Genomic DNA, 59274 nt, shown 5'->3' on the forward strand with positions numbered 1-59274 from the left:
CAACGCTCCCCATCCAACCTGACAGAGAAGAATTGGAGAAACTAACCCAAATACAGGTGTGCCAAGCTTGTAGCGTCATAACAAAGAAGACACAAGGCTGTAATCGCTACCAAAGGTGCTTCAACAATGTACTGAGTAAAGGGTCTGAATACTTATGTAAATGTTATATTTTTACTTTACTTTTATAAATTTGCAATCATTTCTAAAAACCTGTGTTTACTTTGTCATCATGGGGTATTGTGTTTAGATTGATAAGGGAATTAAAAATATAATAATAAGGCTAACATAACAAAATGTGGAAAAAGCTAAGGGGTCTGAATACTTTCTGAATGCACTGTACATGTGCCTTGTCTCAATGTACCATTTTATTAATAATTTCAAATTGAAGGATATTTATATGTATTTATTTATAAAATCACTGACTATAATAGTTTGGAAGACAACAGCTGTATCATAACACACAATAAATAGTTTATTCGAACAGTCCTATGACCTTAGAGTTAAAGTAAAACAATAACACCTCTGTTCAAAACACTTCAATCCACTGGCTCAATGGAGGTTCAGGGTTAGGACAGAGACTGTATGTGTCCCCTCTTGTCTCATACACCAGTGGTGTCCCCATAGTCCTTGTTCCAGCGCACATACAGGTCCAGCGTTTGTGGTCCGACACTCCTCTTGATCTTCTTCAGTGACTCCACGAAATCAGAGAACCTGATATTCCTCACCTGCACAAAGGCACAGAACACTACAGTGATGAAGAGTGCAACAACAGCAGGGTGGTTCATTCATTCACAGCAAACGTAAGAAAACCGACTGAAACTGTGAGGGAACACCTGAACCTGTCCAATGAGAAGCGCTCGTTTTCATTTTCTGTAGAAAAAAGTTTTGCAATCATTAAGAGTTATTAAAAAGATGTAACTTTTATTTTACCAGGCTGTCGATTACGAACAAATTCTTATTTACAACGATGGCCTTGCAAGAGGCAAAAGGCCTCCTGTGGGGGAGGGTGCAGGGATAAAAAATAAAAAAAGTAAGACAAGATGGACAACACAGACAGCAGAAGACACTTAGTTGGGACGATATATAAACAGGCAGGGTTTTTCATTAAAAGTATATATTTAACTTTGTGAATGATGCACATTGTGAATGCTGCAAATACTTGAGCTTGCCTGTTGCAATGGAACCAATAGAGGTCCTGCAGGGGCCACACCACCGCCGCAGCAAGTTTAAGGAAGAAGGGGCTAACTTGAAGGAATGAGTCTGAAGAAGGACGGGACTTGGATCCATTATGTCAGAGGAACTATGTCAGACTCACTGTGCTGAGGCATCTAGAGGCTCAGAAAGAGTCATAGCTGCTGGAAGATTTGCTACAGACAGCATTATTGGTCCACCAATACAGGACTAGTAAAGGCCCAGTGCACTACTTTTGTGACAAATATATATATATATATATATATATATATATATTTTTTCCCCCCCTGATTTGTCAGAGGGTGCTGCAACACCCTCAGCACCCCTACTCCTTGTGGCTATGGAAAGAATCAGAGAATCCTGGAATAATCATTTGACTTTTTACAGGCGACAGAGACTTGAGGATTTTTTGCTTAAATTCTGTTTATTTTTTTCCCAAATTCCATTTTCTCTGTTTAGTTTTTACAGGTTTTGGATTTTCCCGTTTTTTTCCTTCAGGTTTTCGCTCTCATAATCCTACTTTTTTAAATAGAAAAACAACCAAATTGGATGTACTAAGTCCACAACAATGCTTAAACCACATCAGGAGATCATTTCTTTCTTCATTTTTGGGTGTAAATACCAGGGTTGGGGTAAATTACATAAATTAAATTCTAATTAAATTCTCTCTCCCAGTAAATTCCATTTAATTCAATTCTAATTCCAGTCCTCGGAATTCCAATGTTAGGTAAATTCCAAGAATCCAATTCCCTATGCAATATTATCCTCAACAATTCCACCAATTCCAATTTGAATTCCTGGAATGATTATACTGGAAGTAATATAATATAGGTTGAAATTATTAAAAACAAATTCTACAGTCCATGTCATATACTATGCGCATTAACTTCATTAACTGGGAAATGTAAAAATATAGAATTCCAATTCAATTCATTTTCAAAGATTAAACAACACAGAGCCGCCGACATGGGCCCCCGCCGCTCACGAAACCAATGGTCACTCTGACAGAGCTCCAGAGTTCCTCTGTGGAGATGGGAGAACCTTCCAGAAGGACAAGCATCTCTGCACTCCACCAAATCAGGCCTTTATGGTAGAGTGGCCAGACGGAAGCCACTCCTCAGTAAAAGGCACATGATAGCCAGCTTGGAATTTGCCAAAAGGCACCTAAAGGACTCTCAGACAATGAAAAACAAGATTCTCTGGCCTGATGAAACCAAGATTGAACTCTTTGGCCTGAATGCCAAGCATCACGTCTGGAGGAAACCTGGCACCATCGCTACGGTGAAGCATGGTAGTGGCAGCATCATGGTGTGGGGATGTTTTTCAGCAGCAGGAACTGGGAGACTCGTCAGAATTGAGTGGCCCAGCCAGAGCCTGAACCCGATCGAACATCTCTGGAGAGACCTGAAAATAGCTGTGCAGCAACGCTCCCCATCCAACCTGACAGAGCTTGAGAAAATCTGCAGAGAAGAACGGGAGAAACAAAATACAGGTATGCCAAGCTTGCAGCGTCATACCCAAGAAGACTCAAGGCTGAAATCGTTGTCAAAAGGTGCTTCAACAAAGTACTGAGTAAATACTCAACCAGTTGATGTCATCATTAGCATCATCGCTAACGGCTACACAAAGTAGACAAACGCACGCACACAGACCGGGGCATTCCCGTGTTGCCTTAGAAAGTTGAAGGAAAATACAAATCACTGATGCATTTTGTTCATGCTTTAATAATAACCTTGGACAAATGAATACATTTGCAATAGATTTAGTTGATTTCCTACCAAGTTCAATACATTTTTGAATATGGTTGAATTCCGTTTTAAAATGTATGGATTCCGTGATGCCGACCCCATTCTCCGCATCACAGATTTTTTTTATAGGACCCTAGATAAGTGTGCTTTTGAGGAAAATTCAGCCCTTTGCAAAAACAATTACGTGAAATTTGGCTATAGGAACAGTAGAGTTTGTGGCTAAATGTATTATAATTTAGGTGGAATGAGAACATCTCTACCAGACCAGGAAAAATGGCATTCTGCTTATTAAAAAAAAATAACAACACACAGCCACTGTGTTTTTTACAATCTGCCATGCAAGACTACCAAAAGACCAAAAACAATTCTGCATGTGAAAAACAAGCATATTCCTCTTCCGCTCATTACTTGAAGTCAGGCCAATGTGCAAAATCAAGCAACAAACAGCAATTCTGACCAAAAAATAAATAAAATATATAGGTAGCCTCACCGCTGCTCTCTCCTCCTCAGACTGACCATCAGACGCAGGCCATCACAGTGCAGTAAAATAAGCTAATTATAATGCTCACAAGTAATACAACAAATGCTCTATTACCAGTGTGATCATATACAGTGCCTTTGGAAAGTACTCAGACCCCTTTGACTTTTTCCACATTTTGTTACGTTACAGCCGTATTCTAAAATGTATTATTGTTTTTGTCCATCCTCAATCTACACACAATACCTCATAATGACAAAGCAAAAACAGGTTGAGACATTTCTGCTAATTTATTCAAAATAAAAAACTGAAATATTACATTTACATAAGTATTCAGACCCTTTACTCAGTTCTTTGTTGAAGCACCTTTGGCAACGATTACAGCCTTGAGTCTTCTTGGGTATGAAGCTACAAGCTTGGCACACCTATTGTTGGGGAGTTTATCCCATTCTTCTCTGCAGATCCTCTCAAGCTCTGTCAGGTTGGATGGGGAGCGTTGCTGCACAGCTATTGGCTGTGTGCTTAGGGGCGTTGTCCTGTTAGAAGGTGAAACTTCACCCCAGTCTGAGGTCCCAAGCGCTCTGGAGCAGGTTTTCATTAAGGATCTCTCTGTACTTTCCTCTGTTAATCTTTTCCTTGATCCTGACTAGTCTGCCAGTCCCGGCTGCTGAAAAACATAACTCACAGCATGATGCTGCCATCACCATGCTTCACCATAGGGATGGTGCCAGGTTTCCTCTAGACGTGACGCTTGGAATTCAGGCCAAAGAGTTCAAGCAGTGGTGAGGCTGCCTCTCCCCCCACTCTCCCTCCCTCCACTGAGAAAAGAGGACACTGTCTTCCAGCTGAATGCGAAACTCAAGTCACACTGCATTATTTCTGCATCATGCACCAATTAATGTTATTAATCCGGTGTCCAGATAGTGAAATATTACTTGATTTAAAAAAAAAAAGAAGAGACAAGTCGCTAATAACAACGCAAGCTTATCGAAACACATTACTATACTCATTCATTGCAGCTGCAGTTCTGGTTGTAGCTCATTTTATAGCTTATAAAAGTGTTGAACAACATGTTGACAGCGCTGAATAACAACTTAAACATGAACTTACTCAAAAACATCAGCGTTTTGCTGTATTCGTTGAGTCATAAAATGCGCATTATCCCTACTTCCACTCATGCTTTTGGGCTCGACTATTTATAACTTTTACTTCACTACATTCCTAAAGAAAATAAAATGTACTTTTTACTCCATACATTTTCCCTGACACCCAAAAGTACTCATTACATTTTTAATGCTCAGCAGGACAGGAAAATGGTCAAATTCATGCACTTATCAAGAGAACCTCCTTGGTCATCTCTACTGCCTCTGATCTGGCGGACTCACTAAAAAAAACATGCTTTGTTTGTAAATGATGTCTGAGTGTTTGAGTGTGCCCCTGGCTCTCCGTTTCTTTTCTTTGGTGCTGTCTGGTTTGCTTAATATAAGGAATTTGAAATTATTAATACTTTTACTTTTGATACTTAAGTGTCAAACGTAAATGTAATTGCTAAAATATACTTAAGTACTGTTTATTTAAAACCAAATACTTTAAAAGTTTCATTCAAGTAGCATTTTACTGGGTGACAACTGGGTACTTTTTCCAACACTGAGTGCTAATGCGCAGGTGTTATCGGCTCTATAAAAGATGGCAGCGACCACGAAACAGCATTTGCGAACGTGAGTAGATTACGTTGAAAACAACTGGCGGCCATCTTGGACACTGTCTCCAGTTCAAATTGTATCCTGATGTCGACAGCAGATGAGTTATATTCATAATATAGCTAGCTAACATACATTTGGAGGACACAAGTTATAATTAACTGGCTCGCTAACTAGCGTTAGCAGTGTTTTCAATGATGGCAAGTGCAGCTAGCTAACCAGCTAGAAAACAACGGAACAAAAGTATAATTTCAGATTCGAAAACAAGTCCAACAGGCTCTGCATTTCAGGAATCACAATCGTAAGTACCCCTGGTGCACTGAAATAATTTAGCCATTTACACAATTTATTTCAACAATTTATTTGTTGATAAACTCTGTTTTTGCAACTGCATTCATCGGCTTCCTTGCATTTCAAATGTGACCTGGTCGGACTGGATTCTGGTTAGTGATGGTTGCTATCCAACGGAGCGCTATGATTGGTTGCACAAATATTCTGTGGCGGGCTTAGCGAAGGGGCAATTCCCACCCCATCATCTAATGACTTGAGGGAATTCCATCAAATGCTCATACCCTGCCTATATCGCTCGCATCGCGTGCGCGAGCTTTGCAAAATAAATTTAGAAATATATATTATTGAAATATTGCACCCACACTGCTCGCGTGCGCCAACGAGCGTCTGCGTTGCCAAGGGCTAAGACGGAAAGACGAACGAGGTCAGTGGCGGTAATGCACCTAATATATGAAAGTTGACAATCGCAATATAAAGTCCAGAGAAGAAAAAGCCTGGAAGGAGGAGAGATGACTAGAAATTATTTGGTTCACTGTTTGATATGTGGATTAATTGTCAGAGTAGAGGACCTTCTGCATTTCAGGTAAAATAACAACTCAATGTTTATATCCCAGGACAAATTAGCTAGCAAGTGCAAGCTAGCTAGCTAAATTGCCATAAATGTTTAATGCTTTTTGACCTGTCCCCAAACTAATGTAATTGGTTCAGTTTGTTGATATTTGAACCTGTGTGTCGCAATCGCGTTTGGTGTGGGGGGACAAAATGAATTTATGCACGATGGCGCACGCGCGCAGCCGGTGTGGGTTCCGTGTCAGTCTGCTCTGGTCGCGTCTGGTTTGCCAGGGACCTTAACAAAGAGTCAGCACACTCAACCCCAGCAACTATTAACTCAAACCCTGGTCCCTACGACTAATTCAAAAATGATTATATGAAAAGGTTAAGGTGATGTCTCTAGATGTTACATTAAGGTCGTTTAGTGTTTTTACAAGGGATTCACTTTTTTTTGCATCACTTTTCAATAAAAGTTAATAAAAAACTTGTATGGCATTTTTTTTATGAGAATGTGACTATAATAAATAAGCACAAAAATAGCACAGTATGGAATTATAGGTGAGATAATATCAGATATTTGGTGTAGCATATCGTGGAATAGGTTTTCCCAAATATCGCCCACCCCAAATATGCCCTAATAAATAACACGCCAAGATTCATAGGTAGAACTTGCTGCCAAGGGAGCCAAGTTGGCACAGGATGACCACTCTGTAGACAGGCTGCCGAAGGGTAGTCAACAACTAGAGCGTTGGACTAGTAACCGGAAGGTTGCTAGATCGAATCCCCGAGCTGACAAGGTAAAAATCTGTTGTTCTGCCCCTGAACAAGGCAGTTAACCCACTGTTCCTAGGCCATCATTGTAAATAAGAATTTGTTCTTAACTGACTTGCCTTTTTAAATAAAGGTTAAATAAAAAAATGCAACCAAAAAAACTAGCCATTGAATCTCAAACCGAACACTATCACTCAATATGCGCGTTCACGTGTCAATCTCAATTGCTAGTTGTCGAGTCTACGAGGGCCCCACTGAACCCGTTGGCAGCCTCTTTACTGAGTGGGCATACTGTGGCGACTCAGTGTCCTTGGCAGCAATTTTTATCCATGAATTTTATACCGTTACCTAGCAACAACATGGCCACTACTACTTTGCCCTCAAAATTGTCAGAATGAATCTAAGATAATCATTTGTTTTTAAGTTTTTGCCGAGGTCTTAGTCTTGCAATTTTACATCTAGCTAAGGTGTTTTGTGCTTGAAGGAGTAGTATTTTTTAAGTTTTAAAAAGTGCATGAAAACAACTTAGTGCAGTATAGTCTGCTGCGCTCAGCTGACCCGACACTTTTTAGAGAAAGATGCGGTTCTACAGACTGATTTATGAGAACACGTCTACAACTTTATCAGCATGCTGTAATTGAAGGACAAGCTACACGCTGTTCATCAGTGCCCAAAATCACTAGCTTGTCACTAGCTTGTTAAGTTCCATCCTTGTGTTTGTCAGTGAAGCTAGCCGTTAGAACTAGCTAGCAGGCACTATGAGCAGGCAGGCTAAGTCAACTGGCGAGTTGCTTTGGTGCCATTTTGTGCTGCAGTAAAGAGATTACGTTTTGTTTCATAGCGTATCATGCAACAAAACAGGTCGCAGAAGGAGACAATGCTTGCAACTGGGTTTTGAATTTTGGAATATTGACAAGTGGCAGTTGGGATACAAGTGGTTGATTGGTCGAAGTGTTTGGTTTATTATTCAGCCTTAGTGTGATGTATACAGTGAATAGTGTAAACGTACCTCGTTTGCGGCCATGTTCCTGACTTGTTCTGGACGCAACTCTGAGAATTGAAATAGATTGCATTAGGAAACAAATAGACACATTTGTAAAGAGATCAATTGCTGTATCGATTCAAAGGTTTGAATGAATTGTGCCGCTTACCTCTGATGGGACCGAGGGACGCATCTTTGGCCAGAGAGGTCAGGTCACTGCCAGAATAGCCTTCTGTCATTCTGCAAGGATTACACATATTCCAAGTTTTTAGATTATACCACAATATTAAGTTAAGTTTGGGCGTCAGATTGCATAGTGGTTAGAGCGTTGGGCCAGTAACCGAAAGGTTGCGGGATCGAATCCACGAGCTGACAAGGTAAAAATCTGTCATTCTGCCCCTGAACTAGGCAGTTAACCCACTCTTCCCCGGTAAATAAGAATTTGTTCTTAACTGACTTGCCTAGTTAAATAAAATAAAAATCTATCTACATCTCTTAGATCTCTATACAGTCAGGTCCAAAATTGTCACCCTTGATAAAGATTAGCAAAAACAACTAAAATAAATAATACAAATACTGAGCTATATTTGTATGCTCCAGTTGTTATTTATTTATTATACTAATACAATTGCTCAGATTGTTTAACAAGTAATTTAGTTATTAATTTACTAGAGGTCAACCGAATAATCGGCATGGCCGATTAATTAGGGCCGATTTCGCGTTTTCATAATCGGTCTTTTTGGATGTCGATTACGGCCGATTACATTGCAATCCATGAGGAAACTGCGTGTCAGGCTAACCACCTGTTACACGAGTGCAGCGTCAAAAGGACCTTGTGGCTGCAATGAGCCAAGGTAAGTTGCTAGCTAGCACGAAACGTATCTTATAAAAAACAATCAATCAATCTTCACATAATCACTAGTTAACTACACACAGTTGATGACATTACTAGGTTAACTAGCTTGTCCTCCTAATCAATGTGGTGCCTGTTAATTTATCATTGAATCACAGCCTACTTCAACTTTGCGAAATGTGTGTTTATTATAATTAAGTCTATGATTTGATAGAGCAGTCTGACTGAGCGGTGGTAGGCAGCAGCAGGCTCGTAAGCATTCATTCAAACAGCACTTTAATGCGTTTGCGAGCAATGCTTGAAGCACATAGCTGTTTATGACTTTAAGCCCATCAACTTCCCGAGATTAGGCTGGCAATAAAGTGCTTATAAGAACATCCAATAGTCAAAGGTATATGAAATACAAATGGTAGAGAGAGATAGTCGATGCGTCATAATTCCTATAACTAACTACAACCTAAAACTTCTTACCTGGGAATATTGAAGAACTGGGAATATTGAACCACCAGCTTTCATATGTTCTCATGTTCTGACCAAGGAACTTAAACGTTAGAATGAATGAAATAATCTTATTAAATACTTTTTCTTTACATATTTGAATGTGCTGACAACAAAATCACACAAAAATAATCAATGGAAATCAAATTTATCAACCCATGGAGGTCTGGATTTGGAGTCACACTCAAAATTAAAGTGGAAAACCACACTACAGGCTGATCCAACTTTGATGTAATGTCCTTAAAACAAGTCAAAATGAGGCTCAGTAGTGTGTGTGGCCTCCACGTGCCTGTATGACCTCCCTACAACGCCTGGGCATGCTCCTGATGAGGTGACGGATGGTCTCCTGGGGGATCTCCTCCCAGACCTGGACTAAAGCATCCGCCAACTCCTGGACAGTCTGTGGTGCAACGTGGCGTTGGTGGATGGAGCGAGACATGATGTCCCAGATGTGCTCAATTGGATTCAGGTCTGGGGAACGGGCGGGCCAGTCCATAGCATCAATGCCTTCCTCTTGCAGGAACTGCTGACACACTCCAGCCACATGAGGTCTAGCATTGTCTTGCATTAGGAGGAACCCAGGGCCAACCGCACCAGCATATGGTCTCACAAGGGGTCTGAGGATCTCATCTCGGTACCTAATGGCGTCAGGCTACCTCTGGCGAGCACATGGAGGGCTGTGCGGCCCCCCCAAAGAAATGCCACCCCACACCATGACTGACCCACCGCCAAACCGGTCATGCTGGAGGATGTTGCAGGCAGCAGAACGTTCCCCACGGCGTCTCCAGACTCTGTCACGTCTGTCACATGTGCTCAGTGTGAACCTGCTTTCAACTGTGAAGAGCACATGTATGTATAAAAACGTATCGGCTTTTTTTGGTCCTCCAATAATCGGTATCGAAAAAACAATCAGTCGACCTTTAATTAAATATATATATATATATATATATATATATAAGACGGGTTGGTGTCAAAATGATTGGCAACCCTAAATATGTTTATCAAATCATACAAAATTCTATCTGCATTTACATTCTACTCTTTTAATGAATCTCATTTTAAGGAACTGTATTGTGGCCTTCCATGGCATCTTGGTTCAATGGGGTATAACAATGAGGTAACACGCATGTAAAAATCCCTTTGTCATCTGTCACCATGTGAAAATTCGCAAAACAAAAAGCGACAAATGGTTGAACATCAAATCAGGAAATGGGTACAAAAAAAAGCTAAAAAACAACAACTTTTAGGAAGTTTCAAACTTGCCTGGTATTGGACAAAAGTGTATTTTGTCCCCACACACGGTAAGGAAGATAGTTCGGGAGGCAAAGAATATTGAAGGGCTAAAGTTGGAAACTTACACAACTTGGTCACTTCTTGGGGTCACCAAGTCTCCAAATCTACAATTAGATGCCACCTCCATGCCAATAGGCTCTTTGGAAGGGTTGCCAGAAAAGAGCCTTTATTGAGAGCAACCAACTAATGTAAACTTCTGGAGTTTGCTAAACGGCATTGGCACTTGGATAAGAATGGTTGCTATGGTGAGATGACACAAAAATAAAACTTGGCATTGAAAGGAGGATGCATATGAAGAAAATAACCTTATACCTACTAGGGCTGGGAATTGCCAGGGACCTTACGATACGATATTATCACAATAATTAGGTGCCAACGATATGTATTGCGATTGTCACGATTCTACATGTATTGCGATTCAATACTGTGATTTTATTGCGATTCCATGGTCCAAACATATTGCTCACCACATGTCTGCTGCAGAGTGACAACATGGAGCCATGAGAAAACAAGTTTTGATCAGTCACGGAAATAAGTGCTGAAAACAAATTGGCTCCCTATTTAAAAAGTGGATCTTAGATGTTATGGGGCTGTTTTGCTTCCACTGGTCCTGGGGTCCTTGTTAAGGTCAACGGCATCATGAACTGTAGCAAGTACCAGGACATTTTAGGCAAAAATCTGGTTGCCTATGTCAGGAGGCTGAAACTTCAACGTAAGTGGATATTCCAGTAAGACAATAAAACGCCAAGCACAACATCAGAATCCACAATGAAATGGTTAATTGACCAAACAAATCTATTTTGCAATGGCCATCTCAGTCTCCGGACTTAAACCCCATTAAAAACATGTGGTTTGAATTGAAGAAGGCAGTCCATAAGCGCAGACCAAAGGATATCAAGGATCTGGAAAGATTCTGTATGTCTTCTCCAGTGGGGATTTTAGCATGTAAATCTTGGTGGGGCAACAAAACAAAAAAAATGTGGGATGCATGCCAGCAAAGGCACTACACAACACATTAATTGCACTAGAACGCTGACAAACGATGCCCATAAACTGTTAGGGCCCCAACACCTTACCTTGTCTGGCAGTGAAACATTTCATTCAGCCTCATTAACTGCCTTTATAGAAAACATAGATGATGTGGCTGACTTGCTTAAACAAATGTGGTTTCTACTGACAATTGAGATGTACAAACTATGGCACAAGGGGACGACAAGCGGATAAGAGGCAATCCGTAATTTCGATTAAGACATTAATGAGCGAGCGACGACGGACGTAGTCAGTCTAACTATTTGTTCAGCACTTTTGAAATGTACAGCGACAGAATTCAGAACATTGGCCGTTCTTACAGTGTACTCCCTGTACAACAAGTCAGAACCGTAGGATAAACAAAGGGGGCATATAAACAATGAAAGCTCTTACAATATTCAATGATTACATTTCTCTAAAACAGGTTAAAGGCTTCATGTGCACCACCAAGTTTGAACAGTATGCAAAATTAAGAGGTGAAAATATACCAAATTATTAGGGTGAGGCACATAGAACGCCATTTGGTCTTTGCGTGTCAAAAAATATACGTCATAACACTATTTGACACGTTAAATAAGCTTTTAATTTGGCACATCAAATAACACAATACTATTATAGAATGTTAAGTGTTCTGAATTTGCACGTGCAAGCCAAGCACCACCACTACTACTACCAGTAGCACTGTCAAAGCTGTACAAAAGAAGTTGGCAAACAAGGACACACCGGGCCACGAACAATGTTTACAATACTGCGTTGGTGAAAATAGACCAAATTATTAAGGTGAGGCACATGGGCTACTAACAGCTTACTACACAACATACACTTAGTATTACTTTCTTAGCTACAGTATACATATCTCCCTTGTATATTACATCATTTATGCAGCAGCATACAAGACATTTTTGGACTCACCTTGCGAAGGTGGTGCAGCGGTCCTTTGTGGGCAAATTTTGTCATCAAACTTTGTCATCAAAGTCTGGCATTCTCTGGATTTATGGTGGGAACTCAAAAAAAAAATTCAAAAACCCAAAGGGCTGAAATTTTGGATGTCTACCCTTACTAAGGACATAAACTTGGCGATGGCTAACTGTCCCCATGAGTGACAGAACACTGAGCCAATCACGGCACAATGCTCCTATTTTCTGCTGGCTCGCCCCACCGCCACAGAAATCATTGAGCTAGGCTGAAATACCTGCATTTTGGAGATGCCTTACTCAAGAAAATAAAAAAGTGTGTGTATGCAGCTTTTTTAACTTAATGCTCGACAACATTCGCAGAGTACGACCCTGCCTTACACAGGAAGCGGCGCAGGTCCTAATCCAGGCACTTGTCATCTCCCGTCTAGATTACTGCAACTCGCTGCTGGCGGGGCTCTCTGCCTGTGCCATTAAACCCTTACAACTCATCCAGAACGCCGCAGCCCGTCTGGTGTTCAACCTTCCCAAGTTCTTGCACGTCACCCCGCTCCTCCGCACACTCCACTGGCTTCCAGTTGAAGCTTGCATCTGCTACAAGACCATGGTGCTTGCCTACGGAGCTGTGAGGGGAACGGCACCTCCATACCTTCAGGCTCTGATCAGTCCCTACACCCAAAGAAGGGCACTGCGTTCATCCACCTCTGGCCTGCTCGCCTCCCTACCTCTGCGGACGCACAGTTCCCGCTCAGCCCAGTCAAAACTGTTCGCTGCTCTGGCACCCCAATGGTGGAACAAGTTCCCTCACGACGCCAGGACAGCGGAGTAAATCACCACCTTCCGGAGACACCTGAAACCCCACCTCTTTAAGGAATACCTGGGATAGGATAAAGTAATCCTTCTACCCACCCCACCCACCAAAAATATATAGATGTACTATTGTAAAGTGGTTGTTCCACTGGATATCATAAGGTGAATGCACCAATTTGTAAGTCGCTCTGGATAAGAGCGTCTGCTAAATGACGTAAATGTAATGACTTATATATATTTTTTACATTGTTTGCAAACTGATATGTGACACGTATTAATGCCAAAATAACAGGCAAGCCCCCCCAAAAATATATTTATAATATATATTTTCAAAACTGCTAAACATGTGGGGCTCAAATCAGCCCCACCTGCTCTGAATGAAGGGTCGCCACTGGTGTTCTTCAATCTCATGAAACATTTGAGACAAAGGCTCAGTCCCATAGGGCGGCGCACAATTGGCCCAGCGTCGTCCAGGTTTGGCCGGGGTAGGCCGTCATTGTAAATAAGAATTTGTTCTTAACTGACTTGCCTAGTAAAATAAATTAATTATTTTTTAAAATAAAGTACCATTATCCTCGCAAGGGGAGGGTGCCGGAGTATTGAAAACTCTTTTTTAGATTACTCGTTAAAGAAAATCTTTCTCTGAGCAATTGTATTAGCATACAATAACATAGTTATGCTCATCTTTATCGAGGTTGCCAATAGTTTTAAACGTGACTGTATACCTGTATGTCATTCTGAAAGCATAGAGAGATAGCAAACCTTTCAAATATAACATTGTCTCTATTTTTCTCTATATATTAAATATATCTATTGGCATCTCTTTATTTATCCATCATTTTGAAAGGATTACAGAGAACAAAGCATTTTATATTATAAAGATAGATCATGATATCATCTATGGCTATATCTAATGCTCTATCAACTAACTATTGTACAAAGTTCATTCATACCATGGTAAAGGATATCTAAAAGCACAAAACATATTAGGTAGGTTTCCAAGTCAGTTTACCTGGCTAGCTGTGACAGTTCTTTCTGTGCGAGAGGATTCCCGTGCTTCTCCAAAAGGTTCTTGACCAGTTTTAGCCGTGTCTATACACAACACACAATTATATAGAATTTTGCAGGGAAATTGTATGGGGGAATGTGATTTGTTTACTGTATGGCTACAATTGTAAATGGAATTAATAGGTTTTTTAACATACCTCTTCTGTTGGTAAAGCCACGTACACCCGTTTTGCAAATCGCCTGTTAATAGAAACAGTTTGAGAACATGTTACCATTGGGTATGCCTTGAAGACTTAAATGACAATTCCACCACTTTATAACCAGTTATTATGCTGTTAGGATACACCGAGTGTACAAAACTTTAGGAACACCTGCTCTTTCCATGACAGACTGACCAGGTGAATCCAGATGAAAGCTTTGATCCCTTATTGATGTCACTTGTTAAATCCACTTCAATCAGTGTAGATGAAGGGAAGGATACAGGTTAAAGGATTTTTAAGCCTCGAGACAATTGAAACATGGATTGTGTATGTGTGCCATTCAGAGGGTGAATGGGCAAAACAAAAGATTTAAGTACCTTTGAATGGGGTATGGTAGTAAGTGCCAGGCGCACAGGTTTGACCGTGTCAAGAACTGCAACGCTGCTGGGTTTTTCACACAACAGTTTCCCGTGTGTATTAAGAATGGTCCACCACCCAAAGGACATCAAGCCAACTTGACAACTGTGGGAAGCATTGGAGTCAACATGGGCCAGCATCCCTGTGGAACACTTGACACCTTGTAGAGTCCGTTCCCGGACGAATTCAGGCTGTTCTGAGTGCAAAAGGGTGTTCAACTTAGACCAAAGAATGTTTGTACAAAACATAATTTGGTCTAAGTTGCACACAGTGTATATGAACTACTGTGGGATTTGATACACATTGATGTTTTATAATTTTTTGTTAGTCATACTGCCTGATTCCTCATTTTTGAAGCCTCTGCATTGCATTGCCCTCGTCTACAGTATGAATAAATCATTTTATTTGTCACGTGCCGAATGCTTACTTAAACCAACAATGCATAATTTTTTTTAAAGTAAGAATATATTAGCTAAAAAATTATAAAATAAAGTTAAAGTACAAATAAAAAGTAAAAAATGTACTACTATTTCCAGGGTGGATTTCACCTCCCACGATGCAATACTCTGCCTAGTCTGCAGTTAGCTTAGCTGGCTAGTAAACCCAGATGAAGCTTATCATAAGTTAAAGTGCATTTCACATTCCTTTTGGGTTGTAATAATATTATTATAATGCTTGCATGAATATAATTCTGAATATATGTTAATGTCATTGTCACCAATCACCTGCATTACAAAAAAAAATCTAACTTAGATGCTAACAAATGCTAACCATAAGTTACCGTATCTGATGGTTAACAAGTATGCTAGCTAGCCCAACTTCTACATCCAAAATACGTTTTTCCAACAAGCACAGTCGAGTCAAACTTAACGACTGTCTTAAACAAATGTCCAAACAACATGTTAGAACATTTTAGAACATTTATTAAGACATTTACAGGCAAATCACTATGGAATCCTAGTCTCTCATGGCTAAGTAGCTAACCCTGCTGCATCTGAAATAGTGTTTTCAACAATAACAGCCAAATACAGCCTTAGCGACTATCCAAGGAACCATCCAATAACACTGTAGGCCTATTAGAACGAATAAAAAGTATGAAATTTACAAGTAATCCACTGCAAAAATATAGGCTATTTGGAAAGGGCGCAATGGCCACCGGAGCTGCAACTTCATCGGTGATGGCCAGAGTGGTTTTGCCAAATGGAATCATGGTAGTTCGAGCCTTGAACAACAGAAAAATATTGGAGTAAGCCAACTACAAAGATCATTCTATAGGTTTTTGAGCGTCACCTTGAGAAAAACATTTTAACGGCCTCCCTCATGACAGCGAAGAGAAATTTACGTTTTGAAGTTAATTTTTTGGAGGCAGAGAGAAGATTTTGCAATTTTGTAACTCACTTCATACAATTCTACACATTTTGCCATGAGACGGAGAGAAAAATGTGCAGTTTTACAGCTAATTTCCTGCAATTCTACACATTTTGCCATAGGGTGGAGGCAAATGTTTGCAGTTTTTAATATGATAACTGATGATCAAAGGGCCCCACCCCGGTCGGTAATTCGACCATGCTTACTACAAGTTTAGATAGCTGGCCTCTAGACTAACTTACCAATCAAAAACATTTAAGCTGATGTACTAATTTAGTGACAGCTGATGCACAACCAAATAAAACCAAATAAAACAATTATATTATTCTAACTCTCAACAGTAAGTTGAGACACCGACTGAGTTCCAAAAAATATATTATTTATAGAAAATAAAAAATAAATATTGGTCCAATGGCCTACATTGGCTGTATTAGAACAAGACAACCTATACATTTTTTTATTTAACCAGGCAAGTCAGTTAAGAACGCTGGGCCAATTGTGCGCCGCCCTTTGGGACTCCCAATCACGGCCGGATGTGATTCAGCCTGGATACGAACTAGGGAATGTAGTGACGCCTCTTGCACTCTTGCAGTGCCTTAGACTGCTGTGCCATTCAGGAGCCCCATAGATAGCTGAAAATGACTGTCTATATTGTCATCGCAGGGATCCTACTTGAAAAAAAAACAGAGAAGCAATTTCCAGTTTTGCTCATCACTAAACAGTCAATAGCCATGAAATCACAAAATTACACTCAAACTGTGTTTATGACGTCACTAAATACTTCATAATAACAAACCAAATGTTAAATGTGGCGGAGTTGCCCTTTAACAGTGCTACCTTGTGGCAGAGAGACCTCACTGAAAAGTAAACCTGGGTTGTGTTCAGTAGGAACACAAAAACTTATGAAACGGGTAGGGAGGTACTACCTGAAAAATTAGCATGTTTTCCATTGCAATAACTTGTGTCCTACTGAATACAACCCTGGCTTACTAAAACAAACTGGGCATCCCCTGCCCCAGTCACACTGGCCTACAGTACCTAAGAACAGCCTCGTCCAGCTCCTGAGGTCTGTTGGTGGCTCCCATCACCAACACCCGCTCATCCCCACCAGATTGTACCTAAACACACACCCAAATAAATATTATTGGCAGCAACACAGTTAGACAATATATCTCTTGGACAGATTTAATGTGGAAGAGGCAAAATCTTTATGCAGGATATGGACCAAAAAATCCAATCAAAGTTTATTGGTCGCGTACACAGTTTAGCAGATGTAGCGAAATTCTTGTGTGACTAGCTCCTAAACAGACATGGCTGGTTGCAGGATGTGGCCAACAGACAGAATCCCTCCAGGGACAAACATTGCATACACGTGTACATACGCTCATGAATTTATAAAACAAGTCACAAAATGAACACTGGAACACACATGCGCGTATACGCTGAAACACACACAGGGAGAGACCTCCTTACCCCATCAAACTCAATCAAGAACTCGGTCTTGAGTCGTCTGCTGGCATCATGCTCTCCCTCTCTCCTCTCACAGAGTAGACTGTCAATCTCATCTGTGTGGGGTAAGTAACTGTAGTCATAATCTGAATGGAAGGGTCTCATTATCCTAGTATTCTATGCAATCTCTCCATTTCCATCAGTTATTAAATAGAAAAGTCTTGCCAACATGCTATAATGCAACTTTCTTGCATACAATATCTGTGCTTATTATTAGATTGCAGGTAATGAAACATCATATGGTTATGTGCTTTCTTGACCAGTTCATTGCAGTTACGCATTCATCTTGGTTTATCTAACAAAGTCAAAGTTACCTATGAAGATGATCGAGGGTTGCAGTTCTCTGGCGACGGCAAACAGAGCTCGCACCAGCTTCTCTCCCTCCCCCATCTGCAGGGAAAGACCAAAATAATTAGTGAGCTTACACTTTTTCTACAAGGGACTACTTGAAATGACTGATATATGGTTGTTTTTCTACTAAACTCAGCTGAATGCACTGGATAAGAGCATCTGCTAAATAACTGACATGCAAAAGAAATGTAAAATGTAACAAATGAAAGTGTAAAGAGATCTTTACGCTAATAATGTACTCACATATTTCGAGGTCAAGCTGGCTGCACTTATGTTGAAGAATGTGGCGTTGGACTCCATGGCCACTGCTTTAGCCTATTAGTAAAAAAAATAAAAAAAGAGCTAAAATGTCAAATGCAGAACATTATACTTATTTTGAGATATTTTCAACGATATGCTCTATAATCCTTAAATTCATTTTTTCTGTTCGCTTTGTTTTAAATTTGATAACATATCCAAATTCCTGCTCTATAGAATCACCATTTGTTGTAATGCAGGTCAGACACATTTTGTGAGATTGAGTACATACTAGAGTACATGAACGATGGCTAAACTACATTCATGATGGATAATGCAATTTTGTATGACAGAAAAACAAAATAAAATTTTCCACGGATTTAGCCTATCCTTACATCATTCTGTGCCATCGGTCATAGTACTCTGTCAAAGTACCACCATGTAAAAAAAATAACAAATATAAAATGTACTTACAAACTTAGACCTAAACCAACTCTACTCTTGGACAAAGCATCTCGTAGTCAGAGGATGTCTCCACCAGCTAATCCAGTGAAAGGACTCTATCCACTGTCTATATTCATTATATTAGTCTTATATTATAAAGATTTTACAAATGTATAGTTTTGTGCGTTTTTCTATGACAATTGTTACGTTATATCATGATCACTTGTGATCTTTGGGAGCCTAACCAAGACCCACTCTACTAATAATTTCTCATTCGGTCTCTTGCCAATACCAAATGGTACTGCACCACACTCACCAGCATTGTCTTTCCGTTGCCAGGAGGACCGAAGAGCAAAAGGCCTCGTGCTGGAGCCCTCAAGCCTGTAAACAACTGGAAAAAAACATCTACTCAGCACTTTTTTCATAGTCCTGAAGTTCAAAATTACAGAGCAATACATAGCCTATCAGCATCAATAAATTACTGATTTAACATTTACTGTATACATAAAGTATAAAGTGGGTAAAACAGTACATAAACATGACTAAAGTGACCAGTGTTCAATGACTATGTACATAGGGCAGCAGTCTCTAATGTGCAGAGTAGAGTACCAGGTGGTAGCTAGCTAGTAACAGTGACTAAGGTTCAGGGCAGGGTACTGGGCAGAGGCCGGCTAGTGGTGACTGTTTAACAGTCTGATGGCCTGGAGATAAAAGCTGTTTTTCAGTCTCTCGGCCCCAGCATTGATACACCTGTACGGTCTCCTCTTTCTAGATGGTAACGGGGTGAACAGGCCGTGGCTCGGGTGGCTGAGTTCCTTGATTTTCTTGGCCTTTCTGTGACACCAGATGCCGTAGATGTCCTGGAGGGCAGGCAGTGTGCCCCCGGTGATGCGTTGGGCTCATCGCAACATCCTGGATGGCGCAATTGCCGTACCAGGCTGTGATACAGCCCGACAGGATGCTCTCAATGGTCCATCTGTAGAAGTTTGTGAGGATCCTAGGGGCCAAGCTGAATTTCTTCAACCTCCTGAGGTTGAAGAGGCGCTGTCGTGCCTTCACCACGCTGTCTGTGTGAAGGGACCATTTCAGGGTGTCAGTGAGGTGCATGCCGAGGAACTTGAAGCTTTTGACCTTCTCCACTGCGACCCCATCAACAACCAAAAATATTCCTGGCACTACTCTGCCAGGGCTGTCACCTCTTCCCTGTAGGCTGTCTTATCATTGTTGGTAATCAGGCCTACCACTGTTGCGTAACATGACTGAACAAGACGTTATTGGCCCACAAATAGTTTTAGAATGGCTTGCGACATGGTTTATGAATGTAAAATGAGGCCCACCAATGGAGATGCATCCATCCATAGCGCCGGTAATATGGTGACAACTTTCGAACGGTTTGGGCTAGAGACAGGCGCTTTTCTTTGTAGTAATGGTGCAACCGAAGCGCTGCCTTTTTCCCCTCTATGGCACATGGAAACAAACAGTGGTACAACGAAGCCTAATCATTACAACAATTGTCAGCGGGCTGATTATTTTTCTAGGTGAACTGGTGCTCCAAAATAAAAAATCCCCTCCTATAAAGCTTGAACACATTCTCGTATCCACGCTTCGCCCCCTTATTCATTATGATTGAAAAGGCAAAACCGATCCTAGATCAGCACTCACTCTGAGACACCTTTGTAGGCCATCATTGTAAATAAGAATTTGTTCTTAACCGACTTGCCTAGTTAAATCAACAGAACAAAAAAAAACAGACCATTATGTTAGGACTGCCCACATTAACGGTTGCTGCTCAACATTTTTACTGACGATGTTACTGAGAGGTGATACTTTGTAAGAGGCTGCCCATAACAGCCTGTGAAAAGACTACCATATACACTCCATGGTCCAGTGAATTGCTGTTCCTCTCCAATCTCACCTCTGGCCTCAGTGCAGGCAGGATGACTATTTCCTGTAGGGCCTGTTTAGCCAGCTCCTGGCCAGCAACGTCCTCGAACCTCACTGATGTGCCACTGGAAGGAAGGAAGGAAGGAGCGCACGCACACACACACACACACACACACACACACACACACACACACACACGACTGGTCTGAGTGCTCATTCCCATACAGAAATATAGACATACTCAACTCTGCCTGGGTTGTATTAATTAGGCAGCAAAGACAGACACAGGCAGGCAGGACTTTTCAGTGCCAAAACGTTATAAAAAGTGTTGCACCGGTGTGCCCTATTGAACACGACCCAGGTCAAGCAGTCAACGTCTATTGTGTTCCAAACTGAGACACCTTGCAAAGCACATGCTTTACGTCCAGTGAATAATACACTGCTCAAAAAAAATAAAGGGAACACTTAAACAACACAATGTAACTCCAAGTCAATCACACTTCTGTGAAATCAAACTGTCCACTTAGGAAGCAACACTGATTGACAATAAATTTCACATGCTGTTGTGCAAATGGAATAGACAACAGGTGGAAATTATAGGCAATTAGCAAGACACCCCCAATAAAGGAGTGGTTCTGCAGGTGGGGACCACAGACCACTTCTCAGTTCCTCTGCTTCCTGGCTGATGTTTTGGTCACTTTTGAATGCTGGCGGTGCTTTCACTCTAGTGGTAGCATGAGACGGAGTCTACAACCCACACAAGTGGCCCAGGTAGTGCAGCTCATCCAGGATGGCACATCAATACGAGCTGTGGCAAGAAGGTTTGCTGTGTCTGTCAGCGTAGTGTCCAGAGCATGGAGGAGCTACCAGGAGACAGGCCAGTACATCAGGAGACGTGGAGGAGGCCGTAGGAGGGCAACAACCCAGCAGCAGGACCGCTACCTCCGCCTTTGTGCAAGGAGGAGCAGGACGAGCACTGCCAGAGCCCTGCAAAATTACCTCCAGCAGGCCACAAATGTGCATGTGTCTGCTCAAATGGTCAGAAACAGACTCCATGAGGGTGGTATGAGGGCCCGACGTCCACAGGTGGGGGTTGTGCTTACAGCCCAACACCGTGCAGGACGTTTGGCATTTGCCAGAAAACACCAAGATTGGCAAATTCGCCACTGGCGCCCTGTGCTCTTCACAGATGAAAGCAGGTTCACACTGAGCACATGTGACAGACGTGACAGTCTGGAGACGCCGTGGAGAACGTTCTGCTGCCTGCAACATCCTCCAGCATGACCGGTTTGGCGGTGGGTCAGTCATGGTGTGGGGTGGCATTTCTTTGGGGGGCCGCACAGCCCTCCATGTGCTCACCAGAAGTAGCCTGACTGCCATTAGGTACCGAGATGAGATCCTCAGACCCCTTGTGACCCTGCTGGTGCGGTTGGCCCTGGGTTCTTCCTAATGCAAGACATGTGGCTGGAGTGTGTCAGCAGTTCCTGCAAGAGGAAGGCATTGATGCTATGGACTGGCCCGCCCGCTCCCCACACCTGAATCCAATTGAGCACATCTGGGACATCATGTCTCGCTCCATCCACCAATGCCACGTTGCACCACAGACTGTCCAGGAGTTGGCGGATGCTTTAGTCCAGGTCTGGGAGGAGATCCCTCAGGAGACCATCCGCCACCTCATCAGGAGCATGCCCAGGCATTGTAGGGAGGTCATACAGGCACGTGGAGGCCACACACACTACTGAGCCTCATTTTGACTTGTTTTAAGGACATTACATCAAAGTTGGATCAGCCTGTAGTGTGGTTTTCCACTTTAATTTTGAGTGTGACTCCAAATCCAGACCTCCATGGGTTGATAAATTGGATTTCCATTGATTATTATTATTATTTGTGTGTGATTTTGTCAGCACATTCAACTATGTAAAGAAAAAAGTATTTAATAAGATTATTTCATTCATTCAGATCTAGGATGTGTTATTTTAGTGTTCCCTTTATTTTTTTTGAGCAGTGTACATAACACTCTAAATCATTGTCTTTCACCTGTCTATGATCTCACTAAGGATGAGGTTGGCAAGCTTGCTGTCCACATTCTTCAAGTTCTTCATGTCCCTGTTCTTCAGTGGGGACATGGATGTGGTGGTGGTGGGTTTACAGCCCGCTTTACCCTATAACAAAAGAACCATGAGTTCAGATTTGGTTACGATTTTAAACAAGCTAATCTCTTGTGATGATGATTGGAAATGTTCCTATTTTCTTAAGTTTGTCAATTTTGTCTTCCCTTCTTTAAAAATGGATATAGACTGGAGATGTTCTTTTATTCCAGCTTTTTTTAGTCCGTGGCAGTAGTGCCAGTCTAGGATCAGTTATTCCTTTTAGAGCATAATTAATACAATTTGCATTGACAGGGAGGAACTGGTCCTAGATCAGCATTCCTACTCAGACACTATCAATATGGACCCTGGATTCTTGGCTAGATGTGGAGTTAGTTGAGGGAAGACAATCTGTGTCTCACCTTGTTGCTGTTGGACTGGGGGGCCGGTCTGTGCTGTGTGTGACTGCTGGAGGGCCCACTGAAGCTGGGGGAGCGCTGATGACCCCCGTGGCCTGCCGCCAAGGTTTTTTTTGCTGTTTGCTTTGGTCGTGGGAGGGAGTGACTGGAGTGAGTAGTCAGGGAGTCCCTCTTTTTGGGTACGGCTCCAGTTACTGCCAAGAGCAAGGAGACTGTTAGAACAATTGAGATAAATGATCGATGATTTATCAGTATGGTAGTTCTAGGACATTTAATTAAGCTGTGTGTGAGCTAATGTCCCTTCAGTAGAGGCATATGATTCTCCAGGCCTGATTTAGTCTTAGACTGTGAATCTGAACAGGTCCAACAGACTTCAAACTTCTAGTCCCTGTAGTCACTGGACAAAGCTGGATAAACACCCGCCAGTGTTTCTATGGAAGAGAAATGTGACTGTAGTTTGAGGTAGCTATCAGTGTCAATGTGAAGAACATATTGATAAATACACAGACAAAGCAGCAGAAAGAGTCAAATAAATAAATCGGTAACACTTAACTTGAAGGGAGCTTACTGTACATAGGCATTCAAAGATGAAATAGGAAAAAACAGGAAAAGTAGGTTTCTGAATAATGAGGAACAATGACACCCCTGAAAACAACACTTTTAAGAAACCAGTCATGACAACTGAAAGCAGATTCCCGGTAAGCACCCACCTGAGCGTAGATGCCCGTTATGGTATGACTGGTTTGAGCTCTCTGTATAGATGTCTCTCTGAGCTGGCCCTGAACACAGCTTTGCTATACAACAGGAATGACAACAACAAAAACAAAACGAAATTGGGAAAGGGAATAAGAGAAGGGAGGGAAAAGGAGAAGAAAAGGAAATTATATTAAAATAACCAAATAAAATAAGGGCCATGATTCTTTAAATGGGGGACAAACAGCAATGTTTTGGGATGGTGCCTAAGTTAAGTTGTCATGCCACATCCAAAAAAAGAGGCATATGGGGTAGGGCTGAGAGGATTGTCAGTGTCTTAGGCAGCAAAGCAAAACATAGTAGCCATATGGGCTCCTGAGTGGCGCAGCAGTCTAAGGCACTGCATCTCAGTGCAAGAGTCAGTCCCTGGTTCGAATCCAGGCTGTATCACATCTGGCCGTGATTGGGAGTCCCATAGGGCGGCGCACAATTGGCCCAGCATCGTCCAGGTTTGGCCGTCATTGTAAATAAGAATGTTGTTAACTGATTTGCCTATCAAAATAAAAGGTTAAATAAAAAATAAATTAATAAAAAAACTTGAATTTCCAGATTTGAAACTGAATTGAATGAATATTTCATTCAGTTTTAATATTCAAATTCAATATTTTAAATCAAATCAAATTTTAATTGTCACATGCTTCATAAACAGGTGTAGACTAACAGTGAAATGCTTACTTACGGGCCCTTCCCAACAATGAATTGAAGAATAATAGGAAGAGAAAAAAAAGTTCAAGGAGGAATGCCGACACAATGAACGTATAACTGTAGCTCAGTTGGTAGAGCATGGTAGAGCATGGTGTTTGCAACGCCAGGGTTGTGGGTTCAATTCCCACGGGGGGCCAGCACAGAAAAAAAAAAATGTATGAAATTGTATGACATGTATGCATTCACTACTGAAAGTCGCTCTGGATAAGAGTGTCTGCTAAATGACTAAAATGTAATGTAAATGTAAATGCTTGATTCTCACCTAAAAGCTCCAGGCGATCCTTTGCCATGATCAGATTGGTGATCATCTTGGCCTGTAGACGTTTATCACGTTCATATTTCTCGCCTAGAAGAGAAGAGAGATTAAAAACAAATCTATTAGTAAAATAGCAGTTTTCATCTTTGTTTTCCACTACTGATTTTTTTTTGTTTGTTGCTATAGCAGAGGTCTCCAACTCCGCTCCTAGAGCTACTGGGTATGCAGTTTTTTGTTCCAGCCCAGCAGCCACACACACTAGGTGCTTACAATAATCAGCTGAGCATGGTCTTCAATCAGGACAGCGACTAGCTGAACCATGTGTGTTAATACTAGGTTGAAACAAAACCCTGCTTATCACTAAGCTCTCCAGGACCAGAGTTGTTCAAGAAATCTGCACTATAGGTCCTAGGGAATACAAAATACAGCAAAAGTATGCACAGTCAACTCACCGTTTTCAGTTACCTCGATCGCGATGCCCCTCTCGAGCTCTGCGATTCCGCGTTTGTACCACTGGACTGCCTGTTCCTTGTGCACTAGTAACACACAAACCACAAGTCGGGACAGTCAGACAGGCACAGAAAAAAAGCAATTTGAGGTTAGAGTACATACAAAGAAATTGCTCACAGTCAAATAAGATCCAACAAAAGTCAAAGTAAAAGGATGAGATGAATGCAACTTGCAGTAGGCTAAGCATCCTTTAGTGTACAATACATATTTGCCATGCATTAGGGTACATATTTTAGGCTACATATTTTACATGCTTTATGTGTTGCCTAAAAGGTATAGCATCTCAAGAGGCATTGGAAGAGTAGTAAAAAAATATATATATGCATGACAGACAGTCAATCATGACCTCAAACAAGGGTACAGAGACTCATGGATCAATCAGTGCGTAAACTATAATGAAGTGAACTATAATGAATAATTTCACATGACTGACCCGGTCTCTTAACACTGCTCCAGGCCAGAGGGGTTTAAGTCATGGGACTGATTTTTATAGCTGTGGGAATATACAGCATATCCACTCCTTATGAGTGATTCTGAGTATTATTGAGACAGGGGCTCCCTAATCCCCATGGCAGGCAGACAGACCCTAACATTCTACTGGGTTCAGCCGAGTTGCGTTCATTAGGCACTAAACTGAAAAACTGGCTGAAACAGTGAGGAATTGTCATAAGAATTGCTGATTTTAGTTTTTCCATTGCAAAACGTTTATTTCTTTTTTTATTACATTGCATGCTCTGATCTATGTATTGCTTCTATTAGGATCTTAGCAATATGAAAAATGTCATTGTATCCTCTCTAGCCATTTAAGGACAATGATAGCTGCCACTCCGGCCCTCCCCATTTCAATATATAAATAAATAAGGTGGATTTGACTTTCACTTCAAACCACCACTCATTTCTACCAGTTTAGATTACTTAGGGGCATCATATAGGCCAGAGCCTTTAATTGCAAATAAATAGAGGGATGTGATATAGGCTTAGCCTTCATTGAAAAGGTCATGACTTATAAGATAAACAATTCCAGATCTAATTCCATATATAAGCTAATGTCCAACCATGATAAAAACAAAGTAGGACATTTAGATAGACCAAAACAGGGACTGGGAATGCCCCATCTTTCAGTGACACAAACCTAGATTTCGATAACCCAGTCGTTTTTTCAAAAGATGTGGGCCAACAGTGCGGCATACTGGGGGATTCCTGTTCAAAGTGATGGCATTCTCCACACTCCCAGAGGGAGGGCAAAGCGTACAAAAGTGTCCAAGGCCCTCAACCAGGCCCTTTGTTCTGTGATGCCAAAACCACTTTCTCTCCTCACCCCATCACAATGGTGCCACACAGGGAAACGGGATGTCTGATATGGGAGGGGCCTGGTTGAAAAAGAGCACAAGGCTGTGTGTGTTTTTTCACGTTATTTTAAACTTATTTTGTACATAATGTTTCTGCCACTGTGTGTTATGATCGAAAATAGCTTCTAGATATCAGGACAGCGATTACTCACCCCGTACTGGAGGAATACTTTTTCTTCAATGAGTCAGAAGGGAAGAATTTACTTCAGAAGCCCGACAAGGCCCTCATCCCTGTCATTCGCAGGAGAAAGAGACGGAGCTATAGGGGACGAAGATCTGGTTGCCTTTTAAGGATCCGACGCCAAGCGGGTAATCTCCCTTTACCATCGGTCCTATTAGCCAATGTACAATCAATGGTAAATAAAATAGACGAACTATGATCACGTACAGTTGAAGATGGAAGTTTACATACACTTAGGTTGGAGTCATTAAAACTCGTTTTTCAACCACTCCACACATTTCTTATAAATCGGTTAGGACAACTACCTTGTGCAAGACACAAGTCATTTTTCCAACAATTGTTTACAGACAGATTATTTCACTTATAATTCACTGTATCACAATTCCAGTGAGTCAGAAGTTTACATACACTAAGTTGACTGTGCATTTAAACAGCTTGGGAAATTCCAGAAAATTATGTCATGGCTTTAGAAGCTTTTGATAGGCTAATTGACATCATTTCAGTCAATTGGAGGTGTACCTGTGGATGTATTTCAAGGCCTACCTTCAAACTCAGTGCCTCTTTGCTTGACATTGTGGAAAAATCAAAATAAATCAGCCAAAACCACAGACCTCCACAAGTCTGGTTCATCCTTGTGTGCAAATTCCAAATGCCTGAAGGTACCATGTTCATCTGTATAAACAATAGTACGCAAGTATAAACACCATGGGACCATGCAGCAGTCATACCGCTCAGGAAGGAGACGCGTTTTGACTCCTTGAGATGAACGTACTTTGTTGGGAAAAGTGCAAATCAATTCCAGAACAACAGCAAAGGACCTTGTGAAGATGCTGGAGGAAACAGGTACAAAAGTATCTATATCCACAGAAAACAAGTCCTATATCGACATAACCTGTAAGGCCGCTCAGCAAGGAAGAAGCCACTCCTCCAAAACCGCCATAAAAAAGCCAGACTATGGTTTGCAATTGCACATGGGAACAAAGATTGTACTTTTTGGAGAAATATCCTCTGGTCTGCTGAAACCAAAATAGAAATGTTTGGCTATAATGACCATTGTTATGTTTGGAGGGAAAAGGGGGATGCTTGCAAGCCGAAGAACACCATCCCAACCGTGAAGCACGGGGTTGGCAGCATCATGTTGTGGGGGTGCTTTGCTGCAGGAGGGACTGGTGTACTTCACAAAATAGATGGCATCATGAGGAAAGAAAATGATGTGGATATATTGAAGCAACATCTGAAGACATCAGTCAGGAAGTTAAAGCTTGGTCGCAAATGGATCTTCCAAATGCACAATGACCCCAAGTATACTTCCAAAGTTGTGGCAAAATGGCTTAAGGACAACAAAGTTAAGGTATTGGAGTAGAGGTCGACCATTATGATTTTTCAATGCCGATACCGATTATTGGAGGGCCAAAAAAATCCGCTGCCGATTATTGGAGGGCCCAAAAAAAGCCGCTGCCGGTTATTGGAGGGCCCAAAAAAAGCCGCTGCCGGTTATTGGAGGACCCCCCAAAAAAAACCGATGCCGATTATTGGAGGACCCAAAAAACCCAATGCCGATTAAATCGGACGTTTTTATTTATTGATTTGTAATGACAATTACAACAATACTGAATGAACACTTATTTTAACTTTTAATATAATACATCAATAAAATCAATTTAGCCTCAAATAAATAATGAAACTTTCAATTTGGTTTAAATAATCCAAAAACAAAGTGTTGGAGAAGAAAGTAAAAGTGCAATATGTGCCATGTAAAAAAGCTAACGTTTAAGTACCTTGCTCAAAACATGAAAACTGGTGGTTCCTTTTAACCTCTCTTGGGTAGGGGGCAGTATTTTCATGTCCGGATAAAAAACATACCTGATTTAATCTGGTTATTACTCCTGCCCAGAAACTAGAATATGCATATAATTGTTTGATTTGGATAGAAAACACCCTAAAGTTTCTAAAACTGTTTGAATGGTGTCTGTGAGTATAACAGAACTCATATGGCAGGCCAAAAACTGAGAAGATTCTATACAGGAAGTGCCCTCTCTGACCATTTCTTGGGTTTCTATAGCCTCTTTATCGAAAACAAAATGTAACGTCACATTTTCTAAGGCTCCCATAGGCTCTCAGAAGGTGCCAGAACGGGGAATGATGACTCTGCAGTCCCTGGCTGAAAAACAGTAGGGGTGTTTTTGGATAGTGGTCGATCTGAGAACAATGACACGGGTGCGCGCGTGCACGTGAATACACCATTTTCTTCTTTCAGTCTTTGAATGAAAACAACGTCTCCGGTCGGAATATTATCACTATTTTATGAGAAAAATCGCATAAAAATTGATTTAAACAGCGTTTGACATGCTTCGAAGTACGGTAATGGAATATTTTGAATTTTTTTGTCGTCACGACATGCGTCCGCGTGTCATCGTTCGGATAGGGACCTGAACGCACGGACAAAACAGAGGATATTTGAACATAACTATGGATTATTTTGAACCAAAACAACATTTGTGGTTGAAGTAGAAGTCCTGGGAGTGCAGCAAAGGTAATCCAATTTTTCTTATAGTAATTCTGAGTTTAGTGAACGCCAAACTTGGTGGGTGTCAAATTAGCTAGCCCGTGATGGCGAGTTATCTACTCAGAATTTTGCAAAATGTGCTTTTGCCGAAAAGCTATTTTAAAATCTGACACCGCGATTGCATAAAGGAGTTCTGTATCTATAATTCTTAAAATAATTGTTTTTTGTGAACGTTTATCGTGAGTAATTTAGTAAATTCACCGGAAGTTTTCGGTATGTTTGCTAGTTCTGAACGTCACATGCTAATGTAAAAAGCTGTTTTTTGATATAAATATGAACTTGATTGAACAAAACATGCATGTATTGTATAACATAATGTCCTAGGAGTGTCATCTGATGAAGATCAAAGGTCAGTGCTGCATTTAGCTGTGGTTTTGGTTTTTGTGACATTATATGCTAGCTTGAAAAATGGGTGTGTGATTATTTCTGGCTGGGTACTCTCCTGACATAATCTAATTTTTTCTTTCGTTGTAAAGCCTTTTTGAAATCGGACAATGTGGTTAGATTAACGAGAGTCTTGTCTTTAAAATGGTGTAAAATAGTAATATGTTTGAGAAATTGAAGTTATAGCATTTTTAAGGTTTTTGAATTTCGCGCCACTCGATTCCACTGGCTGTTGACTAGGTGGGACGATTTCGTCCCACATACCCGAGAGAGGTTAACATGAGTCTTCAATATTCCCAGGTAAGAAGTGTTAGGTTGTAGTTATTATAGGACTATTTCTCTCTATACCATTTGTATTTCATATACCTTTGACTATTGGATGTTCTTATAGGCACTTTAGTATTGCCAGTGTAACAGTATAGCTTCCGTCCCTCTCCTCGCCCCTACCTGGGCTTGAACCAGGAACACATGGACAACAGCCACCCTCGAAGCATCGTTACCCATCGCTCCACAAAAGCCGCGGTCGATGTAGAGCAAGGGGAACAACAACTTCAAGGTCTCAGAGCGAGTGACGTCACCGATCGAAACGCTATTAGCGCGCACCCTGCTAACTAGCTAGCCATTTCACATCGGTTACACCAGCCTAATCTCAGGAGTTGATAGGTTTGAAGTCATAAACAGCTCAATGCTTGAAGCGCAGCGAAGAGCTGCTGGAAAACGCACGAAAGTGCTATTTGAATGAATGCTTATGAGCCTGCTGCTGCCTACCACCGCTCAGTCAGACTGCTCTATCAAATATCAAATCATAGACTTAATTATAACATAACACACAGAAATACAAGCCTTAGGTCATTAATTTGGTCAAATCCGGAAACTATAATTTCGAAAACAAAACGTTTATTCTTTCAGTGAAATACAGAACCGTTCCGTATTTTATCTAACGGGTGGCATCCCTAAGTCTAAATATTGCTGTTACATTGCACAACCTTCAATGTTATGTCATAATTATGTACAATTCTGGCAAATTAATTACGGTCTTTGTTAGGAATAAATGGTCTTCACACAGTTCGCAACGAGCCAGGCGGCCCAAACTGCTGCATATACCCTGACTGCTTGCACGGAACGCAAGAGAAGTGACACAATTTCCCTAGTTAAAAGAAATTAATGTTAGCAGGCAATATTAACTAAATATGCAAGTTTAAAAAATATATACTTGTGTATTGATTTTAAAGAAAGGCATTGATGTTTATGGTCAGGTACACATTGGTGCAACGACAGTGCTTTTTCCGTGAATGCGCTTGTTAAATCATCACCCGTTTGGCGACGTGTATAACTTGGGTCAATGAGAAATTAATAGGCACCACATTGATTATATGCAACGCAGGACAAGCTAGATAAACTAGTAATATCATCAACCGTGTGTAGTTAACTAGTGATTATGTTAAGATTTTTTTATAAGTTTAATGCTAGCTAGCAACTTACCTTGGCTTCTTGCTGCACTCATGTAACAGGTAGTCAGCCTGCCATGCAGTCTCCTCGTGGAGTGCAATGTAATCGGTCACAATCGGTGTCCAAAAATGCAGATTACTGATTATCAAGTTTTCATAACATCGGCCCTAATAACAAAATCGCCCATTCCGATTAAATCAGTCGACCTCTATACTGGAGTGGCTATCACAAAGCCCTGACCTCAATCCTATAGAAATTTGTGGGCAGAACTGAAAAAGTGTGTGCGAGCAAGGAGACCTACAAACCTGACTCAGTTACACCAGCTCTGTCAGGAGGAATGGGCCGAAATTCACCCAACTTATTGTGGGAAGCTTGTGGAAGGTTACACAAAACTTTTGACCCAAGTTATACAATTTAAAGGCAATGCTACCAAATACTAATTGAGTGTATGTAAACTTCTGACCCATGTGATGAAAAAAATAAAAGCTGAAATAAATCACTCTACTATTATTCTGACATTTCACAATCTTAAAATAAAGTGGTGATCCTAACTGACCTAAGACAGGGGATTTTTACAAGGATTACATGTCAGGAATAGTGAAAAACTGAGTTGAAATGTATTTGGCTAAGGTGTATGTAAACTTCCGACTTCAACTGTATGTGAGAATACTATTCATTGACTACAGCTCAGCGTTCAACACCATAGTGCCCTCAAAGCTCATCACTGACCTGGGACTAAAACACCTCCCTCTGCAACTGGATCCTGGACTTCCTGACGGGCCGCCCCCAGGTGATAAGGGTAGGTAACAACACATCCGCCACGCTGATCCTCAACACAGGGGCCCCTCAGAGGTGCGTGCTCAGTCCCCTCCTGTACTCCCTGTTCACTCATGACTGCATGGCCAGGCACGACTCCAACACCATCATCAAGTTTGCCGATGACACAACAGTGGTAGGCCTGATCACCGACAAGACAGCCTATAGGGACAGGCCTATAGACAGCCTCATGGTCCAAACATGTCCAAACACACCAAGACAGTCGTGAAGAGGGCACGACAAAACACTCCCCCCTCAGGAGACTGAAAAGATTTGGCATTGGTCCTCAAAAGGTTCTACAGCTGCACCATCGAGAGCATCCTGACTGGTTGCATCACTGCCTGGTATGGCAACTGCTCTGCCTCCGACCGCAAGGCACTACAGAGGGTAGTGCTTACGGCCCAGTACATCACTGGGGCCAAGCTTCCTGCCATCAAGGATCTCTACCAGGCGGTCGGAGGTAGGCCCTAAAAAGTGTCAGACTCCAGCCACCTTAGAACAGTCTATGACTCTCTGTTACCATACGGCAAGCGGTACCGGAGCGCCAAGTCTAAGTCCAAGTCCAAAAGGCTTCTACCCCCCCCCCAAGCCACAAGACTCCTGAACAGCTTATCAAAGGGCTACCCAGAACCCTCTTTTACACTGCTGCTACTCTCTGGTTGTTATCTATGGATAGTCACTTTAACTCTACATATTACCGCAATTACTTTGACTAACCGGTGCCTCCACACATTGACTCTGTACCAGTACCCCTTGTATATAGCCTCACTGTTGTTATTTTACTGCTGCTGTTATAATTATTTTTGACTTAACACTTTCTTAACTTCTTAAAATATTTTTGGTTAAGGGCTTGTAAGTAAGCATTTCACTGTTGTATTCGGCGCATGTGACAAATACGATTTGATATACAATATCCAGTCAACCCCTGAATGTCTGAAATTGTTTGGGACTGGTGTGACTGTGTGCACTAAGGCTAAACCTTTTTTTCACCTTTATTTAACCAGGTAGGCTAGTTGAGAACAAGTTCTCATTTGCAACTGCGACCTGGCCAAGATAAAGTATAGCAATTCGACACTTACAACAACACAGAGTTACACATGGAATAAACAAAACATACAGTCACTAATACAGTAGAAAAAAAAGGGCAAAAAAGTCTATATACAGTGAGTGCAAATGAGGTAAGTTAAGGCAATAAATAGGCCATGGTGGTGAAGTAATTACAATATAGCAATTAAACACTGGAATGCTAGATGTGCAGAAGATGAATGTGCAAGTAGAGATACTGGGGTGCAAAGGAGCAAGATAAATAAATACAGTAAGGGGATGAGGTAGATAGATGGGCTGTTTACAGATGGGCTATGTACAGGTGCAGTACAGTATACCTGAGCAAGTACAGTATAGTGGTAGAGTACAGTAAGCCCCTTGGCACATCGCTCCAGCAAGTTCAGTAGGTCAATCGAACATTGGCAGAGAAGACGAGGATGCAGATGTGTGGGTTTCCAGGGCTGGAAGATTAGGCTGGATTCCAGTATCTCTGCTTTACTCCAACTACTATGCTAAAGGGGTTTTAAAATTCTGCCTTCAGCAAAGTAAGGGTTTGGCTTATCTATAACCTGACTCTCAAGACACCACTGTGCAAAATAGCTTGGGGACGAGGTTAGCTTATGACAGACCTAGGAGTCTGGGAGAAACATAATCAATACATTTTGGGTGTTTGCATTGAAAACACGGGTCTAACTAACCAAACTCACCAACGTGATGAAAGTATAGCCTTTCAAAACATAGCACTGACTGTAGACTGTTTTCCTATGTGCTCCGGCCCCTGTGTATTGAGGGGAGGCGTTTCTTAAACGCAAGCAAGAGGAACGAAGCGGGGAGGGACCTACCTGAATTTGTCCAATAGAAACTTTTGTTTTAGTTGCAAAACCTTCCTTTTTCCAACTGTTTGGACTAATGATTACACCCCAGTTACAGTACATTGAAACATTGTAAATAGTCAGGGAGGAACTCTATTAATTCAGTTTGCTCATGCATGATGACACGGCCAACTCGGAGAGGAGAGAGAATCGTATGGCATTTTCCACCCTGCTGACGATACCAATTAATGTCGGCTCACATCATCCAAGCACATGTCTATTGATCCCCTGGGATCACAGATTGGAGAAAGGCACATGCAGATAGGCAGTAGCTCTGCTGTTGTACTGTATAGGCTTGTGCGTGTGTGGACAGTATATTGGGAATATAAACTGTCCTGGTTTCAAAAACATGGTGGCACAAAGGACGACTAAGCATGTATATATTAGCTTTTTTTTGCATATCCATACAGTATTGCCTATCTTTGTTATTTTCATTTTGTTAAACTGTAAAACATTCATTGGCACCTTAATTTACGCAGGCTAGTTATACTAGTTGGTGTCCCCCGCACTCAGCCACTAATATATTGCCCCTGGGCATACCATATGGCTGACTGCATTCAGCCAGTCTGAGACCTAGGTTGAGTCAGGCACATTCTCCTAGCCATATTGAACAGTCTGCATAACACTGTCAACCGGTTCAACATTAAGCCATTGTAGTAATAGTGTGGTGGTATAATGGACAGATATGCATCTGCAGTTCAATAAGCTAATATCTTTATATGTGATTGCATACTGAATGTCATTGACAGAACAACTGTTCTCTCTTTGTCTGCATGATGACATTATAAAAACTGTGGATCTCTCTTTACTTCCTGGTTTGTATTTAGAACATAGTATTTGTACACGCTCCATTGCTTTGCTGTTTGGGTAAAGAGCCTGCGTGTGAATCAATAAGCCTAGTTAAATTGAACCAGTTTTGTTTCAATTTGTATTGACAGTAGTATCTTTGTTTGCATTATCCACACATGGTGTATGACAGTTGATAGCTTGACAACTGCTGTTTAAGCCCAGCTAGCCAAGAGTCAGTGGTGCTGCTGCAAATAGCAGTCACACTACACTGAAAAAAATACCTTTGTCATCCTCGTCAATTCTCAAAGCCACTGAGATGTACTCGAATGCTTGTTTGTGGCTGTTTCTGATCTGCTCGCCGCTGTCCTGCTTGCACACCTTGTTCGCATGTTCGTCTGCTGCCCGTTGTTTGGGTCTCGCAACCATAGCGCGAGACATCCGCTCGCACAGCCAGGCGAAGAGTACGCCGAAATTCAAGACTAGGACACGGAGCACTGCAAACAACGCCAGCAGTGGGTAGAAGAAGTAGTACACATTTCGTTTATGTAGTGACACCTGGTCGCAGATGTCCCCTCCGTCGGGCGGAGACCCTGCAGCGCCTCGCTTATTTCTGCTGCCTCTTCCTCCCGGAAAACTCATTCACCCGACGACTTGCTATCGTATCCATTACATAACGGTTTTTCCTTTTGCTTGGGTTGCCTCAACTTTAGCAGGGTCTACAGTTGCCACATATTCTCCGACATGGTGGTCCAAATGTTGATACAATTGGACGGGGCGGTTACCAAACGAACAAAAGGGTAAGAGAGGAGGGGCACGCGCCCTCTTGTCCTATCATAGAAAGTACGTAACTGCAAACAAGAGTTTACGTAGAGACCACCGACATTGCGTAAATACTAACAACAAACATGGCGGACGGTAAGTCAAATGTTCGTTTATCGGCACTTTTGTGAGTTATATTATAATTGTAGTCAATTTTATCGATACATTTAGCTTGAAATATTTATTATACCCAAACAATTGGTTTCATCCAATCTGATCTCTCTCTTGGTTCACGATGGAAGGTCGTTGCTAACATGATATCGTTAGCCAGCCAACGAGCTAAAGTAACGTTACTTTACCCGCCTCTTGAATTCATTTAACATTACTGTAGCTATCCCGCCTGTAGGGTACCTTCTTTGGCTTTTAAGAATGGATGGTAATGCTATGTTACTAGTCATCTACCTGAACTTAGTCTGGAGTAAGTGTGTGTATCTTACGTTATAGATAAACGATGACAGAACCACCGTCCTTGCGGTTGTTGACATTTTTATATTGTTTCGGATCGGTCTCCGAATGATTCTGAAGACATTTACGTTAACTGACTGTCCTCTTCGGGTGCGTTCGTAAATTCACTCTGGAGTGCCAGTAAGCGCTCTCGGTGTTCGTAAATTCAGAGCGTCTCGCAGGGCGTTTAGAGCGCACGCTGGACGCTCTGGCCGAGGAGTTTTTTATTTGTATAATTTCCCCTTTATTTAATCAGGCAGGCCAGTTGAGAACAAGTTCTAATTTACAACTGAGACCTGGCCAAGATAAAGCAAAGCAGTGCGACAAAAACAACACAGTTACACATGGGATAAACAAACGTACAGTCAACTAACACAATAGAAAAATATATGTACAGTGTGTGCAAATGTAGTAAGATTGGGGAGGTAAGGCAATAAATAGGCCATAGAGGTGAAATAGTGATAGATGTGCAGATGATGTGCAAGTAGAGATACTGGGGTACAAAATAGCAAAAAATAAAATAATATGGGGATGAGGTAGTTGGGTGTGCTATTTACAGAAGGGCTGTGTAGGAGTAAGGTTGATCCGACCTCACAACGGCAGTCAATCACCCAAGCTAACTGGCTAAAGTTAGCTAGCTTGCTAGCTACTTCCAGACATAAATGAGAGAACACCTCACTCTGGCCATTTTACTTGCCCTAGCAGAGCTGGTTAGGCTATTTTCATGTTATCCAGAGCGTTGGTGACTGCAACTGTGCTGCTGGCAACAATTTAATTAAGCTTTTTTGCCTATTTTTACTGACACTGGCCATATTCAACAGGTGTTGAGCGTTCGTAAATTCATCAGTTATTCTGCTGTCTGAAATTGGAGTAGATAGCCAGAGTGAATTGCCTAGAATGTAGTAATGTTAGCTGACATTAATGTATGTTTCTCTCAGATCACACAGATGCAGACCAATCTATGGAGGGGAACACTCCAGTAAGTCTAATACAGATGTAGTTAGGGATTTTAAGTGGTTCTCTTCATTTAAATGTTGTGTTTTATAGTTTAGACTAATTTCTGCTCCTTTTTAGATTGCTGAAAATCCCCATTCTGAATATGGACTGACAGAAAACATCCAGGTATGACCATCAATATGATTATTGTGCTTTTCAGAAAATTATGTCCATGCAAAGGGGTCCATTTCAAAGACTCAAACTATCACACTGCATTGTGGTAACCTTGATTGTCTCCTGAACAAGCAATGTATGCACAGCTCTCTAACATAGCAGGCACTAATGTGTGACGCCTATGCTTTTTGGTACAAATTGGTTCGGCTACATTGCATGAGATTGCAATTCTGAGTACACTTTTAAGACGCTTACATACATGGATAGTGGTGAGAGTAGCAGTAACTGGTGACAGTTCTGTATCTCTGCTTCCTCTTTCACCACCTCATTGTGTAGAGAATAGTGGAAAACGAGAAAGCCAACACAGAGAAGGTCTCCAAACAGAAGGTGGATCTGCAGTCGCTCCCCACCAGGGCATATTTGGATCAGACAGTGGTGCCCATTCTTCTTCAAGGCTTATCTGTGCTGGCCAAGGAAAGGTATGTTGAAAATGTCTGTGCAGGGGCTCACATTTTTTTCCATTCACATTTCTGTGTGACATGCTTGGAAATGCATTGAACAGGCAGTACTATGAAAAGGGAAGAGCATTTGAGTAACAAGTAATTGTCAAGCTAATAGGCACATCTTTAAAGTCTTTCTCCATTTTGTCTTCTCTTTCAGACCTACAAATCCTATTGAATTCTTAGCAGCCTTCCTTCTCAAGAACAAATCACAGTTTGAAAATCGAAATTAAGCCCAAGACAGATGGAAATGTGCACTTTGAGGCCATATGTTTAAAATCAAGAAAATTGTTGTTTCTGTCAATGGTTATGTTTACTAATGATAGTGTATGTAGTTTTTTAAACCAGAATAAAGATGGTGCTGCAGGGAAATATGGTACTCTTCTTTTAGGGTAAATGTCAGAGGTAAACTAATATCTACGAAACAGACACACCAGTGTGCACCTAAAGTTCCCTTGCATCATGGTCCCATTCAGGGCAAACTATTCTAATTTCAAATTCAGTCCATTTACCAAAATGCCTACAAGAGGAAACATCGCTTTTTAATTAACAATATCCTCTTTTGTGATGTAACATTGAGAACTAGTCCCAGTCCATGTTTGCATATTGCCAAATTACACATGTAATATTCCAGTGCCTTGTTTTATTTTACCACTAGTTGAGCTATAGAGCTGGTGATGAAAGGGTCAAAATCTCAGATGTCCCAACCTCCATTCTATTAATCATAAACTAATTTTAGAATCACCCTTTCATCCATTGTTAGATTTGTGCTCTTGGACTTAATTTAGCAGAAGTACCACTTCATTGCACAACACAAAATCCATCAAACTTCATTTAAGTGTATTAATAATGTTACAGCATTACATTCTATAAAATATATATCTTCAATATAAAGACTACACACTCTCGTTGCATGTAAAAGCACTCCATTCAAACAGCATACCAGTATTTTAGCTTTACGCTACCGGCAAGTTTCGGTTTTCAGTGAGCAGTTAGAACCTAGACTGCAATACAAACTGATGAACAGAGATCAGTTTGGATTTCAGGCTAGTTAGGACCATCATGCTTCATGTTTAGTTTCTGTTTTCGGGCTCTCCGGGATGTTTCCCCTAGGTACAGATCTAGCATCAGCCTCTCCCCCAATCCTACACCTTTTGGTTCCCTCCTTCACCATACGTGGCAACTCAGCAGCAATTATCAAAATAGAGTATGATTTGACTTCCATTTGGTATGAAACCAACTATTAGAAAATGTCAAGTTAAATAATTTCCTACGAGTCATACAAGATTGAATCAATTGTTGACGAATGGAGTGCCTCAAAACAACTTGTTTGAATCTATGCTTGATTGTCTTATTTCATTCAGCTTATTTACAGAAGGGCAATGGGGGTTAGAAGTGAAGCCATAAAATAGACTTTCTGCTTTCAAGACATTAAAGCTCCCAAGCAGTCTTTAATTTTAAAATCATCAGTGTATTTCATGAAAATAACACCAAATACACTCTGACCTCGATGCCTGCTTTATATAGCAAGCCCCAGCCAGACAGATTCACTGTCTGTAGGAGCTAACCATTTTTGTGAACGGGTTATTGGTCAGAATAATCACATCGGATTGTGATGTCATGCTGTGGCCAAAAACTACATCCCACCTGAACAGGCAAATTCCAGGAGTAAAAAAAATAAACCTCACTAACAGGGCATTATCATTTTACCAATTTCAGAGTTATTGACCTTGTGTGAAAATATCATTAAATCAAGTTTTGGACTGCACTGCCCCTTTAAAAACCAGTAGCCTTGAGCAGAGATTTGACTTGAATGGATCACTGCAGCATGTCTTGACTGTTCAAGTTACCACTTCACTTGAACCATTGAAATGGGAGTGCCAAGTTCTCAAAATAACCCAAAGTTGGTTGAGTGGGCCATAAATGCCTAATTAAAATGGTTGTGGGGAAATGGTTGTGCATTCCATTGACCCCCCCAGAGGGGAAGTCAGATGTAGAACTGATGGGCAGCGAGGTTGTCCATAAAGGGGCGGACCAGGTTATCTGTAGAGAAGTAGAAGACCAGGCCGAAGGTGATGGAGATGGGGAGAGCTGGGAGGGCCTTCTTGAATATGGCCAGCAGCAGAAGAGTGAGGCAGAGTCCCTGTGAGACACAGAAGGGGTCATTAAAAGAACATTTCAAATCCACAAAAATCAGCCACATTTGGTGCTTAATCACAGTTCTTAGGGCCATTTCAGCTTAGCAACCACACTAAATAGGCTAGCAATCAACATCTGTTCCAAAGTTTCTGCAGAAACGACCTTTCTAATTTACTATGGGTCTGCTTATCATGAACATTAGTTCAGACTTGTAACTGAACAGTTAATCATACATAAATGCAATTGGGAAAAAAACAAAGTTTTCACTATAATTGTAGACTAACTTTGTAAGCTACCCTGCACAATCAATGAACCAACAACATCCCCTAGGCCTATACGTTCACTTCCAGACTCATGGATAGAATGTTTGGAGTGTAGAATAAGGTAACCAGTCCATCCAGTATGCATAATAATACAGTACACGTTCAAAGGCGATTACAAAAATTTCAGATTAGACTAATTATGTACCAAAGAAACTTAAAAAAAAAAAAAAATTCTGTTGTGCATAATATGCAGAAGGCTATGTATTGAATAACAGCACAATCATTTTATGGAAGCAGGAATTGGGCACATATATAGGCCTATGCATAAACTAATATGCTTATGGGTGTTTTGAATGAATCATCACCGTAGAAAGCGCTGTCCACTTTGAAACAACATCCAAAGACCATGTTTTCCACTCAGTTTAAACCAGTTGTTGAACTTCAGTGAGTTTTAAAAGCACAATAATGTTGATGATAAGGGTGATTTTGCATTGATGTCAGAGTGGTTAGAGGGACAATAGAGCCCTGAGTACCAGGCCATTAGCAACCCGATGGTCGTTAGCGAGTTGAATACCACCAACGCATGTCAAGAGTGATAAAAGAAGATTACTCAATGGTCACGTGGAATTTTTACTGCGGTCATGACTCGTGACTGCCGGTGTGGCAGTAATACAGCCACCGCAACAGCCCTAGGTCTGGCTGTAACACTCACTATGAGAATGGACACGAAGCAGGCCAGCGTGGTGTTCCAGTCTCCTCCAGTGGCAGCAGCCTTCCCCACCAGCACACTGTAGAAGATGAAGTCCCCCAGTCCCAGCTTGACTCCTCCTGCAGATTATACCACACCACAGCATGTCCATTTGGATTAGTTTCACACCACAAGAAACCACATGTATTACAACATTATTTTTTTTTTTTTAAGTGCTGTGGGAGATGTTTGTCCAATCCCCAATCAACCCCTAGAACCCTACCCCCTATGCATTTGTGGAGATCTGAAAGGATAGGCTAGAAATGCCAAATGGCTACATCTTGATAGGCTTGGTGTAATGTTCACCACCATTGCTTACACCTATCCTATCAGATCCTTCAGATGTGCCTAAGGGGTAGAGGCTAGTGGTTGATTTAGGATTCAGAAAGTACTTACGGTCTTCCTCGTCTAGGTCGTCCTCAGTTGAGTAGGACCTATTCATCCCTGAGGACACTTGGGTGCCCTCACTCTGATGTGCCTCCTCGTCTGAGGAACCAAAAATTGCAAAAGTGTATTCATTTTAAGTCCTGCTTTCAAATCTACAGTACACTTGAACTCTTATCACCACATATGTTTTTCTGCTATTTTTCACAACAGTATTTCTACTTGCACATCCTCATCTGCACATGTCACTCGTGTAAATTGCTAAATTGCAATTACTTTGCCACTATTGGCCTATTTATTGCCTTACTTCATTTGCACACACTGTATACAGATTTTTCTATTGTGTTATTGACTGTACGTTTGTTTATCCCATGTAACTCTGTTGTTTTTGACGCACTGCTCTGCTTTATCTTGGCCAGGTCGCAGTTGTAAGTGACAACTTGTTCTCAACTGGCCTACCTGGTTAAATAAAGGTGAAAAATAAATAAAAAAATAAAAAAATATATATATATAAAATCCCAAAACGTTACAATGTTAAACCATAGACAATATAACTATATATATGGTTGAGACTAGGAACAAACTGAGCATTGTTAAAGCCAAAGGATTATAAACAGAAATTATACGATACGTACCTGTATCTTGATTTGTGGGCTCTGCATTTCTTGCTGGGTTGGCCATCCCAACCGTCCATATCATGGCAGCTGAAAAGAAATGAAAGTCTTATTAGGAAACTGGTGCAATTCTGCAAGACTCATAATCTTGGTTGTAAGGCATCCTTATGGAAGGAAACTACAAACTATACAAAAAAAACAAACAAACATTTGTCAAATCTGAATTGAACTAAAACAAACACACATAAAGGGCCCCGTGCACCAAGACAAGGAGCCACTGCTTTGTATGATGCCTATTCCCTCAGAGTTGGGTAGTGTTTATTATGTGCCCTTAAGCAAAGCGCGTAACCCTACATTTTTCCAGATAACAGCAGAACACGGCTGTGACCCGACTCTGCGAGGGTGTCTCAGGGGGAAATTGGGAGATGAAGAACAAAATCTAAAAGTAGGATAAATATCAAATTTCATTTGTCACATGTGCCAAATACAGGGAAATACTTACAAGCCCTTAACCAACAATGTAGTTAAGAAAAAAAAGGAAGTAAAAATTTTAAATAATTAAAGCGCAGCAGTAAAATAACAGTAGCGAGGCTGTATACAGGGGGTACCGGTACAGAGTCAATGTGCTGGGGCACAGGTTAGTCGAAGTAATATGTACATGTAGGTAGAGTTAGTCACTATGCATAAATAATAAACAGAGAGTAGCAGCAGCATAAAAGACGGGGTGGGGAGGACAATGCAAATAGTCTGGGTACCCATTTGATTAACTGTTCAGGAGTCTTATGGTTTTGGGGTAGAAGCTGTTTAGAAGCCTTTTGGACCTAGACTTGGCACTCCGGTACCGTCTGCCGTGTGGGAGCAGAGAGAACAGTCTATGACTAGGGTTGCTGGAGTCTTTGACAATTTTTAGGGCTGTCCTCTGACACCGCCTGGTAATGAGGTACTCGATGGCAGGAAGCTTGGCTCCAGTGATGTGCTGGGCCGGGCCGTACGCACTACCCTCTGTAGTGTCTTGCGGTCAGAGGCCGAGCACTTGCCATACCAGTCAGGATGCTCTCGATGGTGCAGCTGTAGAACTTTATTAAGATCTGAGGACCCATGCCGAATCTTTTCAGGCTCCTGAGGGGCAATAGACTTTGTCGTGCCCTCTTCACGACTGTCTTGGTGTGTTTGGACCATGATAGTTTGTTGGTGATGTGGACACCAAGGAATTTGAAGCTCCCAACCTGCTCCACTACAGCCCCGTCGATGAGAATGGGGGTGTGCTCGGTCCTCCTTTTCCTGTAGTCCACAATCATCACCTTTGTCTTGATCACGTTGAGGGAGAGGTTGTTGTCCTGGAACCACACTTACAGGTCTCTGACCACCTCCCTATAGGCTGTCTTATCGTGGTCAGTGATCAGGCCTACCACTGTTGTCATCGGCAAACTTGATGGTGTTGGAGTCGTGCCTGGCCATGCAGTTATGGGTGAAAAGGGAATACAGGAGGGGACTGAGCACACAACCCTGAGGGGCCCCTGTGTTGAGGATCAACATGATGGATGTGTTGTTACCTACCCTTACCACCTGGGGGCGGCCCGTCAGGAAGTCCTGGATTCAGTTGCAGAGGGAGGTGTTTAGTCCCAGGGTCCTTAGCTTAGTGATGAGCTTTGAGGACACTATGGTGTTGAATGCTAAGCTGTAGTCAATGAATAGCATTCTCACATAGATGTTCCTTTTGTCCAGGTGTGAAAGGGCAGTGTGGAGTGCAATAGAGTGTTTCATCTGTGGAGCTGTTGGGGTGGTATGCAAATTGGAGTGGGTCTTGGGTTTCTGGGATAATGGTGTTGATGTGAGCCATGACCAGCCTTTCAAAGCACTTCATGGCTACAGACGTGAGTGCTACAGGTCAGTAGTCATTTAGGCAGGTTATCTTAGTGTTCTTGGGCACAGGGACTATGGTGGTCTGCTTGACACATGTTGGTATTACAGACTCAGTCAGGGAGAGGTTGAAAATGCCAGTGAAGACACTTGCCAGTTGGTCAGCGCATGCTCGGAGTACACGTCCTGGTAATCCGTCTGGCTCTGCGGTGAATGTTGACCTGTTTAAAAGGTCTTACTCACATCGGCTACGGAGAGCGTGATCACACAGTCGTATGGAACAGCTGATGCTGTCATGCATGCTTCAGTGTTGCTAGCCTCGAAGCGAGCATAGAAGTAGTTTAGCTCTTCCGGTAGGCTCATGTCACTGGGAAGCTCGTGGCTGTGTTTAGTCTAATAGTTTGCAAGCCCCGCCACATTTGACGAGCGTCGGAGCAGGTGTAGTACGATTCAATCTTAGTCCTGTATTAACGCTTTACCTGTTTGATGGTTTGTCGGAGGGCATCGGGGGATTTCTTATAAATGTCCGGGTTAGAGTCCCACTCCTTGAAAGCGGCAGCTCTACCCTTTAGCTCAGTGTGGATGTTGTCTGTAATTCATGGCTTCTGGTTGGGGTATGTACGTACGGTCACTGTGGGGACGACGTCATCGATGCACTTATTGATGAAGCCAGTGGCTGTGGTGTACTGCTCAATGCCATTGGAAGAAACCCTGAACATATTCCAGTCTGTGCTAGCAAAACAGTCCTGTAGCTTAGCATCTGCGTCATCTGACCACTTCTTTATTGACCGAGTCACCGGTGCTTCCTGCTTTAGTTTTTGCTTGTAAGCAGGAAGATAGAATTATGGTCAGATTTGCCAAATGGAGGGCTAGCTTTGTACGAGTCTCTGTTTGTGGAGTAAAGGTGGTCTGGAGTTTTTTTCCCCTCTGGTTGCACATTTAACATGCTGATAGAAATGAGGTAAAACAGATTTAAGTTTCCCTGCAATAAAGTCCCCGGCCACTAGGAGCGCCGCCTCGATGAGGGTTTTCCTGTTTGCTTAGGGCCGTTTACAACTCATTGAGTGCAGTCTTAGTGCCAGCATCGGTTTGTGGTGGTAAATAAACAGCTACGAAGAATATTGATGAAAACTCTTGGTAAATAGTGTGGTCTACAGCTTATCATAAGGTACTCTACCTCAAGCGAGCAGAACCTTGAGACGTCCTTATATTTCGTGCACCAGCTGTTGTTTACAAATATACATAGACCAGAGGCCGCTGTTCTATCCTGCCAAAAAAAACTTTAAACCCGCCAGCTGTATGTTATTCATACAGCTGGCAGGCAGACACAGCAGAGGTTCAAACTTTAGAACCCAGTTCCTACATTTGAATATAAAAATGGATTTTATCAAACAAAACTATGCTACATGTTATCTCTAGGAGCCTCAGGATGACAAATCAGAGCAAGATTGCTGAAGTACATTATTTACCTTCAGAGGTGAATGTATCAAACCAGTTGCTGTGATGAGTTTTGTTGTTGTGCACTCCCCTCAAACAATAGCATGGTATTCTTTCACTGTAATAGCTACTGTAAATTGGACAGTGCAGTTAGACTAACAGGAATTTAAGCTTTCTACCCATATAAGACATGTCTATGTCCTGGGAAATGTTCTTGTTACTTACAACATCTTGCTAATCACATTAGCACACGTTAGCTCAACCATCCCGTGGGGGACACTGATCCCGTAGCGGTTAATGTTCCGTTGGTAGGATATTTGTGATCGCAGCTTGTCTATTTTGTTATCCAATGATTGTACGTTGGCTAATAGGACTGGTGGTAGAGGAAGATTACCCACTCGCCGTCGGATCCTTACAAGGCACCTCGAAAAGGCACTGTACGTCCCTGATATCTCTGTCTCATGGAGAATGACGGGGATTTGGGCCTCGTCGGGTGTTTTAAGTAAATCCTTTGCGTCTGACTCGTTGAAGAAAGAAATCTTTGTCCAGTACGTGGTGAGTAATCGCTGTCCAGATATCCAGAAGCTCTTTTCGGTCATAAGACCGAGCCAGAAACATTATGTACAAAATAAGTTACAAATAACGCAAAAAAAACACCCAATAGCAAAATTGGTTATGAGGCCGTAAAACAGCAGCCATCTCCTCCGGCGCCATTGTAACCCCAAATATAAGCACCTACCATTAAAAACAAAAGTCATAGAATTCTAAGAATGAAAATGAAGAAAAAGCTCAAATGGTAGCAAAACATTATGCAACAAAAATTTGAGTATATTGGACAAATTCAGGTAGGTATCTTAGTTCGGTTTCAAGAGAATACACACCCCTGAACTTGTTTAACCTGTTGGGGCTAGGGGGCAGTATTTGCACGGCCGGATAAAAAAACGTACCCGATTTAAACTGGTTATTACTCTTGCCCAGAAACGAGAATATGCATATAATTAGTAGATTTGGATAGAAAACACTAACGTTTCTAAAACTGTTTGAATGGTGTCTGAGTATAACAGAACTCATATGGCAGGCCAAAAACTGAGAAGATTCTATACAGGAAGTGCCCTGTCTGACAATTTGTTATCCTTCTGTTGCATCTCTATCGAAAATACAGCATCTCTGCTGTAACGTGACATTTTCTAAGGCTTCCATTGGCTCTCAGAAGGCGCCAGAAAGTGGAATGACGCGTCTCCTGGTGAAGAACAGCAGGATAATTTGTGAATGGTCAGCCTGGGAACAGTGACACTGGAGATGCGCGTTCATGAGAATTCTCCATTTTTTTTCTTTCAGCCTTTGAATGAATACAACGTCGCCCAGTTGGAATATTATCGCTATTTTACGAGAAAAATAGCATAAAAATTGATTTTAAACAGCGTTTGACATGCTTCGAAGTACGGTAATGGAATATTTTGAATTTTTTTGTCACGAAATGCGCTCGCGCGTCACCCTTCGGATAGTGACTTGAACGCACGAACAAAATGGAGCTATTTGGATACAACTATGGATTATTTGGAACCAAAACAACATTTATTGTTAAAGTAGAAGTCCTTGTAGTGCATTCTGACGAAGAACAGCAAAGGTAATCCAATTTTTCTTATAGTTTGGTGAGGGCCAAACTTGGTGGGTGTCAAATTAGCTAGCCGTGATGGCCGGGCTATGTACTCAGAATATTGCAAAATGTGCTTTCGCCGAAAAGCTATTTTAAAATCTGACACCGCGATTGCATAAAGGAGTTCTGTATCTATAATTCTTAAAATTATGTATTTTGTGAACGTTAATCATGAGTAATTTAGTAAATTCACCGGAAGTTTGCGGTGAGTATGCTAGTTCTGAACATCACATGCTAAGTTAAAAAGCTGGTTTTTGATATAAATATGAACTTGATTGAACAAAACATGCATGTATTGTATAACATAATGTCCTAGGAGTGTCATCTGATGAAGATCAAAGGTTAGTGCTGCATTTAGCTGTGGTTTTGGTTTTTGTGACATATATGCTTGCTTTGAAAATGGCTGTGTGATTATTTTTGGCAGGGTACTCTGCTGACAATCTAATGTTTTGCTCTCGTTGTAAAGCCTTTTTGAAATCGGACAATGTGGTTAGATGAATGAGAGTCTTGTCTTTAAAATGGTGTAAAATAGTCATATATGTTTGAGAAATTGAAGTTATAGCATTTGAGGTATTTGTATTTCGCGCCACGCGATTCCACTGGCTGTTGACTAGGTGGGACGCTAACAAGATACTTTCTGTTGCAAAACATTTTACTACGATGTGCCCCAATGAACAAAACCTTGTACTTACATGAATATATGAGTGCAGGGAAGATGGGCTCGTTACGCTCCTGTGCTGTCTCCACAAGCATCCTTAGAGGACCTTTGGGGCATAAGACTGCAACCAAATCTGCAAACAAAGGACAACAGCATGACACAGGAATTTCTGAATGAGCAAAAAAGTACTGAACTACTGCAAGAATGATTGGAACATTTATACATGATGAAATCACACACTTTTTGATAGGTGGTGCTCAGCTAATAGTCAAGGTCTGTATAGCAGCATGATAACTGGTCTACCATTAACACCTATGCCATTAAATCAAAGGGCACGTCCAGAAACAACCTGTAGCCTCTACCCATCTTGGCTATTCACTAAGATCTAAAAGGATTAGATCGGTATACGTAATAAGAAGGTAGATTCACCTTGCAATGGGATAGGCAAGGTGGATTGTTATTTTTACCCCTTTTTCATGGTATTCCGGACAATGCTAGACAGAAACCAACAGCAATATGTACTCTGAGCCCTCTTACTCACCATAGACAGAGATGGCTCCCAGGATGACCCAGGCAGACCACTCGGGCAGGTACTTGATGAACACCAGGGCCATGAGGGCCGAGATGGCAATGAGGTAGGCCTGCTGCAGCTGCAGGGGCCCCTTCCAGTGTATGCAGATCATTCCCACCGCCCCAAAGTTCCAGATGATCATGGCTACTGTGGGGTAATCCATGGCCATGTTGTAGGTTTTAAATACCTCCCTGGATAGGAAGAGAGAGAAATGTCAAATCAAACTTTATGTAAAGTGCATTCAAACCGCTTTACAGACAAGGGATGTATCTCAATGGTCACTAGTTGCTTCCTTTCCTATCCTTCATCCATAGTGATCCCAGGACCAATGAATACCCTTCCTTTCATCTGTCCTGTCTGTTAGGATGAGGAATTCACATTAAAAACTGTTGAGATACTCCCATTCAGAGTTTGAACTGAGGAATTAGAATGCTGCCTTTGATGTACAGTGCTAGTCAAAAGTTTGGACAAACCTACTCATTCAAGGGTTTTCCTTCATTTTTACTATTTTCTACATTGTAGAATAATAGTGAAGACATCAAAAACTAATGAAATAACACATATGGAATCATGTAGTAACAAAAAAAAAAAGAAAAGTGATTTAATTTGTTTAAGTAGCCACCCTTCGTTCTCTCAACCAGCTTCATGAGGAATGCTTTTCCAACAGTCTTGAAGGAGTTCCCACATATGCTGAGCACTTGTTGGCTGCTTTTCCTTCACTCCGCAGTCCAACTCATCCCAAACCATCTCAATTGGGTTGAGGTCAGGTGATTGTGGAGGCCAGGTTATCTGATGCAGCACTCCATCACTCTTCTTCTTGGTCAAATAGCCCTTTACAGCCTGGAGGTGTGTTGGGTCATTGTCCTGTTGAAAAACAAATGATAGTCCCACTAAGCACAAACCAGATGGGAGGGCGTATCGCTTCAGAATGCTGTGGTAGCCATGCTGGTTAAGTGTGTCTTGAATTCTAAATAAATCACCAACAGTGTCACCAGCAAAGCAACCCCACACCTTCCTCCATGCTTCACGGTGCGAACCACACATGCAGAGATCATCCGTTCACCTACTCTGCGTCTCACAAAGACACAGCAGTAGGAACAAAAAATATCAAATTTGGACACATCAGTCCAAAGAATGTCCATTGCTGGTGTTTCTTGGCCCAAGCAAGTCTCTTCTGATTGGTGTCCTTTAGTAGTGGTTTCTTTGCAGCAATTTGGCCATGAAGGCCTGATTCACGCAGTCTCCTCTGAACAGTTGATGTTGAGATGTGTTTGTTACTTGAACTCTGAAGTATTTATTTGGACTGAAATTTCTGAGGATGGTAACTCTAATGAACTTATCCTCTGCAGCAGAGGTAACTCTGGGTCTTTCTTTCCTGTGGCGATCCTCATGAGAGCCAGTTTCATCATAGCGCTTGATGGTTTTTGCGACTGCACCTGAAGAAACGTTCAAAGTTCTTGAAATTTTCCGGATTGACGAACCTTCATGTCTTATAGTAACGATGGACTGTCGTTTCTCTATGCTTATTCAAGCTGTTCTTGCCATAATATAGACTTGGTCTTTTACCAAATAGGGCCATCTTCTGTATACCACCCCCACCTTGTCACAACACAACTGATTGGCTCAAATGCATTAAGGAGGAAAGAAATTCCACAACTTTTAACAAGGCACACCTGTTAATTGAAATACAATCCAGGTGACTACCTCATGAAGCTGTTTGAGAGAATGCCAAGAGTGTGCAAAGCTGTCATCAAGGCAAAGGGTGGCTACTTTGAAGAATCTGAAATATATTTTGATTTGTTTAACACTTTTTTGGTTACTACAAGATTCCATATGTGTTCTTTCATAGTTTTGATGTCTTCACTATTATTCTACAATGTAGAAAAAGAAAAACCCTGGAATGAGTAGGTGTGTCCAAACTTTGGACTGGTACTATAAGTGAAGACAGTGGGGTTCTGTTTAAGTTAAATCTTTGGCCCAGGGACTAAGGTGATCTTTCAGATCTGTCAGACAGTTTTTTAAATAAAAAATGCTGAGGGGGGAGAAGTTTGAGCCAACAAAGTTAGTTAATACATTAGTGTGGTGGAAATTGCTTTAAGGCGTAAAACAAGTGACATCCTATTCCCTATATATAGTGCACTACCTTTGACCAGAGCCATGAACTAAGCCCATATATTATTTGAGACAGCCTTCCTGTCCCGCTCTCTCCTTAAACAACCACAACAGTCAGGCAACATGATAGCATACGGCTGACTACAAACAATTGCAGGGATGGACACTCACCCCAGGTACATGAAGCTGAACCAGAAGAGCAGCATCAGTGAGGACAGGATGAGCCATCCGTGAATGAACTACGACAAAATGAACCATGACACAGAGCACTAGAATATAGCACTCCAAACTTGGGGCCTGTTCAGGATGTAACGTTACAGAACGTTTAGATAGAAATGTACGGTGTAAAACATATGATTACATGTCAGATAGAATACCAGGGAATCGTGTCCGCTCTATTCATTCTATTTCTATCTGCAACATTCAGAATGTTTAACATCCTGAATACACCCTAAGTCTGTCTCACCTTGTAGCAGCGGTACTTGTAGAGCACGACCAAGAAGATGGTCATGACCACGATGACGCTGATCATGATGATGGTGTTGAGCACAGAGTTGAGCAGCCGCTCGCCCACTGTGTCTGTGTCCTCTGTGAAAGGCGTGTAGATCCTAACAGGGCCGGAGTCAAATCAACAATCATGAAAATCGTCCTGACACTAATACTATGCTCCGTGATGTAGTTTCCCCCTAGGCACAGATCTAGGATCAGCTCACCCTCCCTCAATCCTAACCTTAACTATTAGTGGGGAAAATGCAGAACTGACCCTGGATCAGCATCTAGGGGCAACTTCACTCTAAACCTAATATCATCTACACCTAATCTTTATCTCAGGAGGAGTGGCCAACCATCCTTCTCAGATTACTAGCTAGCTACCCTTCTGCAGGATTTTGCTCCAGCCCTACTCGAACACACCTTATTCTACAAAATCAGGTTCCGGGTTTCAGGCTGTTATAGTAGGGCTGGAGCAAAAACCTGCACACCCAGTAGCTCCCCATGTCCAGAGGGAGGGTTGCCCACCCCTAATTTAGCCTTAGTTCCAGCGAGATAGATATGAACTTAGCTTGTACTAAAGTGTGGGAAAACCAGTCACATACTCAAGTAATAAAGACATTAGTGTCTACTAAGTTCTAAGCATGTCAGTGTCAAATCACAGGAAAGGTTCCCTTAAGGATCTGTCATAATGATATGCAAGAACCACTTCTTCTCATAAGGTCCTGCATAGAAGCAGCTCATCTCATATTACGCTGGGTCGTGTTCATTAGGGCACAAAAGAAAACACTGAAACGGAACACGAAATTGTGCATTTCTTATCGGAAAGGTCCAGATAGCAGCCCCTCCCCGCTTCTGTCTGTTTGATGCCTCATGAACATAACCCAAGGTAGGCTGCTAAACGGAAGGAAAAAAAACACTTACAGCTGCTGCCCGTTCTTCTCAGTGTAGAAGCTGACCGACTTTATAGTGGCTACGACGACCACCATGCAAAGGGTGACGGGGACGAACAGCATGATGACATGCTTGGCGCCGTACTTGAGTGTGAGCGCCTCGTCTTCTTCCAGGTCTACGTGCTCCTGCTCTGCGGCACTCCTGTTTAGGCTGGGGGGTTCAGCTGCAGGCTCTGGGGCCACCAGGCGCCGCTGCAAAGTAATGGAGCATTTTCTAGCATTGCTTATCACATGGAAATAGTACATGGTGTGAATAAGTGTTATTATTGTACTATGAAGAAGTCAAGCGAAAATAGCAAGTAGTGGCTGTGATACCCACAGTATATCTTCATCACAATCACCACTATCTAAGAGCTACGGACACTTGATTCAAAGGCCCTTTCTCAAGTCATCCTAAATTCCTCAAAATGCGTTGGGGAGGGTCCAGGGAGCGACCTTGGACCTTCTCCTCCAATACATTTGCAAAGGAGGTGAGGAGATAGGATACAAGGAATCGCAAAGACCAATTGCAATAGAGCCATTGAAATGATCCAAGGTGTCCCAGCTGTGGGAAAGGGCACTTGCCCAACAGTGCAGAGGACACCTACCCTGGGTTCCATGTCTGCAGGCTGGGTTTGGTCGGGGTCTTGTTGGTAAGATGGCACAGACGGTAACTCGGATGCAACCAGAGCTGTCCTCTCATTGTAGGTGTCCTCTTCACTGTCTGAGGTACTCATGGATAGAATATTAGTGACGGCAGAGGAGAGGGACACAGCTGCAAAATTCTATGAGTCAAGACAAAATTAATTGCGACGTTACTGACAAAAAAAACCCGGAGAAACTGCAACTTTACTGACGCTCAATCATTATAGTACCACAGGCTTTTTTTTGACTTACTTGATTATCGAGTATGTTGATATCGAAAAACGTAGCCTAAAACTGCATACATAATTTCAAGATACTCTAACGTTACTGTTGCTAGCTAAAAGGAGGATTACCCCCCCCCCCCCCCCCCCCCCCCAATAGATTGATTTAGCCACTACAGTCCGGTATTTAGAACAGATTGTGAGAAGTGCAAGTTACCTTGCCGGTTAGCTAGCTAGCTAAGGAAAAAAAAAGCTGTACGTACTATATTAATAAAGTGAGTTTTTAAACGTATCAAAGTACCTCCTTAATGCACAATTTCACATCAGCAAGCCCAAGGAAACCGCGTCCGTTCTTGGATGAAAGAAAGCGCTTCTGCAATTCCTCTTATCTCCGACGACAAGCAGAATGGCAACAAGGAAGTCATCAGCTGATGCCTGGTGGACCACGTGATCCGTGCTTCTGAAACGTCCTAGACAACTTGTGACTTCAAATAATTTTGCTGTGTAAAAAATATATATATAAAAAATATGTTTATGAAACTTTCAAATACAACCCCCTCATCTTACAGTGCCAACAGAAATTCTACACACCCTTTCAAATGTTTTGTTGCCTTATAGCCTGGAATTAAAACGCATGAAAATATCCCCCCCCCATTGATCTACACCAGTGGCGGTCGGTGCCGTTCAAGATTAGGTAGGACGATAAAAAAATGTATGAGCATGGCCTTATTTCTATTACAGCATTTTGCATGACTGTCATTCATATTCCATTCACACAGCTCAATGTAACATCCATAGGCTTAGCCTACTACATGATATTTGAGCATTGTATTTGGTACAAATCATTCCCTAAACTCTAGACCTCACCTAAATATGGTAATGAATTACTTGGTGTTACCTTGGATTGTAAACTGTCATGGTCAAAACGTGTAGATTCAATGGTTGTGAAAATGGGGAGAGGTCTGTCCATAGTAAAGAGATGCTCTGCTTTTTTTGACGCCACACTAAAAAAAGCAACTCCTGCCGGCTCTAGTTTTGTTGATTATCGTGATTATTGTCCAGTCATGTGGTCAGGTGCTGCAAAGAAAGACCTAGTTAAGCTGCAGCTGGCCCAGAACATAGCGGCACATCTTGCTTTTCATTGTAATCAGGGCTAATATAAATACTAGGGCTAATATAAATACTATGCATGCCAGTCTCTCTTGGCTAAGAGTTGAGGAGAGACTGACTGCATCACTTATTTTTATAAGAAACATTCATGTGCTGAAAATTCCAAATGGTTTACATAGTCAACTGACACACAGCTCTGACACACTTAACCCACCAGACATGCCACCGGGGGTCTTTTCACAGTCCCCAAATCCAGAACAAATTGAAGCGTACAGTATTATATAAAGACATTATTGCATGGAACTCCCTTCCATCTCATATTGCCCAAATGAACAGCAAACCTGGTTTAAAAAAAACAGATAAAGCAACACCTTACAGCACAACGCCTCTACCCTATTTGACCTAGATATTTTGCTTGTATTTAATGATATGTAGGCCGTTTTATTATTTACAGTTGAAGTTGGAAGTTTACATACACCTTAGCCAAATACATTTAAACTCAGATTTTCACAATTCCTGACAATTAATCCTTGTAAAAATTCCCTGTCTTAGGTCAGTTAGGATCATCACTTTATTTTAAGAATGTGAAATGTCAGAATAATAGTAGAAAGAATGATTTATTTCAGCTTTTATTTCTTTCATCACATTCCCAGTGGGTCAGAAGTTTACATACACTAAATTAGTATTTCGTAGCATTGGCTTTAAATTGTTTAACTTGGGTCAAAAGTCTCGGGTAGCCTTCCACAAGCTTCCCACAATAAGTTGGGTGAATTTCGGCCCATTCCTCCTGACAGAGCTGGTGTAACTGAGTCAGGTTTGTAGGCCTCCTTGCTCGCACACGCTTTTTCAGTTCTGCCCACAAATTTTCTATGGGATTGAGGTCAGGGCGTTGTGATGGCCACTCCAATACATTGACTTTGTTGTCCTTAAGCCATTTTGCTACAACTTTGGAAGTATGCTTGGGGTCATTGTCGATTTGGAAGACCCATTTGCGACCAAGCTTTAACTTCCTGACTGATGTCTTGAGATGTTGCTTCAATATATCTACATTATTTTCAATTCCTCATGATGCCATCTATTTTGTGAAGTGCACCAGTCCCTCCTGCAGCAAAGCACCCCCACAACATAATGCTGCCACCCCCGTGCTTTACGGTTGGGATGGTGTTCTTCGGCTTGCAAGCCTCCCACTTTTTCCTCCAAACATAACGATGGTCATTATGGCCAAAGACTTATATTTTTGTTTCATCAGACCAGAGGACATTTCTCCAAAAAGTATGATCTTTGTCCCCATGTGCAGTTGCAAACCGTAGTCTGGGTTTTTATGGCGGTTTTGGAGCAGTGGCATCTTCCTTGCTGAGTGGCCTTTCAGGTTAAGTCGATATAGGACTTGTTTTACTGTTGATATAGATACTTTTGTACCTTTTTCCTCCAGCATCTTCACAAGGTCCTTTGCTGTTGTTCTGGGATTGATTTGCACTTTTCGCACCAAAGTACGTTCATCTCTAGGAGACAGAATGCGTCTCCTAGAGCGGTATGACGGCTGCATGGTCCCATGGTGGTTATACTTGCGTACTATTGTTTGTACAGATGAACGTGGTACATTCAGGCATTTGGAAATTGCTCCCAAGGATGAACCAGACTTGTGGAGGTCTACAATTTTTTTTCTGAGGTCTTGGCTGATATATTTAGTACTTTAAAATATTTTTACTTAACCTGTTTAGGATAGGGGGCAGTATTTTCACGGCCGGATAAAAAACGTACCCGATTTAATCTGGTTTTTACTCCTGCCCAGAAACTAGAATATGCATATAATTGTTTGATTTGGATGGAAAACACTCTAAAGTTTCTAAAACTGTTTGAATGGTGTCTGTGAGTATAACAGAACTCATATGGCAGGCCAAAACCTGAGAAGATTCTATACAGGAAGTGCCCTCTCTGACCATTTCTTGGCCTTCTATAGCCTCTTTATCAAAAACAGAGGATCTCTGCTGTAACGTGACATTTTCTAAGACTCCCATAGGCTCTCAGAAGGCGCCAGACCGTTGAATGATGACTCTGGCTGAAAAACAGTAGCGCATTTGGGTAGTGGTCGATCTGAGAACAATGAAACGAGTGCGCGTGTGCACGTGAAGAGTCCATTTTACATTTTCAGTCTTTGAACGAAAACAACGTCGCCCGGTCGAAATATCACTATTTTATGAGAAAAATCGCATAAAAATTGATTTTAAACAGCGTTTGACATGCTTCGAAGTACGGTAATGGAATATTTTGACATTTTTTGTCACGATACGCGGCGGTGCGTCACCCTTCGGATAGTGTCTTGAACGCAAGAACAAACGCAGCTATTTGGATATAACTATGGATTATTTGGAACCAAACCAACATTTGTTGTTGAAGTAGAAGTCCTGGGAGTGCATTCTGACGAAGAACAGCAAAGGTAATCCAATTTTTCTTATAGTAAATCTGAGTTTGGTGAGTGCCAAACTTGGTGGGTGTCAAAATAGCTAGCCATGATGGCCGGGCTATCTACTCAGAATATTGCAAAATGTGCTTTCACCGAAAAGCTATTTTAAAATTGGACATAGCGATTGCATAAAGGAGTTCTGTATCTATAATTCTTAAAATAATTGTTATGTTTTTTGTGAACGTTTATCGTGAGTAATTTAGTAAATTCACCAGAAGTTTCGGTGGGTATGCTAGTTCTGAACGTCACATGCTAATGTAAAAAGCTGGTTTTTGATATAAATATGAACTTGATTGAACAAAACATGCATGTATTGTATAACATAATGTCCTAGGAGTGTCATCTGATGAAGATCATCAAAGGTTAGTGCTGTATTTAGCTGTGGTTTTGGTTTTTGTGACATTATATGCTAGCTTGAAAAATGGGTGTCTGATTATTTCTTGGTGGGTACTCTCCTGACATAATCTAATGTTTTGCTTTCGTTTTAAAGCCTTTTTGAAATCGGACAATGTGGTTAGATAAAGGAGAGTCTTGTCTTTAAAATGGTGTAAAATAGTCATATGTTTGAAAAATGGACGTTTTGGGATTTTTGAGGAGTTTGTAATTCGCGCCATGCCCTATCATTGGATATTGGAGCGGTGTTCCGCTAGCAGAACATCTAGATGTACTTTACACCACTGGTATTATGTCATGTTTCATGTTTTGAATTGACCCCAGGAAGAGTAGCAACTGCTTTCGCAATAGCTAATGGGGATCCTAATAAACAGTGGTGTAAAGTACTTAAGTAAAAATACTTTAAAATACTACTTAAGTCGTTTTTGGGGTATCTGTACTTTACATCTTTGACAATTTTTACTTCACTACATTCCTACAGAACATAATGTACCTTTTACTCCATACATTTTCCCTAACACCCAAAAGTACTCATTACATTTTGAATGCTTAGCAGGACAGGAAAATGGCCCAATTCACACACTTATCAAGAGAACATCTCCTGGTAATCTCTACGGTCTCTGATCTGGCGGAATCACTAAACAAGAAATGCTTCATTTGTAAATTATGTCTGAGTGCTGGAGTGTGCCCCTGGCTATCCATAAATAAAAAAACAAGAAAATGGTGCAGTTTGGTTTGCTTAATATAAGGAATTTGAAATAATTATACTTTTACTTTTGATACTTAAGTATATTTAAAACAAAATACTTTAAGGCTTTTACTCAAGTAGTATTTTACTGGGTGACTGACTTTTACTGAGTCATTTTCTATTAATGTATCTTAACTTTTACTCAAGTATGACAATTGCATACTTCTCTCACCACAGCTAATGAAATACAAAACACTCACATTTTCCCTATACCCATCACGAGGTTGCTACAACCTAGCTTACGAATAAAATGTTTTAGTAATTAAGGTGACAGACAGTGACACAATCAATATCGCCTTGCACACTCTTGCCTGCATCTTGCTGATCTAGGGTGTAATCATCAAATCAAATCACATGTTATTTGTCACAACAGGTGTAGACTACTGTGAAATGCTTACTTACAAGCCCTTAACAAACAATGCAGTTCAAGAAAGAGTTAAGAAAATAGTTACTAAATAAACAAAAGTACAAATACTTAAATAAAAATAAAAAGTAACACAATAAAAATAACGAGGCTATATTCAGGGGGTACCGGTACCGACTCAATGTGCGGGGGTACAGGTTAGTTGAGTTATTTTATACATGTAGGTAGGGGTAAAGTGACTATGCATAAATAATAAACAGCGAGTAGCAGCAGTGTAAAAAAAAAGGGGGGGGGGGGGTCAATGTAAATAGTCCGGGTGGCCATTTGATTAATTGCTCAGCAGTCCTATGGCTTGGGGGTAGAAGCTGTTAAGGAGCCTTTTGGTCCTAGACTTGGCGTTCCAGTACCACTTGCCGTGCAGGAGCAGGAAGAACAGTCTATGATTTGGGTGACTGGAGTCTTTGAAAAAAATGTGGCCTTCCTCTGACACTGCCTAGTATATAGGTCCTCGATGGTAGGAAGATTGGCCCCAGTGATGTACTGGGTCGTACACACTACCCACTGTAGCGCCTTATGGTCAGATGCCGAGCAGTTGCCATACCAGGCGGTGATGGAACCGATCAGGATGCTCTCGATGGTGCAGCTGTATACATTTTTGAGGATCTGGGGACCCATGCCAAATACCGTCTCCTGAGGGGGAAAAGGTTGTGCCCTCTTCACAACTGTCTTGGTGTGTTTGGGCCATGATAGTCCATTGGTAATGTGGACACCAAGGAACTTGAAACTCTCGACCTGCTCCACTACAGCCCCGTTGATGTTAATGTGGGCCTGTTCGGCCCGCCTTTTCCTGTAGTCCACAATCAGCTTCTTTGACTTGCTCACATTTAGGGAGAGGTTGTTGTCCTGGCACCACACTGCAGGTCTCTGGCCTCCTCCCTATAGGCTGTCTCATTGTTGTCGGTGATCAGGCCTACCACTGCTGTGTTGTCAGCAAACTTAATGATGGTGTTGGAGTCGTGTTTGGCCATGCAGTCATGGGTGAACAGGGAGCACTAGAGAGGACTAAGCACGTACCCTGAGGGGCCCCAGTGTTGAGGATCAGCATGGCAGATGTGTTGTTGCCTACCCTTACCACCTGGGGGTGGTCCGTCAGGAAGTCCAGGATCCAGTTGCAGAAGGAGGTGTTTAGTCCCAGGGTCCTTAGCTTAGTGATGAGCTTTGTGGGCACTATGGTGTTGAACGCTGAGCTGTAGTCAATGAACAGCATTCTCACATAGGTGTTCCTTTTGTCCAGCTGGGAAAGGGCAGTGTGGAGTGCGCTTGAGATTGCGTCATTTGTGAATCTGTTGGGGTGGTATGCGAATTGGAGTGGATCTGGGGAGGATGCTGTTGATGTTAGCCATGACCAGCCCTTCAAAGCACTTCATGGCTACCGACATGATTGCTACGGGCAGTAATCATTTAGGCAGGTTTACCTTCACTTCCTTGGGCACAGGGACTATTGTGGTCTGCTTGAAACATGTAGGTATTAGAGACTCGGTCAGGGATAGGTTGAAAATGTCAGTGAAGACACTTGCCAGTTGGTCCATGCATGCTTTGAGTACACGTCCTGGTAATCCATCTCGCCCTGCGGCTTTGTGAATATTGACCTGTTTAAAGGTCTTGCTCACATCGGCTACTGAGAGCGCAATCACACAATCATCCGGAACAGCTGGTGCTCTCATGCATGCTTCAGTGTTGCTTGCCTCAAAGTGAGCATTAAAGGCATATAGCTCGTCTGGTAGTCTCGGGTCATTAGTCCAAACAGTTGCAAACTAAAGTTTCTACTGGACAAATTCAGGTATGTTTATCCCTGTTTTGTTTGCTTCCGTGTAAGAAACGTTT

The 59274-nt window shown here is 41.7% G+C and overlaps 3 protein-coding genes across 6 annotated transcripts; 1 reads left to right on the forward strand and 2 right to left on the reverse strand.

Moving 5' to 3' along the window:
- Positions 1-387: 387 nt before the first annotated feature.
- On the reverse strand, positions 388-35367 carry LOC115178277 (spastin). 2 transcript variants are annotated; one of them, XM_029739383.1, is made up of 17 exons: positions 34990-35367; positions 25201-25284; positions 24755-24838; positions 23745-23828; positions 23038-23228; positions 22566-22690; positions 20560-20653; positions 18961-19035; positions 18207-18278; positions 17927-18002; positions 17577-17668; positions 17142-17221; positions 14316-14358; positions 14123-14202; positions 7883-7953; positions 7741-7781; positions 388-725 (listed from the first exon to the last, which is right to left on the reverse strand). In XM_029739383.1, exons 1-17 carry the CDS (start codon positions 35345-35347, stop codon positions 600-602), a joined length of 1776 nt encoding a protein of 591 aa, XP_029595243.1. In that variant the 5' UTR covers positions 35348-35367; the 3' UTR covers positions 388-599. The 2 variants fall into 2 exon arrangements, with proteins under 2 accessions (XP_029595243.1, XP_029595244.1); XM_029739384.1 differs by lacking the exons at positions 14123-14202; positions 14316-14358.
- A 6-nt stretch (positions 35368-35373) lies between these two features.
- On the forward strand, positions 35374-37953 carry LOC115178281 (protein dpy-30 homolog). 2 transcript variants are annotated; one of them, XM_029739391.1, is made up of 5 exons: positions 35374-35505; positions 36910-36950; positions 37046-37093; positions 37418-37560; positions 37742-37953. In XM_029739391.1, the coding sequence occupies exons 2-5, from the start codon at positions 36933-36935 to the stop codon at positions 37812-37814; spliced, it is 282 nt and encodes a 93-aa protein (XP_029595251.1). In that variant the 5' UTR covers positions 35374-35505; positions 36910-36932; the 3' UTR covers positions 37815-37953. The 2 variants fall into 2 exon arrangements, with proteins under 2 accessions (XP_029595251.1, XP_029595250.1); XM_029739390.1 differs by having other exon boundaries at positions 35502-35623.
- Positions 37954-38205: 252 nt separating this feature from the next.
- Positions 38206-52756, reverse strand: LOC115178279 (presenilin-2). 2 transcript variants are annotated; one of them, XM_029739385.1, is made up of 11 exons: positions 52613-52756; positions 52054-52230; positions 51438-51658; positions 50491-50632; positions 50196-50263; positions 47883-48103; positions 47376-47474; positions 41751-41819; positions 41128-41217; positions 40696-40811; positions 38206-39724 (listed from the first exon to the last, which is right to left on the reverse strand). In XM_029739385.1, the coding sequence occupies exons 2-11, from the start codon at positions 52180-52182 to the stop codon at positions 39569-39571; spliced, it is 1311 nt and encodes a 436-aa protein (XP_029595245.1). In that variant the 5' UTR covers positions 52183-52230; positions 52613-52756; the 3' UTR covers positions 38206-39568. The 2 variants fall into 2 exon arrangements, with proteins under 2 accessions (XP_029595245.1, XP_029595246.1); XM_029739386.1 differs by having other exon boundaries at positions 52054-52169; positions 52613-52754.
- Positions 52757-59274: the final 6518 nt, after the last annotated feature.

Source organism: Salmo trutta, chromosome 38 (assembly GCF_901001165.1).
Source record: "Salmo trutta chromosome 38, fSalTru1.1, whole genome shotgun sequence".
NCBI lineage: Eukaryota > Metazoa > Chordata > Actinopteri > Salmoniformes > Salmonidae > Salmo > Salmo trutta.

Coding starts and splice junctions, on each gene's coding strand:
- LOC115178277 (XM_029739383.1), bottom strand. CDS start 35,347: ATGAGTTTTCCGGGAGGAAGAGGCAGCAGAAATAAGCGAGGCGCTGCA. Junction 23,829..24,754: donor GGATCGCCTGGAGCTTTTAG/GTGAGAATCAAG, acceptor CCTGTTGTATAG/CAAAGCTGTGTTCAGGGCCA. Junction 17,222..17,576: donor TCTTGATTGAGTTTGATGGG/GTAAGGAGGTCT, acceptor GTGTGTGTTTAG/GTACAATCTGGTGGGGATGA.
- LOC115178281 (XM_029739390.1), top strand. Junction 37,094..37,417: donor GACTGACAGAAAACATCCAG/GTATGACCATCA, acceptor CTCATTGTGTAG/AGAATAGTGGAAAACGAGAA. Junction 37,561..37,741: donor TCTGTGCTGGCCAAGGAAAG/GTATGTTGAAAA, acceptor CTTCTCTTTCAG/ACCTACAAATCCTATTGAAT.
- LOC115178279 (XM_029739385.1), bottom strand. CDS start 52,182: ATGAGTACCTCAGACAGTGAAGAGGACACCTACAATGAGAGGACAGCT. Junction 51,659..52,053: donor CTGCAGACATGGAACCCAGG/GTAGGTGTCCTC, acceptor ATTACTTTGCAG/CGGCGCCTGGTGGCCCCAGA. Junction 41,820..47,375: donor CCCTGCACTCATATATTCAT/GTAAGTACAAGG, acceptor ATTTCTTTTCAG/CTGCCATGATATGGACGGTT.